We start from the raw sequence: 60,708 nt of genomic DNA on the forward strand, positions 1-60,708 counted from the left end.
GAAGCTGGGCAGTCCTGGAGGCAGCTACTGGCCATGCTTGGGGCTGTGGGGTGGGGGTCAGGCTCGGTCGCCTCCCTGCAGTGATTCAGGCTTTTGACCTCAGAGGCATCCTGATCTCACTCCAGTCTCACTCCGAGGGTAAACATCCTTTGCCCTTTGGAAACTGGTGGGACAAGAAAGGCAAGGAAGGGGCTGCTGTGGAGATGGGGGAAGGAAGAGAGGGAGGCGGAGGGGAGGAGAGGTTCTGAAATCCCCTTTCTCCCCCCTGGAACCCAGCGATGGCCTTCCTGGGGCGCAGCTGTGCAGCATACTCAGTTGCATTGCTTCTCTCCTGCTGGAAAAAGAATCTTATCCATCAAGCCTTGGAAAAGGGATTTTGGAAATGGTGCCAGCCTTGGGGGAGGAGGAGGGAGAAAGGCTGGGAGGTACCAGCCAGATTCTCATTCCCTCAGAAGCACCTGGAGGCCATCCCTGTGAAGGAAAGACAGGGCCTAGGCACATGCAAGACAAGAGTGAAAACCCTTGCTCCTTAGGGAGAGACTTGGTCACTAAACTTTAAGAGCATGATTCCTATGGTTATCATTTTTTTTTTTTTCTGAAGTGAGAAGCAGGGAGGCAAGGAGACAGACTCCCGCATGCGCCCAACCAAGATCCACCAGGGGGCAATGTTTTGCCCTTCTGGGCCGCAGCTCCTTTGCAAATGGAGCGATTCTAGCACCTTGCCTGAGGCAGAGGCCATGGAGCCATCCTCAGTGCCCAGGGCCAACTTTGCTCTAATGGAGCCTTGGCTGTGGGAGGGGAAGAGAGAGATAGAGAGAAAAGAGAGGGGGAAGGGTGGAGAAGCAGATGGGCGCTTCTCCTGTGTGCCCTGGCCAGAAATTGAACCCCAGACTTCCACACGCTGAGCCAATGCTCTACCACTGAGCCAATTGGCCAGGACCTATGGTTATCAATTTTAATGCTGAAGGTGGAGTGGAGAGAGCCTGTTTGTCTCCCAGTTCACAGCCATTCTTGGGCCTAGAGTCAAAGAGAGACGCAGTGAGGTCAAACAGATGAAGCATTGGTACAACCCCTCTGCCCACCAGCTTCAGGCCCCAGCAAGTGTCTTCATCTCCCTGAGCTTAGTCTCCCCGTTGGAAAAGGGGGAGTGACACTAATAGTTACAGAGGTGATGCTGGAGTACAGTCCCATGTCCTAGGTCCCAGAGAAATCCGTGGTTACTTCCTCTGCCCCATCCCAGCCAAGGGAATAGAGTGACTAAGAAGTGAATCAGCCTGACCTGTGGTGGCGCCGTGGATAAAGCGTCGACCTGGAATGCTAGGTCGCCGGTTCAAAACCCTGGGCCTGCCTGGTCAAGGCACATATGGGAGTTGATGCTTCCTGCTCCTCCCCCCTTCTCCCTCTCTCCCTCTCTCACTCTCTCTCTCTCTCTCCTCCTTCTCTCCTCTCTAAAATGAATAAATAAAGTCTTTAAAAAAAAAAAAGAAGTGAATCATAGGAAAAGTCACACACAACTTCACTCTTCTCCGCAGCCCCCTGAGTGGGTGGAAGGAAAGGAGGGAGGGAGGGAGAGAGGGAGGGAGGGAGGGAGGGAGAGGAGAGAGAGCTCAGTTCCCCTTCCTCGGGGTCCAGGCAGTCGCCCTCCCACACTGGTCGCCCACCCACGCTAAAAGTTCCAATGTCTCTAAGAAGAGGTAGTTACTGGTAAATCATAGCTACTGTGGGCAAAGACGCTCATTCTAGCCTGCATTTTCTATACCCACTTACTTTGAAAATGAAAATATTTCAGGTGAGGGGCTTGGCTGAGCGCTCTTCCCCTGTTGAGGACATCGGAAGACCTTCCTCAGAGCTGGTGTTCAGACTAAGACCTGGACATTGCTGGGCCTCAGTTTTTCACTACCACGGGAGTGATGGCCATTCTCACCCTGACTGCCCCTGGAGTACCCCGGCCTCCAATGACAGAGTGGAAGTGGCCACACTGGACCGCCCAGATTTGGTCCCTGCGCGGCCTGACACTGATCTCCACACTGAAAACAAATTCAGAGCACTCAGTCCAAACGCCAACGAGGCTGGTCCCGGGAAGAGCCTCAGAGGGCCCTCTGGCCTTGGAGTCCTGGCCGTGTTTCATCTTGCCTCGGACACGTGTTAGTTCACTCTGCCTCTCGGGCCCAGTTTTCTCATCTGTAAATGGGGGTGGCACACCCCTCTTCGGACGGTTTGGGGAATAAGAAAGCACATAAAGCGCTTTGTCCCAGTGCCTGGCACAGTGTGCGCTGAATAAACCGCAGTGACTCGTGTTCCTAAGTCCGTACAGAAGGAAGCCGATTTCATGCGCTCTGAGGGACCACCTTGACCTCCGCGACCATAGGTTGTCCAAGCTGGGAAGCGCGGAGCGAGGGGGAAACGCCTGATAACTGGCCACCGGCCCCGTCTGAGTTTTTCTACTGGGAGCCCGGGCGCAGCTCTCCAGGCTCTGTCCTACTTCTTCCAGTCCCGAGCTATTTGGCCCCGCGGCCCCGGTGCCGGGTCCAGTTCCGTCTCCAAACCCGGATGAGCTCGGGCTGGACAGCGCGCGCGAAGCGCGGTGTTGGAGGAGCACGCAGGGAGTTTCGGTCGACCCGGGATTTTTCTCGGCTTAAGTGCCCGGAGTCTGGAGTCAGCCCTACTCTTCGGGTCGCCTGGGACAGCAGCACAGGCCCTGGTGGTGAGGAGCGAGGTTTTCTTCTCCGTGCGTCCCATCGCCGATTCTGGGCACACTCGCCGCCCTGATGCGCCTTTCCCTGGTGCACCTTCTCCAACAGAACCTCCAAACCAGTCCTGCACCGGCCGCTCCAGCCCGCCCTCTAAGTGCCCTCTCCAGAGACGGGGAAATGGAGGAAGAGCTCCAATCGCGGCCTCCGCCTCCACCTCCACTTTCCCGGGCCCCTTCTGATGGATGGCATTTCCCTGCAGGGTCCCCAGAAGCAGAGCAAATGAGAATGCTAGGTGAAAGGTACTAGATACAAGGTCCACTACATTCAGTGACAGGTTCTTCTTTTCCTCTCCTGTCCTCTTCCCTCAAACAGGGACGTTGAGAAATAATCAGGAAATCTCAGATAATCGGAAAATCTGCTGAGGAATGGGGACCTAGAGTACAGCCAACCTATCGGCCATGAATAGAGCTACTGTGCATCTCTCCATGAAATACAAATTTCCCAACCAGGTGGCAAGGGATGTGAATTTTTGTGGGTACATTGGACCCTAGAGACACCAAGAGGCAGCGGGTCATAACAGGCTCTATTCAGGCTATGCCCAAATACAACCAAATTATAACAGGAAGAAAAACAGAGATTTCGATTCAGATCTTTCATGTTTAAATAAAGGGTGTGTGTGAATTGTTGAAATATGCAAATATTGATTAATGTCACCCTGTTTAATTTTTCTAAACAGAATTTAAAATTTTTTAATTAAAAAAGAAAATATGCCAAATAATGGAAAATATTTGTAATCATATTCATTTTACTGGACCTCTGTGTTGGTGGATACGGCAGACAGAGAATCAGGGTTGTCAACCAGCTGATCTAAACACAAAAATAATCCCCACCCTCCTTTGAGCCTCTTCTTCTCAGCTATGAAATGAAAAGAACCCAAGACCCATTTAGACTATGGGAGCCCTGCCCACAAAGGGGCTGTAGGAATTAATGTGGGCGAGTTTGGAGAGGTGGAAAGGTGGAGGGAATGGGAAATGCAGCAGACACTGAGCCAGAGGCCCCCTCGCCAACTCTTGGCTCTGTCCTTAATGTCCCTCCACTAGCCTCAGTTTTCTCATCTGTAAGATGGGGATAATACTGATCACACAGAACTGCTGGGAAGAATAAACAAAGTAATACACGTGAAATGCTTTATCATTATCAGACTTTCCTTTTTTTCTTTTTTCTTTTTTGTATTTTTCTGAAGCTGGAAACAGGGAGAGACAGTCAGACAGGCTCCCGCATGCGCCCGACCGGGATCCACCCGGCACACCCACCAGGGGAGACGCTCTGCCCACCAGGGGGCGATGCTCTGCCCCTCTAAGACATCGCTCTGCCGCGACAAGAGCCACTCTAGCGCCTGGGACAGAGGCCAAGGAGCCATCCCCAGTGCCCGGGCCATCTTTGCTCCAGTGGAGCCTTGGCTGCGGGAGGGGAAGAGAGAGACAGAGAGGAAGGAGGGCAGGGTGGAGAAGCAGATGGGCGCTTCTCTATGTGCCCTGGCCGGGAATCGAACCCGGGTCCCCCGCACGCCAGGCCGACGCTCTACCGCTGAGCCAACCGGCCAGGGCCGACTTTCCTTGACCTGTGCCAAATTGAAAGGGGACCACGGCAAAGAGAGCAAGAAGAGCAGCCCAGGAATGGGTATGAACACCCCCATGGCTACCTGATGTCCTGATAGGTGGGTTCAGCTAGCTCATTCCCACCCTCTGCCAGACCCAAGTGGAAATGAGAGTCCATTGCAGCAGGCCTGCCTTGGCCCCTGTTTGCTTTGGCCATGGTGTGATGGCCTTGCTGGTTTTGCCAACAGGATTTTAATGTTTGCTGTCCTGCCTGGCATAGTTGCTGAGGCAGCTGGCATTCTGCTTCCAATGCTCATGCCCACCAATGTTGTTCACAGCAGGAGGGATCAGTCTCAGCACGGCCTGCTCCAGCTTCCTGCTGCTTTGCTTCTTTCTCAGATGGATGGGGTCCTTTTATATTATCCTTCTTAAGACTGGTAGGCATCAGAAAGCAGGGTGGTGGAGGCTGCAGACCACATTAGTCAGTGGAGGTGGGGTGAGGGGACCTGGATTTAGAAAGCTCCTTTAGAGGGTTCTGATGCATAGCCTTGTTTCTCACTTATCTGGCTCACCCTACACTGGACAGCTCCTAGCCCACCTCAGCAGGCAGCATAACTCTTCTGAGTTACCTTTAAAATGGTAATATCTTTCCCTTTAAAATGGCTGCCCTAAACATACATTCTTGAGGGTTAAGAGGAACCAGGAAATAAGCCAGGAGAAGAAATCAGAGAGCCAGGGAAATCAGGTACCAACCCTAGATTTTTAAAGTACTATTTTTGTTTCCTCACACTTCTTTCCTTGTGCTTTCTGCAGAGAGTTGATGTTCCAGAGTCAAGAGGAAGGGGGTCCCTTGCTAAAGGTCACCCCAGATCAGTCAGAGCCCATGGTTTGGGAGTGCCATGGTGGAAGCATGATTAGCAGGTGCGTGATGGGAAAAACACATACTCAGAACAATCACAACACCTCCCGCCCCAAGGCAGCTCCGGGAACCTCCAGCCACCTCCCCGGCACACACTGTGCACTCAGGAGGCATGAAGTTCCCTCCACATGATACACTGCCTGTTTGGCTTTCCCAGGCCGCTGGGAGAGTCATGGCTGGAGAATGCAAAATAATTGAAAGCAATACTTAGTAAATTGCAGTTCCAAGGTCTTCATTGCCTTGCTATCAATTTGCAAAACCCATTTTATTGCTTTTTTAGATTCCTCAAATTGAAACGCCACAGTGTGCTATAATTAAGCTAAGTGACATGCCAGCTGTAAAGACAAGGGTTGTGAATGATTATATTCAGCTCCTGTAATCACCCAGTGTGGGTGGGGTGGGACGCTTGGAACAGCTGCCAATCTGCCCGACTTACACTCCCTGCCAGGGCGGAAGCCAACCGGAATCAAATCACCCTTTTTTCACACTCCCGAGAGTTACCCTGCCCAGTTGAGGTGGGCTAGGGGCTGTCCGGTGTGGGCTGAGCCAGGATCAGTGATTCCCAAACATGGATTTTCATCAGAACCCTCTGAGTGAGCTTTCTAGGTCCGGGTCACCCCCACCCCACCCCCACTGACTAATTTGTTCTGGGGCGAGGTGGGGGCACACACGTCTTTAAGCTGCCCAGATAGTTCTGAGCCGGGAGAACTTGCCCAGGGGGCTATTTTTAAAAACTTCGTCTTTAGGAAAATTATTATTATTATTATTATTATTTTTCATTTTTCTGAAGCTGGAAACAGGGAGAGACAGTCAGACAGACTCCTGCATGCGCCCGACCGGGATCCACCCGGCACGCCCACCAGGGGCAACGCTCTGCCCACCAGGGGGCGATGCTCTGCCCATCCTGGGCGTCGCCATGTTGCGACCAGAGCCACTCTAGCGCCTGAGGCAGAGGCCACAGAGCCATCCCCAGCGCCCGGGCCATCTCTGCTCCAATGGAGCCTTGGCTGCGGGAGGGGAAGAGAGAGACAGAGAGGAAAGCGCGGCGGAGGGGTGGAGAAGCAAATGGGCGCTTCTCCTGTGTGCCCTGGCCGGGAATCGAACCCGGGTCCTCCGCACGCTAGGCCGACGCTCTACCGCTGAGCCAACCGGCCAGGGCAGGAAAATTATTTTTATATTTAGAAACTTTTCATTTAGCGCTGCTCTCTTAAATCCATCCGGGAAGGGGAACTCATTCAACATGCTTTAAGAAACAGATACTCTGATCTCATTTCCCCAAAAGCTTCTTTTCCCAGAGTTCCTATTTTCTTTCAGGGACTCAGTTCTTTGGAAGCCCCCCTTTTGTTCACTCCTCCTTGTCCCCTACATTTGTTTAGCTGCTATGTCTTGGCTCTCCAATATTTTTCTGACCTACCTTCTCTTCTTTCCCGCAGTCAGCCATTCTGATAGGGGCTGAAAGGGCTCAACATCTGGGCCACCATGCGAGCCTCCCAACTGCTCTCCTACCTCGGGCTCTCTCCTTGCCAATCATCGGTCCTACCATCTGCCACCAGATTCATCTTTCTCACCCGAAATAAAATCTCTCTTCCCTTCGAAAACCTCCCAGGATTTTCCACAGCCCACTGAGTTTTAAGGTAAACACTCCCCAGAATAATATTTTAGACCCTCCACAATATTAAATAATTCAGCAAGTGTTTACTAAATTCCTACTATGACCCAGGCACCAGGCCAAAAGCAGGGGATATAAAGATATAAGGTACTGGTACAGTACAGTGGAGAGACAGCCGCGCAAACAAGTTCGCGGTCATGAGGAGTGCAATAATGATGATATAAACAAAGGGCACGTGGGCCTCCAATGTGCTGCTTCCGCCACCTTTCCACCATGGTCTCGCAATTCTCCATTCTAATCCAGCCAAGTGGACTAGACCTTACTTCTTGATCATGTTTTTTTTTCTTCCAGGTCTCTATACCTCAATCCCACACCTCATTTTCACTTTTTAAAATCCTGGTTTTTTTCCTGCCCCCTCTCAAATAAGCCCTCCAGGGAAGCTGACTTGATCCTCCAGGCTGGGTGTGTGGGCATTTCCTTCTGTTGGCATTCTTTTCTTTTCTTTTCTTTTCTTTTTTTTTTTTTTTGACAGAGACAGAAAGTCAGAGAGAGGGATAGGGACAGACAGACAGGGAAGGAGAAAGATGAGAAGCATCAGTTCTTCATTGCAGCAATTTAGTTGTTAATTGATTGCTTTTTTTTTTCCAGCTAGGGGGCTACAGCAGAGCGAGTGACCTCTTGTCTAAGCCAGCAACCTTGGGCTCAAGCCAGCAACCTTGGGCTTTAAGCCAGCGACTTTTGGGCTCAAGCCAACGACCCAGCACTCAAATGAGCCTGCACTCAAGCCAGCGACCTCGGGGTTTTGAACCTGTCCCCTCTGTGTCCCAGTCTAACACTCTATCCACTGCGCCACCACCTGGTCAGGCAGCATTCTTTTCTTTAGTGCAGTGATCCCCAACCCCCAGGGCCACGGACCAGTACCAGTCCGTGGGCCACTTGGTACCAGTTCACAGAGAAAGGATAAATAACTTACATTATTTCCGCTTTATTTCTATTTAAGTCTGAACGATGTTTTATTTTTAAAAAATGACCAGATTCCCTCTGTTACATCCATCTAAGACTCACTCTTGATGCTTGTCTCAGTCACGTGGTACATTTATCTGTCCCACCCTAACGGCTGGTCCGTGAAAATATTTTCTGACATTAAACCGGTCTGTGGCCCAAAAAAGGTTGGGGACCACTGCTTTAGTGGACAGTTATCTGACCTGTGGTGGCTCAGTGGATAAAGCATCAACCTGTAACAGTGGACAGTTACCTGTGGACTTGTCTTACTCCACTGCACACTCCACAAAGCAAGGACAGGTACAGCATGTTGTGTCCCTCACAAGCATTCAGCAGACAGTTGCCCTGCAGAACCCCAGGGGTTAACACAGGAGGTGGGTGGGGCTAGGAAGGCGCTCACCATTTTGCCTTCTCATTGGATAACCAAAGCTATTAAAGTCTCTAGTTAGAACTGGCTACATAATTTGGCGAGCCCAATGCAAAATTCTTCAGCATTTCCAGTGACCATGGAGCATTAAACCTAGTGTGGGGCCCGTCTAAGTGTGGAGCCTGTGTCCCTGCACACAATGCATGCCCATAAGCTGACCCTGTCTTTAGGATGAAAGGTGCTGACACCAAATTGTCCCTTAGAAAAACAAAAACACTTCTGACTTCACCTTATTAAGGGACTTCCTTTTTTCAGCTCAGGAACCTTGGCTGGGTAAGACTGGAGACTCGGGAGAAAAAGGAAGAAGTGTCAAGATTGTAGAAAGCCCCATTTTAGCAAGTCTTACACCTTTGGCTTGGGCCTAGCTATGATCTATGACAACCTGATTCTGACAATGGGAAAACTGGCCTCAGGTCAGTCTGTTTTCAGCTTTCTAAATGGCCCTGGGAAAGCGCTGGTGAAGTGGGGTTTGGGGGGTTCAAGGTAATGGTTGAGCTTTTACTAGTCTGCCCAGTGGTAACCAGGGCATCTTTCTTCTGCCACTGAGGTGGGCTCTAACTTGTTTATTTTTTAAAAACTCCAAAATAAAAAAACAAAACCCTATGCCAGGAGTCATTGAAAACCAGGCCTAGGTGGTGATGAAGGTATTATATACGTGTGTGTGTGTGTGTGTGTGTGTGTGTGTGTGTTTTAGATTTTATTCATTTTTAGAGAGAGAGAAGTGGGGAGGAGCAGGAAGCATCACCTCCCATATGTGCCTTGACCGGGCAAGCCCAGGGTTTCCAACCAGCGACCTCAGTGTTCCAGGTCGGTGCTTTATCCACTGCGCCACCACAGGTCAGGCCTACATGTGTCTGTTTTACAGCTAGACACAAATGGCTTGAGTCTACCTTTTCTGTTTAATATTTTAGATAATTAATGTCTTTTGCTTGAGGGATACTATTGGTTTCAGGTTTTCCAGAATCCCCTGGAATCTTTGAGGCCAGAAATTCATTCCACTGAGAATCCATAAGGTAGAGTGAGTCAACAATTGTGAAGCCTGACTTCAGACCTCGGCTCCCTCCCACCTCCCCACCTCTGCCCTCCAAGCTCTCTCCAGGGATCTAACTCAGGAAGTACAAGTGAGGTAAAAACCTTGAATTACATCCCTGGAGAGGGTAAAAAGTAAACTGGTCGGCAAAGTAAGATGTTAGGCCTGGAGCAGAGCCAGGCCCAATGCTGAGCAGAGTCGTGGCAGCCACAGTGCCCCCCCCCCCCCCACACACACACAAAGGACCACCTCAAACTCTGGGCTCCCAGCTAGGTAGGCAGGGCTCATTGTAGAACATTCGTCCAAAGAAATTCTTCAAAGGTCCCTGACACATATTCAGGGGATATAAGGCTTTTTTCATTTTTATTTTTTATTTGTTGATTTTTAGAGAGAGAAGAAGAGAGAGAAACCTTGACTTGTTGTGCCACTTATTTGTGCATCCTTTAGTTGATTCTTGCGTGTGCCCTGACCAGCGAGCGACTCCACAACCTTGGAGTATTGGGGCAACATTCTAACCAACTTAGCTGCCCAGTCAGGGCAAGTTAGAGCTTTCTTTTTTTCTTTTTCTTTTTTTAAATTTTATTTATTTATTTTTACAGAGACAGAGAGTGAGTCAGAGACAGGGATAGACAGGGACAGACAGACAGGAACGAAGAGAGATGAGAAGCATCAATCATTAGTTTTTCATTGCGCGTTGCAACACCTTAGCTATTCATTGATTGCTTTCTCATACGTGCCTTGACCGCAGGCCTTCAGCAGACTGAGTAACCCCTTGCTGGAGCCAGCGACCTTGGTTCAAGCTGATGGGCTTTTTGCTCAAACCAGGTGAGCCCGCGCTCAAGCTGGCGACCTCGGGGTCTCGAACCTGGGTCCTCTGCATCCCAGTCCGATGCTCTATCCTGGTCAGGCAAGTTAGAGCTTTTTTAATGAGGGAGAATTATCTTTCCCACCTCCCCTTCCCATTCTGACTCTAAATCAGGCTCCTTGTCTTGGCATTGAGCATGGCAATTTATTTGATTAACATATACATGACGAGAATGTGCATAATTTCTGTAGGTCGATGGAAAAAACATCTGTAGGCTGGATACTGTTGCCTCGCCTCTGTCTTCACTGGTGAGACTGAGTTGGGCTGGTAAGAGTGACAGCAGGAAGATGTCTGAGCACCGAGGTGGCTGGGATGGGAGGAGGTATGATCTGTACCTGGTGGTTACAACTGTCCCAATTCCCGTACTCGTACTGGGGGCTCTGAGTTCTCCATCACACCAGCCCTTTTATTCTGAGTCCTTCTCTGAAACACTCCTCTCCTCACATCGCTCTATCTGGGGCAGTGTTCTCAATGATGGTACCATGTGGGGGACCCATAGACATGACATTGGTAGGAGCAACTGGGGAAAGTCCTGGGACAGTACCAATAACCCCCAGAAGTTGCGGTCCTACAGCTGTAGGCTAACTGGGAGGGCACAAAAGGCATGGTGGGTGGCGTCAGTAATGCTAATAATTAGTGGGAGGCAGTTATAAGACCAGGATATCTAGATGAGGAAATAAACCTTTCAGTTGATCCTCTGGTCATTGTAGACACTGTAAGAAGAGACAAATTATTTCCTGGGAGTAGAAAGGGGAAAGAATGGCAGAGATCCAGTCTAATTCTGGAGAAAAAAAAAAGATTTTTCTTAGATTTTCCTTTAAAGTGGTAAAATGGCCTCTAGAATATTCAAATCACTTAATGCATCGTCACTATTCTTATCTAGTGGGTCAGGAGGCGTTCAGGTGATTCACATGAAGGTCACCAGAGATTCATTTTACTTATACAACATTCATCGTCCTATATCTCTATAGCCCCAAACATTTGATATAGATCCTTAAGAGCAGTCAAGATGGCTGGCCAGAGATAACAAGTGGTAGCGATTAAGAGCACAAGCTTAGGGGCTTTCAGTATCTGTGTGTTCTTGGGCAAGTTTCTTAACCTCTCTAAACATTAGTTTCCTCGCTTGAAAAAAAATGAATAACAATGGTGCTCACCACATAGAGTTTCTTTGAGGATTGAGATAGTATAGGCAAAGCTTTTGGTACACCAAAAACAAGTGTGTCTTGGTCTAGTCCATGCTGAGCTTATTACCATCAGCACAATGTCACTGTCCTCACCATCACCATCATTATCATCGTCATCATCATAGTCATGGCAACGACCATTTATTCAATAAGGCATCCCACTTTAGCAAGCTTTACTCATCCTTAAAATCCTACAAAATAGGTTATTTATCCCCTAAAACTCAACTGTTGACCCTGGGCTCATTGACCCATTCTGAAAGTGGATCCAGGGGAAGGATGATGAGTTTATAGTTATTTTAGCAGAAAAATGGAGACATTTGTCAGAGCTCCATTCCTCACATGGGTCAGGCAAGCCCTGTGCTCATGGCAGGGGGGTAAAGAGAAAGAAACATTAGACTATTTGTTCAGAGCCCATCACTTGTATGAGATTGGGAAAGTTATTTAATGTTCCCAAACCTTGATTCTCTTTATCTGCAAGTTGAGAATATGGTAATAATGTCAGCCTTGCCAACCTCACAGCACTGATTACATGAGATATAGTATGTGAACTTGATGTGTGGAAATGATTATTATTACACCTACCAAGAAGGTCCCTGCTCCATAATTTGAACCTCTGCTCTTCTCCTTTATTCCTTCATTCTACCACTATTTATTATGCAGAAGCCCTATTATCACACCACATCTGCTCCATTTGAAAATCAATGCATTGATAGACATTCTGTTATAAATAATTAGATCTTTGCAGGGTTGCCTTGTACGTGACTGTCCTTTGCAGTCTGATTAGTTGTAAATTATAGAAATCATTATTTGATCTAAAAGCAGGGGGCCAGTTCTGAGATCTGCTGGCCCTAATAGTATTCTGTGAGGTCCTGCTTGCTTTTGGTCACCTCTGCTATCTACAGAAATGCCTTCACTGAAGGGCCATTTATTATGCCCCAGTCCTAACAGAAGACTAATATTCAACATGCCATTCAAGAGAAAAATAGTAGGAGTTTAAGAGCTCAGGGCTTGAGAATCAGAAGCATTTGACTCAAATTCTTGTTCTGCCACAAAAAGCTATGGGACCTCCTGAATGTTAAACCTTATGCTCTTTGAGCCTCAGTTTTCAGGTTTTTTTCTTTTGTAAAATGCAAACCTGTGATTGGAATTAAGTTAAATATATATTTAGAAGAGTATAGGCACTCTTCTATATAACAAGCTACAAAAAAAGGGTCACTATTACCCTCATTAATATTTATAAAAACCATGCCAGTGTCTTCAGCCATTGTCCACTATGGGAGTAAAAGTCTATAATAGATAAATGACCACATGACAAAGTACTCTTAACAATTAAAGCCAGCCTGACCTGTGGTGGCGCAGTGGATAAAACATTGGCCTAGAATGCTGAGGTCGCTGGTTTGAAACCTTGGGCTTCCCTGGTCAAGGCACATATAGGAGTTGATGCTTCCTGCTCCTCCCCCCTTCTCTCTCTCTCCCTCCCTCTCTAAAATGAATAAATAAATCTTTAAAAAAATAAAAAAATAAATAAAAATAATTAGAGCCAGAGAAAGAAGTCTGTCTTAGAGAACTATCTATTTACTACATGAGTAAACCTATCTTTAGTCATTTAGGAGAAAACACAAAACCTTCTCTGCCTAGCCTGACCAGGTGGTGGCTCAGTGGATAGAGCATCGGACTGATTTGTGGAAGACCCAGGTTCGAGACCCCGAGGTCACCAGCCTGAGCGCGGGCTCATCTGGTTTGAGCAAAGCTCATCAGCTTGGACCCAAGGTCGCTGGCTCGAGCAAGGGGTTACTTGGTCTGCTGTAGCCCCACGGTCAAGGCACATATGAGAAAGCAATCAATGAACAATGTGTTGCAACAAAAAACTAATGATTGATGCTTCTCATCTCTCTCTGTTCCTGTCTGTCTGTCCCTATCTATCCCTCTCTCTGACTCTCTCTCTGTCTCTGTAAAAACAAACAAAAAAATAAAACAAAAAAAAAACACCTTCTCTGCCTACAAAATTCCAGAGCTTCTTGGGGACTGTCTGGTCACAGTCTGCTTCAGGTGGCAGGGTGACGGGGGTGACTAAAATGTATCATTTCTTCTATAAGCAGCCAAGCAGCACAAACCCCTCTGGGTAAGGCAAAAGTAGTTTTACAGTTGTGAGTATGCGAAACAGAGTTTATTCTTGTATTATTATTTATTAATTGTTGTACAATTTTCTATAAAAACAACTGGAAACCTACTTTGCCCCACCCTGTATGCAATGCTCTGTTGTAGAGTCTAATTCCTAAGTTCTGACATACCTTCCTTCAGAAGCACTAAAGTTCTGACAGAGAGCTCCTTGCTCTCTTTGGTGCCTTCACACAATAGGGTCAAAGCTTAAAGATCTTTGTTTCCAAATCTCAGGATCCACTATCCGGTTGTTCAGTCTTCTCCTTACATTCCATTACAGGGGCCGCTTTGGGGGCAAGTGGCCTGGACCTAGGCCAGGTTGGCACAGCATGAAATGTGTGGAAATCAACCCCTCATGGTTAAAATGGTTCTATTTCTGGTATAGATGTTAATGACAGTCTCAATTTTATCCATAAGTGGAAGACAAGGCAAAGTGCACTTGCAACAGTGAGGACGGCTCAGTCATAGCAGAAACATACATTATGGGGGGCGGGGTCACACTTTGACTACAGTTAGTCTTGATTGGCTACTTGCCTATATGTCTTTATCAATCCATCCATCCACCTGCCGACCCAACATTCCATATATATATATGCATATGCTTGCCAGTGCCCTAGGCCAATTAAGGGGATATGGATGGGCTTACCTAGTTCTTCTCACATCCTCTTTGGCCAGAGACCAAGCAGTGACCGTATGCTTCCTGATCCTGCACACAGGGGTCCCTCATAGCACCTGTGTGGTTTCTGCCAGGCTTCAGGTCCAGTCGAGCCGAAGTGGCAACCACAAGTAGATTCTCCAGAGAAACATCACGGCTGCGAGAACCCTTCAAGAGGACAAGGGAGGACATATCCAGTGGCCTCTTCTCACCAGAGCTTTGGTTGCGGAAGTAGCACTCCTGGGGCAGAGAGGAGTTTTCTGGAAAGGTAAAGTCACTGGCATTATCATTCTGTGCTGCTGGACTCAGCACAGATTCCTGGCAAAGGCCACCTCCCCTTAGGGTCTCTCCCGGCTTAAATCTGACCCTGAATCTGAATCATCCATTGCTCCTATTCTCCAACTAGTTTTTCTTCCCTGATTTTTCATACTTAATACCTCCAACTGGTACAAGCTTAGCTGAATGGGCCTCAACTGAATGAGAGTCAGGGAATGTTGAAGAGGGTACTTTGACATAGCATTCCATTTTTATCTTTCTTGTCTTCCAATAAGACTAGACACTCCCTACGGACATAAACCATGTCTCCACCATCAGATTGGGGTCTTCTTAAGGACAGGGGACACACTCTCCTTTAGGCTGGGTGCTTCCCAAAGATTAGGACTGATTCTCTTGATGATTCCATCCCCTAAACTTCTGGCACGTCCTTGTACAGGTTGGCACTCACGTGACTGGTCACTTGACACCAGCTTTGAGTTGTGGGGAGCTGGAAGCAATAATTTCTCCCTCAGTTGGACCTGGCTGAGTAGCTCTGCCATCATATGCTTCTTCCTCCTGCTATTCTTAAGCAAAGTCCCGCTTGGGTTCAGAGTCCCCAGGAAGCGCTGGGATCTTGTCGGCAGAGAAATATTTGATGTTTTCTCCTGGAGGAGGTACTGAGGTATCTGCTGCTGCTCACAGTTAAAGGAGACCACCTTGTCCATCTCTGGGCTGCTGCATTCAGAGCTGGTTGTCAAGGTCGTGCTCAGCAGGCATTCAGGTGAGTCCGAGGGCTGGGTGGTGGATTCTGAGCTTTCCACTGAAGTTAAGGGCTGGAAAAGAAAACAACCCCAAATGTGATTGTGGAAAGCAAAGGGCTCTTTTCGATGCCAATCTTTGTTTCTACTTCCTTCTTTCCTTCTTTTTTTATTAAGTGAGAGGTAGGGAGTGGAGAGGCAGAGAGACAGACTCCTGCATGCGCCCTGATCGGATCCACCAGGCAAGCCCCCTACAGGGCGATGCTCTGCCCATCTGGGGCCACTGCTCTGTTGCTTGGCAACTGAGCTATTTCTGGGCCTGAGGTGAGCCCATGGAGCCATCCTCAGAGCCTGGGGCCAACTTGTTTGAACCATTCAATCATTGGAGCTATGGCTGCAGAAGGGGAAGAGAAAGAGAGAGAGAGAAAAGGCAAGGTAGAGGGGTGGAGAAGTAGATGGTCACTTCTCCTCTGTGCCCTGACTAGGAATCAAACCTGGCACTTCCACAAGCCAGAATGATTCTCTACCACCGATCCAACTGGCCAGGGCTCTATTTCTTTTAATTTAGCTTTTAATTGATTTTAGAGAAAAAGGAGAGGATGGAGAGAGGGATAGAAACATTGATCCATTTCTGTATGTGACCTGACCAGGGGTTGAATCAGCAACCTTTGCATATCAAGATGACGCTCTAACCAGGCCCTGGCCGGTTGGCTCAGCGGTAGAGCGTCGGCCTAGCGTGCGGAGGACCTGAGTTCGATTCCTGGCCAGGGCACACAGGAGAAGCGCCCATTTGCTTCTCCACCCCTCCGCCGCGCTTTCCTCTCTGTCTCTCTCTTCCCCTCCCGCAGCCAAGGCTCCATTGGAGCAAAGATGGCCCGGGCGCTGGGGATGGCTCTGTGGCCTCTGCCTCAGGCGCTAGAGTGGCTCTGGTCGCAACATGGTGACGCCCAGGATGGGCAGAGCATCGCCCCCTGGTGGGCGTGCCGGGTGGATCCCGGTCGGGCGCATGCGGGAGTCTGTCTGACTGTCTCTCCCTGTTTCCAGCTTCAGAAAGAAAAAAAAAAAAAAAAAAAAAGATGACGCTCTAACCAGCTGAGCTGATTTCATCAGCAAGAAGAAAGATTAAGTCAGAATAGTTTTCTAACCAGGAATTGGTTAAATACTAGGGAAGAAGATGGTAGGAGATGTCCACAAAGCTTCCCCTGGAGACCTTTAAATATGACAGATTTTAAATACTGAAGACTGGTCAGAGAAATAGATATTATTTCACAGTTATTAGGCTGGCAAGGATTAGAAAGCGGGTAATAGGATGCGGGATACAGGGACTCTCACGCGCTGCTGATGAAAATGTAGTCATTCTGGAGAACCACCTAGAAATACTTGGTAAAATAAGATTACAAATACCCCGTGACCAGCAATTCTATTCCTAGGTATACATTCAAAATAAGTTATCAGATAGCTCCTTTAAAAAATACTATGTACAGGCCCTGGCTGCTTGGCTCAGTGGATACAGCGTTAGCCCAGCATGCAGACGTCCCAAGTTCGATCCCTGGTCAGGGCACACATGAGAAGCAACCATCTGCTTCTCTTTTCCTCCCTCTCCCCCTTCTCTCCTCTTTCCCTCTCTCAGCCAGTGGCTTAGTCGTTCCAAGTGTAGGCCCCAGACAAGGGTTGCTGGGTGGATCCCGGTCTGGTCACATACGGGAGTCTGTCTCACTATCTCCCCTCCTCTCACCTTAAAAAAAACAACAACAACAACAAAAAGACCTCCATACATTAGTGGCATTTGAAAAACACTGTTCAGGTGGTGTACTGGGTTTGACAGTGCCCTCTGCCCCAAATTCATGTACACCACAACCTCAGAATGTGACCTCATTTGGGAAAAAAGTATTTGCAGGTATAACTAGACAGTTAAAATAAGGTCATACTTGATTAGGGTGAGCCCTAGATCTAATAACTGGTATCCTCATAAGAAGGTCATGTGAAGAGATACAGAGGAGAAACAACGGGAAAAGTCCATGTGATGAAGCCGAGATTGGAGTTATGCTGCCACTAGCCAAGGGATGCCAAGGGCTGCCGGCAACCTCCAGTGTCTAGCAAGAAGCACGGCAAGGGCTTCTTGGGCGCCTGCAGACGGGGCATGGCCCTGCAGACACCTGTTCTCAGACTTCTAGCCTCCAGAATTTAAGAAATTTGTGCTTTAAGTCACCAGATTTGTGTTAACTTATTACAGCAGCCCTAGGAGGTAACCTAGGCTGCTCTCTGTCCCATTTTTCTTTGCATCTCTGACATTCAAGAGCATGTCAGGTGCGCAGGACACTAATGCCTAAGAAGAGGAGATGCACAGGACGGCCTTCCTAAAGCCCTAAACATATAGGTTTCTACTCCTATAGCAGCTATGTCGTTCCACAGCTTGGGCTTCACAAGTGGGGAAGCCAGGGCCCAGCAAGGTTAAGTGGCTTACTCAAAGGGCCAATAGGAAGCCAGGGGCAGGGAAGGGACCAGAAAGCAAGACTCCCACCACCACCTCCCGAGCTCAACCCTCTGGGAGGTGGACCACGCCACTTACCACGGTGCCAGTGAACGTGTTCCTCGCAGAGGCAGACTTGGTCTCCCGGATTCTGGAGATGAGTTGACCGAGCTCCAACCCAGAGCAGCTGAGAGAGCTTGAATTCCTCAGGTCAGGTACAGAGCGGTAGCATCTTGCAGACGTAGGCTGAGGGGGAGCAGAGCCACCCTCCTTGGAAGCCTTCTGGTGGAGGCTGCTCTCTGTCTCATTTTTCTTTGCATCTATGACATTCAAGAGCATGTCAGGTGCGCAGGGCACTAATGCCAACGGCTGGAAAGGAGGAACCAAACACACAGCTTGTGGGAACCCAGCTCGGTCCACTTCCAGACTCATCTGCCCCCAAGAGCGGGTGCCAAGGAGACGAGGCGGAGGAGGAAAGCAACTGGTATCGAAGTCTCTCTAACTGGGGCTCTTGGCCTGGGGTCCAGGGACTCCTAGAGAGCTCATGGTTTCGTGGGGTCTTTGAACCACTTAAAACTTCAGTTTTAAAACTGTATATGTGTATATTTTATGGTAAGAGATTCCACAGCTTTCATGAGATATTCAAAGGGTCTATGACCCCAACAAAGTTACAAGAATAAAAGCACCCTGCTCTAATCCTGTCCCTTCAGGTGAGTCTTGGGGAAAAAGGAGCTGGCCTGAAAAGTCCACTGAATCTCTCCCCGGAGCCAGAAGAGAGAGCTGGGCAGAGAAGGGGGATTCCGGAGATTCGGATCACGGCACAACTGGGGGCCACACTTGGGGCGGAGAACAGGCTGGCAGGACCCAGCTGTGGTCCATCACCCCATAGGATGTTCTGAGGGTCCCGCCTCCCCGAATCTCTTCCCTGTGGCCTCCTCTCTCAGCTGTGCCCCTGGCCTCTGGAAGGCAGTGTTACAATCCAAGCTGGAATTGAGGACAACGATGTCAGGCCGTCCTGGCGCCTGATCCGTACGTGGGGATTGTGCTCAGGCTCCTAGCTGCTAAATCTACTGGAGGAGGCGAGAAGGGCCCACCAGTGAGCGTCCTCTCTGCCTGGAAGGGGGGATCCTCTGCCTGAACGGCGGGATCCTCTGAAGGACGCTGGCTCCTTGTGACTTCCGGGCTCCCCTCCTGCGGCCCAGCCATCCGTGCAGCCCCATTCCGTCAGTGTGTGTGGGCTCTGGGCAGCGGTCTCCCCGGTACCCGCCCCCGGAGCGGCCCCAGCCGGGGAAGGGTGGTGGGCCCCGGCGCTCCCCTCCCATCTGGGTTTACTTGTCTGGAGGCATGGGGAGCTACGGCCTCCTGTTTCTTCCGTCCTATCTGTTGCCAGCTTTTAGCGCCCTTGCTCCTCGCTTGCTCGCCTGCAGACTCCCCCTGCATCTCCACCTTCTTCTCTTTCAATGGGAAGAAATTCCTCTGCTGCTTTAGTTTCAGCTCCTGGATCATTCGCCTGCCCATTGAGGAACAGTGTCATGCAGGTTAGGGATGGGCTTTGGATGAGGGCATTCTCCTGGAGGGGCGGACAAGACTGGGCAAAGAGCGGGGAGCAGCCCATCTCCTTCCCCAGAACCTCCCCCAGCAGACCAAGCACCCTCCCCCCAACACCCGCCCACCTCGGAGGTGCCTTCCTACCGGGCATACAGCTCCCGGGCCCTGGAGGCCACGGTATTCTGGAAGAGGGAGTTGTTGTCCTGGAAAAACTTCTCATACTTCTCCGAATGCAGACTGGGATAAATCAGACGGAACCCTCCACAGTTTTCCTTCTCATACTTTTCCGTTTTCTCTAAACGCAAGGCCTGGAAACCCTTGACTTCCTCGATCCTGTTGGCAAGCAGGACACAGGGCTGCGTGGGGACATGGCCCAGTGCTTGGAAGGAACGTAGCCAAGCTGGACGTCATCTAGGGCCAGCCAGAGGCCTTGCACACAACAGTGGTCAATTGGTATTTCCCAACTGCTTCCCCGAGAGGGTTCTAGCCCTCCCGGGACAGCCAGTGTCACAACGCACTACAGAGTTGTTAGAACAGTCTTTCCAGCAGTTCACTGAATTCTCTCCCATTACAGGTAAAACTCACTTCCCTCTTGGCTTAGTTCTAACCTGGCAGAAGATCACCACCTTCCCCATCACAGCCCCTACTACCCTGTCATTCTCTGAGAATGACAACTTGTGTTTTGCTAAATTTGAGGGCTTCTTGGATGAGCTGGATGAGCTTGATAAGTTGTGATGATCTCACTCTTCCTCACAGCCCCCTGGGGAGGTGGAGGTCAGAGGGAGAGGAATAAGCCCCCTTTCCAGCAGGAAAACCAAGAGCCATCTGAGCTATCCCAGGCCAAGACATAGCACAGAGAGTGATTCAGGAGAGGGCCCTACCTGCTCCTTAATGCCGCCTCCTCGGCAAGTTTAGAGGAAGCTGGCACAGTGGACAGCAGCCTGGACTCCCAGGCCGCACAGTCCTGGGGCTCTGGGTCCAGACCCGCCACTTACCAGCGAGGTGACCTAAGACAAGTCAGTTAGTTCCCCTTCCAGGGTCTTTGCCTCCTTAGCTCCACAAACAGGACCATACAACATCCCGCCTGCTTACCACCACCCTCCTTACAGGGAAGACAGAACACGTGAACGTGCTCTGAGTAACACGGCGCCTTCCACAGATGCTCCTGCCCTGGTTCCAGAAGTCTAATCTCAAAGGACCTGGCTGACCCCACACAGGAAGAGGGCAGCGGCCATGATGGGGTCTGAAGATCAGCACAGGCGTCTCCTTGCCCGGGCTCAGAGTCTGCTGACATTAGAATCACTCTGTAGATGGAGGCCTCTGTAAGGCAAGTGGTTCCCAGCAGGAAACAGGGCACCTTAGCTCCTGCCAACACAGTCATGTGGGGTGGGGCAGACAAATCTCTCTTTTTGTAAAAATAAACGAATGGTTTTGCTTTTTTTATTGGTAATCCCTGAATCTTCATATGATATTAATACGCTTATATCCATTATATACAGTTATGTGTATAACTTAAATCTCCTAAAATGGGAACAAATGAATATTCATAGTAAAACTATTCAAACTGCCACATTCCACAAATATCAACTAATTTCCCAGTCGGCATAATCATTTGTAAGAGCTGATCCCCTCCCTCCTCAGCAACTCCAGGCAAGATTCTTAATAGTCTCGAAGACAAATTATAGTGCCAGGCATTATGATAAATCTTGTTATACATTATCTCATTTAATCCTCCCAACACTTCATGTAGCATTAGCTTCGTCTCCTTTCCTGAAAGAACACTGAGGCTCAGAGAAGTGACATAAAGGCCACATAACCAGTAAGCTGTTGGATCATAACTTGGACCAGGACAGGCCAGTCTTATTGGGAACAGGGAACTCATTAAAAATGAGGTCCTCAGGGGGCGAGAGGTGCTACTATACCTGGTCTCTCGAGAACGACACTGTTGTAGGTATCGCCCCCGTTGCCTCTCCTCCTCCAAGACTTTCTTTTTGTCACAGCTTCCCAGGTTGACCAGGACCATGGTATCATACAGCAGACTGTCCTTCACCTCTTTATCCAAGCAGGAGTCTGTGGAGAAGCTCGGGGAGTGGTTGACCTGTGAGGGCAAGACAGCAGCTGGAAACTGGGCTGTCCAGAGTGAAAGCAGAGAGTGAGGCCCAGATGCCACCTCCAGGGAGCCACCTAAGCCTGCCTTGGGATCCTGGCTACCAAGAAGAGAGGAAGGGAGAGGGAGAGAAGGTCTGGACTAGAGCCATAGTGAGGAAAGTGGGACCTCCTCTGGTTTCCTTAGCTTTTATTTTAGTCTTTTCTTCTTCTTCTTCTTCTTCTTCTTCTTCTTCTTCTTCTTCTTCTTCTTCTTTTTACAGAGACAGAGAGAGAGTCAGAGAGAGGGATAGCTAGGGACAGACAGACAGGAACAGAGAGCGATGAGAAGCATCAATCATCAGTTTTTCGTTGCAACACCTTAGTTGTTCATTGATTGCTTTCTCATATGTGCCTTGACCATGGGCCTTCAGCAGACCGTGTAACCCCTTGCTCGAGCCAGCGACCTTGGGTCCAACCTGGTGAGCTTGCTCAAACCAGATGAGCCCACACTCAAGCTGGCGACCTCAGGGTCTCGAACTTGGGTCCTCCACATCCCAGTCCGACGCTCTATCCACTGCGCCACCACCGGTCAGGCTAGTCCTTTCTTCTTGAGAAGCATCAAGGAAGGCCCTGTCTTGGCTTCCCCCATCTGGTATGTGGCATCCTGCCACACACACTGTGCCTCCATAGAGCAGGTGGAAGGGCCAGTACAAAGGGTCAGGCAGGCAGGCAGGTAGGGAGTAGTGACGCATTCAGGACCCTGAGCAGGGTTGTGGGGGAGACAGCTGGGAGGAGGGAGAGGACTCTTTCTTGCTCACAGAAAAGCCCGTATTGTTCAGAGGTGCTATGTAATGTTTGAAGATTTCTAGCGGTTCCTGTAGGCTTGCTTCTGGTAGCTCATTCTGCTTTTAAGGGAAGAGCTCCAAACAGTTATATTTTCCTTCCCACCCATACCTGGGAACAAGGACTGGGTGTAGAGGAAAGACAAGGCCCCAGGGATCTGCCCTATCATTCTGGACCCTCTGCTCTGACGGCTGACTCTGTCACTGGCAGCTGGCATGAGGCCTCTGACTTGCACCACCCACCCCTGCACGCCTTCTCCCAGTGTGCAGACTGAATAACGCTTGAGAGGGCTGCTGAGCATGAGTCCAATCTGGAAAAGAGACAGCTACCCAGAAGTAGCTTCCTACTCTTTCCACCACCCGTGTGATCTAGGGAGGCTCCGCACCCACTCCTGTGGCCATAGACACCAGCCCATTCTCTGTCGGTGCTTGGAACTGAGTGGTCCCTGAGGGCCAGGCCTGACAGCTCCCGTCTAATCTCCATCATCATCAGCCGAGCTGTGCTGAAGAACGCCCTCTTTCTGGGAGAACACTGTGACAGAAGGTAGAGCTGTCTTTAGAATCACTCTGTGCTGAGATCAGAGTTCCCAAGTCTGGGTGGACCTCAGAAAGGCACCAAGAATTCTCCAATTCCCGGCCGTCTACCCCCCTCTGGTGGCCACTTCCCAGCTAAGGGAGAAGCCCCAGGCAGCGAGCGCTGTGGGAGACACTGGCAGGATTCAAATGACGAAGTGGCTCCGGCTGAGCTGGGAGGGCGGGGAGATGAGCCTAAAGCTGGCCGACCCAGCTCCACACAGGGGCCAGTTCTCACCCCTCGCCCCAGCCTCCCTACCTCTAGCAGCCAGGGCTTGAGTTTGCGGTCCAACAAAATGTCGAAGCCCAGGATTTCAAAACAGGCGCTGCTGAGCGTGTGGTTGGGGAAGCAGGTGTGGTAGTTGTGCTTGATGATGGGGAAGGCCGAGATGACCGTCTTGATGATGACGTCCTCGATGTCGCTCCATATCTGCGCCACGTTGTAGCCATGGCTCTCCATGTACGTGTTGAAGGTGGACAGCTTCCTGCAGGGGGACCACAGGCCGTGAGGCAGGGCAGCCCACCTCTGGTCATCCAAGGCCATGGCATGCCGGGAGCCAGAAACTTCTGGAGAAAATAGAGTGCCACAGCCAATAGGGATGAACATCCAGGAGCTACGGGGACACCAAAACTGTGTCAGCTCAGGAAGGGCCACACTCCTCAAGCCTGCATAGCCCTGGAGTGGGCACAGATATAACAACACGTAAAGCCACCTGGGCACTTTCACTGCGGCCCAGAACATGCCCGTGGGCTTGGGCAGAGACTGAGTGTCCTGGGTGGAAAGCTTAATGGATGAATAAACAAAACCAGTACCATACATAATGCTTTTGCTTTGGTGGGAATTTCTTTGGCGTTCATTAGAAGTACTCAGGGAGCCTTTTAAGAACACCACTACCTGCATTCCACCTCAGTCATCGGGAAGGACTTTGGTGACACTAAAGACACAGAAATTTTGTGTTAGGATTGCCCATGTGGAAAGAGCGCCCGGGGCATCTCCACAGAGAGAGTTACCAACTGCTCCAAGCAAACCAGGACAGTGCCAACTTTAGAGCTGAAAGTCCCACATCCCAGGAACCCCTCACTCACAGGGCAACTGAGAGGGCTGGCCGCCCTATTACCGAGACCAGAGGCTATCTACCCCGTGCGGGGAGGTTTGTGAGGAAACATCTGAGGGGTTGCGCAGTCAGCTCCACACTGGACAATTCAGAGAAAGGGCGAATCCAACAGGTGCAGGAGGCAGTGATGAAAACTGATACCCATCCCTTCCCACACACACACATGTGCACAGACAGTCGAAGTGGGGAATGGAAAAATGGGACGAGGAGATGCAGGGGAGTGATGATCAAAGAGGAGAATGAGAAAACAAGAGACAGGGCTCAACCAGGCAGTTCAAAGAGCACAACTGGAACCCAGCCAATGGAGTCAGAAAGGAGGCTACGGGGTTGGCCAGCCAGCGCGCGTTTGCTGAGGGCCTGCTCTGCATGCAGGGCTCATGGGGGGGGGGGCAGGAAACTGCCACCTCTGTCATGAGAAGCCTGAGGACCATTTGGGGAGGCAACACACATGAAACAACCAAGGATGCATTTATATAAAGACAGATAAGCAAAAACTACTCGATATAGAGGCCCACACCCTCTACCTGCCATTGTCAGGGAATGAACTGTTACACAGAAACAAATTTTCTGGATAGCTGGAAGCCAATCCTTTTAAGTGCAGAAAATGTATTTAATTTGCCAAACTAGCAAATAAATTTTCCCAAAATAGATGATATACTTCCTTGCCTTCTTGTAACAGACGTTACAAATCATCACATAACCTCTTCTAGATGACTCACATCACAGTGAATATATACCATGTAATTTCATAAGGCCCAGTGGTTAATCCACTTCAACGTAACACACCAGCTGTGTGCCAGGCACCCTGGAAAATGATGAGGACCCAGTCTCTGGCCCAGATGCCTACCGGTTTCCCCCTTTGTCTGACTCCTTCACTGCTCCTACTGAGTGTGCAGCTTATCGAGGGACTGCCTAGGGTAAAGTTGTCCTCAAGCTGGGGAGGGTATAACTGGGGGTATGAAAAGCATATTGTCTCAAAAGATGGGAAAAAGGAAGAAGAATGGTGAAAGGAAAAAGAAGGGAGCCTGACCTGTGGTGGCGCAGTGGATAAAGCGTAGACCTGGAAATGCTGAGGTTGCTGGTTCGAAACCCCGGCCTTGCCCTATCAAGGCACACATGGGAAGCAACTACAAGTTGATGCTTCTTGCTCCTCCCCCACCCTCTCTATAAAATGAATAAATAAAATACTTTTTAAAAAGGGAGGAGGAGAGGAAAAAAAGGACTCTGCCCAGCAGCATGGGAAGCACCCAGAGGCCAGGGCACCATTCTTACTCTCAAAGCTCAAGTACAACTGGGGACACAAGACAAACATGTGTAGAGAGGCCGAGCCAAGCGAGGACAGGGTGGGGACCAGGGCAGCAGGTGACTGCTCCAGCAGAGAAGGTGGACGGAGAAGAGCAGAGAGGTGAGGCCAGACCTGGAGTGACAGAGGTGAGGACAGGAAGAGGCAAGATGGAGGAGGAATGCAGGGTGGCAGAACAACACCCCACACTATCACCGTAGTCCTGGCACTCCATAACGCCCCCCATCACAGCCTAAGGACCCCAAGCTGGCTGTTGGAGTGTCAGTTCTCATAAGAGAGAAATGAGGGCCCTTCGATTATATACCCTTAGACTAAGAAAAAATGCCATTAACCACAAGCACTGTCCGTGTTGCTATCATAGGTCGTTTGAGTTTCAGTGTCCCCATGAGGTGGGCAGGGCATGAAATATCAGGAACGGGTATTTTTGAGACCAAAGAATGGAGGCTCGGAGAAATGAAGGCACTTGCCCAGGGAGATTGAGCTGGCGAGAGTCAGAGCGGGACTGGGAGCCGGGCATCACGGGGCACCGGAGCTCCACGCCCAACAACACAGGAGGCTTGGCTGGTGTCCGCCGTCCAGGTGGGGAGATGAGGCAGGAGGGCTTCGGGCCAGACAGGTGGCTGGCCCTCCTAAAAAAGGGAGGTCACCTCCACCCAGCCGACACGTCCCCTGCAAGCACATTTAACCTAGTGATTTTCCATTTGCTGTTTGGAACTCTGCCACCGAGGGTGTCGTGAAACTTCCCCGTGCACCGTGCCTCCTGCGGGCTCTGCAGCCAACCAGACCGCCTGTTCATCAGTCCTCGGAAGCTGGTGTGGGAGGAGCATGTGCCATGGACTCGGACAGACCTACCTTCTCCTCCCGCAGTGGCATTTAGAGCTGTGTGACCGTGGGCAACTTACTTAATCTCTCAGAGGCTTGGTTTCCTCGTGTGTAAAATGGAGAAGGCACCTAACTCCTAGTTCTCCACCTACAAAGGGAAGATTATAATGCCTCTGCCATAGTGTAAAAACTTCATGAAAAGAAAAATGCACACAAAGCACCAGCTCAGGCCCCAACACAGGAGGCGCCCCTAATACTTTATTGCTCTTTCCCCTTTGTCTGGTCATGCTCACATTCTTCCGTCCCCCCTTTTCTTAAAACTCAAAGGAGGCAGGATCAGGCGACAGCGTGCGTGCAAACACTGCTCGGGAAGACACACGTGCATTCCTCTCATTTTTTCCCCTTCTTCCGGAGAATCTTAAAGCCAGCTAGACACACATCATGTCACACCAGGCATCATGACACATCATTTGAGAATCTCTGTTGGAGCAACACCACAGGGAACCACAAGCTTAGGAACAACTGCCTCGCACGTCCCTATCCCACGGCAGACCAGCGATCAGTAAATATCTGTTGGTTTGGAAATGTCAGAAGGGCCAACTGTAACATGAGTATGTTTCAGTGTGTGTGTGTGTGTGTACACGTGTGTGCGCGCACGCGTGCGTGTACGTGTGTGTACACGTGCGCGCGCACACGTGTGTGTGCATGTGCATACGTGTGTGTGTGCGTGCGTGTGTGTGTGTGTGTGTGCGCCCTGCTGGGAAAATAGTTCATGTTTATCTCTCCTCCCATCCTCCTAAGGTTTACGATGTTGCCTTCTTTTAATAATTAACAGCCAGAGGGCAGAGACTCCAGAGTCTGTTCTGGGTTTAAAGGCAAAGAAATGTTTTCTGAGAGCATGTGATCCAAGGTGGAAACACTGACGGGGACCAATAGGGTGTGGGTAGAAGCCCAGAGAGCAGCTCGGAGACTGGCGGGGAAAGCAAAAGTGAGGCCGCTCGCTTACCTCTTGCTGCCAGAGTGAGCATCTTGAATGAAATTGGAACTGTGCTTATTAATGGAATAATTAGTCAGGTGCATGCAGATATCATCCTGGGGGAAGAGATACAAGTCTGTGGGGGTCAAAGGAAGATCAGGCTTCCCACTTCCTGTCCGTGCCCTCCCATGGCCCTTGGGGCTTAACGAGATGGAGAAGAAAGGAGAAGTCTTAGGGTTTACTTAAACTGGCAAACAGAGGAAGTAAGGGGTGTGCCGTAGCCTGGAGTATAAGAAACCCCACATCCTGAGAGACTGGATGGTGTGCTGCCTGAGGAGCACTTCAGGGCTGTCCAACACGACACTGGCTTCGCAGCCAGGAGGACCTGGCCTTGAGTCCCGGCCTGACCCCTTCCTAGTTCTGGGACCTTGGACAAGTCCTCATACAGTCTGCGTTTTCATTTCCTCTCAGTAAAGGGAGGTGATAATCCCTCTTTCTGAGGGCCCCTGGGAGGGCAAAAGGAAGGAATGCATGCAACCAGCACATGGTAAGTGTTCGGCAAATGGCAACCAAACCCCCAATGTTTACGAATGTGGATTTAAGTAGGCTTTTGTTTTAATCACACTAAGGGAGGAGGGCAAGGTGGCATGTCCCCTGAGCTCACCAGGTTGTCTGTGCAAGGATGGGAGTAGGTGGTCGTGGCAAAGCGGACCAGTCCTTCATTATACGTAAAAATCCTGAGAGGGTCACAGGACGTTATGAGCACATAAATCCGTAGGTCAAACTTGAACCCATCAATGATAAAGGGCTGGGAGAAGAGAAGAGAAGTTACACAAGCATTGAAAGAGAAATTCAGACGTGAAGGTCATTAGCACCTCGTCTAGTTTTCATGGTGTCAGCTCCAACATTGCCACTCATTACAGAGTGCAGACTTGGCCAGGGCTGGTGACAAGGAGAAGGGGATTTAGGCTTTGTGTGACCTTGTGAAAGTCACTAAACCATACTGTGCCTCAGTTTCCTATTATGTCAAACAAGTAACCACCTCTAAGAGAATGCCTTTCAACTAAACAAAATAACATTAAAAAGTTTTGTAATGCCCTGGCCAGTTGGCTCAGTGGTAGAGCATCAGCCCAGTGCGTGGATGTCCCAAGTTCAATTCCCGGTCAGAGCACACAGGAGAAAAGAAGAAGCGCCCATCTGCTTCTCCACCCCCTCTCTCGTTTCTCTCTATTTCTCTCTCTCTATTTCTCTCTCTCTCTATTTCTTTCTCTCTCTCTCTCTCTCTCCTCCCCCACCCCTTTTGCAGCCATGGTTCGTTTGGAGCAAATTGGCCCCGGGCACTGAGGATGGCTCCATGGCCTACCTCTCAGGCACTAAGAAGAGCTCGGTTGCTGAGCAACAATGCTCCAGATGGGCAAAGCATCACCCCCTAGTGGGCTTGCTGGGTGGGTCTGCCTCCCCTCTTCTCACTGAATAAAAAATAAATAAAAAGTCTTGTAATGAAGAACATGTCACCATCCGGGGCTGTGTTATTATTGCAGTTCTGTAAGAGTTCTCCCTGCAGTGCTGACCTGCAATACTGGCTAATGTTTCCCCTCCATGCACTCTGCAGAGGGCTCCCTTCCTGCAGTAGGCTATACCACTGTGACCTTGATCTCCAGTCATGGAGCAAAGCTGGTTACCATTATCTCCACAGGACTATTCTCCTCTCCTCAATGAACTGGGCCTCCACAGACCAAAGGTGCCCTCCTAGCTGTCATCTGTTAGACACACGGGACTAGTGTGGTAGGGCCATACCAATGGACAGGGGTGCAAGGGTGAGGGACACTCAGGCCCAGGCACACGTCACATCCCTGGTCAGAAGGCTTGGTCTGACAAAGCCCAAGGCAGAAGACAGGACTCCGCTTTACCCCCAGCCCCCTCCCTTCCCTCATTTCACATTCAGTCCAGCGGAGCTACAGCCTGAGGTTGCTGCGGGATAAATAAATAATCACAGTGAAGAAGTACCTTTGAAATATAGAGCTGACAGATCATGTCCTCCCCTGGTTTGATTTCTTTCACTGTCCGGGTGATGAATATCCCTCTCCCTTGGCAGCCGGAATCCGGCTTACAGATGTATGTCTTATTTTTTCTTGACCTGCTATAGTTCTGCAAATCTCCCCAGCTACCAAAACAGGGGGGGAATGAGATACTCTTTTTAGCTGGGGGGGCAGTGAAAAGGAAGGCTAGCTCTTTATTTAAAAAACAAACAACAAACACCTATCTAATGTGTCAAAAGCCTGGGAGCTGACAGACAGACGCCCAGGGGACTGTCTGGTAACAGGAGAGAGAGTCAAGCACAGCGGAGAGAAGATCGGCTTTGAAGGGAATTCAGGCCTGGATTTAATCCCAGGCTGCACCACTCACCAGTGTAACCCTCGGCGAGGCCTTGACCTCTGTAAGCCTCCCTTCCATCATCTACACAGCAGGGATAAGGACACCCGTCTTGTACACAACATAATGAAGGCAGGGAGCTGATACGGTCTGCCCACCCCATAAAGGTGGCCATGACCAAGGAGTTCAGTTTCCTGGTTGTGCAGATCGTGGAGATTTGGAGTCCTGACTCCAGCTGAAGCCCAGGGATGTGACCTGGGACCGGCGGTCTCTTGGCCCACTCTGGGCTCAGCTTCCCTCTGGAACACGTTCGCTCCAGCCAGAGGCTGAGAGAGCAAATACTGTCTTTGAACACACTCTGAAGAAAGTCTACTCAGAAGAAAGACACTTAATGGACTATACATCTTAATCTTACTATATTTCTTATTTTGCATTTTAGCTCAAAGGAGCCTTGTGACCACCGGAGAAGTCACTTAACCGCAATGGTCCTCACGGTCTCTGAACTCTGGAGGCGCCTGCTGACCTGCTGGCAGACACAGTTCCTTCTAGATTGCTGCTAAGCCCTGAAAGTTGTTCCAGACAAGCGAGGAAAAGTCTGGGAACCCTGGAGCTCTTGGTTTCGGACACTGCTGAGTAAGGAAAGGAGAGCAGTAGGATTTCTCTTGGGCCCCTGCCCTGTGAGTATAATTCCGATGGCAACACTCTCTGCCTCCTCCACCTCATCTCAAACTCCAGCTTGTATCCAGGTCATGTTCACGTCCCCTCACATTTCTCCTGTTTCTTGGTGGTATGGTTCAGAGTATTTTATGTACCAGGGATGGAGGTACATACCAGGGATGACTGCCATCCATGGCACTAACCTGGGTATTACTGCTACCTTACTGCCTGCAGAAGTGCTCATGGTCCTTAAAAATTCTTAAACTGCACGGTTAAAACATTGGAACAAGTTCAAAATCAACAACTTTCAAGGTCAGAACAAATGCTCACCCCAATTGCAGGCACAGGCTCCAAGGCAACCAGCCCCTAAATGTCATCTAGTTTTATAAGCAGAGTTTGGTGTTTTCTCAACCATGGCCACACCCTATGTCCCTTCTCTTCCTGAATTGGCAAGAGAGAGACGGGAGATCCTACGGGAAATGCAGTTGGGGTGGAGAAAGGTGCACAGGTAGGCACTCACTCAGCCGGAAGGCACCAGGTCCGAGGGAAAAAGTGGAATTCGTTAGGGAATAACTTTAACATGCGGCTCATATTTCTGGCCAACAAATCCTTGCGACAGATTTCACTCATCCCTGGGAAGTGATTGATTTTCTGCAAAGGAAGCCAGAATTCATAAACAATAGGGGGCATGGAAATACCCATGATATCCCCTTGGGGGATTATGGGGTAGATGTCACACTTATGCTGAGGACCAGCTCCGACCCATATACCTGGTAACTTTTCATTTCCATCACCCGTTCCAGCGACACCGAGTAGTCAGTCCAGTAGAGAGTCCAGTCGTCATTTTCCCTTCCCTCTCGAAGGCCATATTGTCGGGCAGCCCTACGCACTGTCATGGGGTTGGAAAAAGACGGCCTATTAAGCCCGGAAGCAAGGGAAGGGCATGAAGTGGGGAGGTTACATTTCTAGCTACTCCCCGATCAAGCACTGAGGTAAGTAAGACACCTCGGTTCCTGGGCACTGAAAGCCATCTTGCCCTGCCTGGACACATCATTGCTGAGAAGGGAACACAAAGAGTTGAAGGCTATTTTAGAAAACAGTTTATGGCCTGACCAGGCGGTGGCGCAGTGGATAGAGTGTCAGACTGGGATGCGGAGGACCCAGGTTCGAGACCCCGAGGTCACCAGCTTCAGCGTGGGCTCATCTGGCTTGAGCAAAGCTCACCAGCTTGAACCCAAGGTCCCTGGCTCCAGCAAGGGGTTACTCAGTCTGCTGTAGCCCCACGGTCAAGGCACATATGAGAAAGCAATCAATGAGCAACTAAGGTGTCACAATGAAAATCTGATGATTGATGCTTCTCATCTCTCTTCGTTCCTGTCTGTCCCTCTCTCTGACTCTTTCTCTCTGTCCTTGTAAAAAAAAAAAAAAAAAAAAAAAAAAAAAAAGAAAACAGTTTATGTCCCGTAATTCCCACAGAAGGCTTTCTGGGATCAATGTTTCATCCACCCTGACTTCTGCTTGCCAGGCAGTAGGCCTCTGGCTTTTCCCCAAACACCAAGTACTGAATGTTCAGGGAATATAAACCTAACTAAATCCTTAACATCAGCCAGAGCAAAGCATAATTAGTAAGGTAAATTGACAGAAAAAATGACACAATGTATTTCAAAACCACATATATGGCCCTGGCCAGTTGGCTCAGTGGTAGAGCATCGGCCTGGTGTGCAGGAGTCTCAGGTTTGATTCCCAGCCAGGGCACACAGAAGTGCCCATCTGCTTCTCCACCCCTCCCCCTCTCCTTCCTCTCTGTCTCTCTCTTCCCCTCCCGTAGCCAAGGCTACATTGCAGCAAAGTTGGCCTAGGTGCTGAGGATGGCTCCATGGCCTCTGCCTCAAGCACTAGAATGGCTCTGGTTGCAACAAAGTGACGCCCCTGATGGGCAGAGCATCGCCCTCTGGTGGGTGTGCCGGGTAGATACCGGTTGGGCGCATGCAGGAGTCTGTCTGACTGCCTCCCTGTTTCCAACTTTGGAAAAATACAAAAAAACAACAACAAAACCACACATATATGGCCTGACCTGCAGTGGCACAGTGGGTAAAAGTGTCAACCTGGAATGCTGAGTTCGCTGGTTCAAAACCCCAGGCTTGCCCTGGCCGGTTGGCTCAGCGGTAGAGCGTCGGCCTAGCGTGCGGAGGACCCGGGTTCGATTCCCGGCCAGGGCACACAGGAGAAGCGCCCATTTGCTTCTCCACCCCTCCGCCGCGCTTTCCTCTCTGTCTCTCTCTTCCCCTCCCGCAGCCGGGGCTCCATTGGAGCAGAGATGGCCCGGGCGCTGGGCATGGCTCTGTGGCCTCTGCCTCAGGCGCTAGAGTGGCTCTGGTTGCAATATGGCGACGCCCAGGATGGGCAGAGCATCGCCCCCTGGGGGGCAGAGCACCGCCCCTGGTGGGCGTGCCGGGTGGATCCCGGTCGGGCGCATGCGGGAGTCTGTCTGACTGTCTCTCCCTGTTTCCAGCTTCAGAAAAATGAAAAAATAAAATAAAAATAAATAAAAAAAATAAAAAAAAACCCAGGCTTGCCTGGTCAAGGCACATATGGGAGTTGATGCTTTCTGCTCCTCCCCCCTTCTTTCTCTCTGTCTCCTCTCTCTAAAAAATGAATACACAAAATCTAAAAAGAAAAAACAACACATATATGCTTTCATATCTTTCTTCACCTGTCCTTGCTATATTTTAAATATATTTTTTTTTCCGAAGTGAGAAGTGGGGGGAGTGGCTAGGGGGGGAAGGGGCGGGGGCGGGAGCAGAGGGGGCAGACAGACAGACTCCTGCATGCACCCATCTGGGATCCACCTGACATGCCCACCAGGGGGTGATGCTCGGCCCCTCTGGGCCATTGCTCCACTGCAATTGGAGCCATTCTAGCGCCTGAGGCAGAGGCCATAGAGCCATCCTCAGTGCCCGAGCCAACTTTGCTCCAATGGAGCCTTGGCTGCCAGAGAGGAAGAGAGAGACAGAGAGAAAAGAGAGGGGGAAGAGTGGAGAAGCAGATGGGCACCTCTCCTGTGTGCCTTGGTCTGGAATCAAACCTGGGACTTCCACACGTCGGGCCGACGCTCCACTGCTGAGCCAACTGGCCAGGTAAAATATTTTAAAATTGATTTTTAGAGGGGGGGGAGAGAAACATCGATTTGTTGATCCACTTATTTATGCATTCATTGGTTGATTCCTTTTCTTTTTTTTTTTAAGAGAGAGAGAGACAAGCAGGAAGGGAGAGAGAAGCATCAACTCATAGTTGCGGGACTTTAGTTGTTCATTGATTGCTTTCTCTTATGTGCTTTGATTGGGGGGCTCCAGCTGAACCAATGACCCTTTGCTCAAGCCGGTAACCTTAGGCTTCAAACCAGCGACCTTTGGGCTCAAGCCAGCCACCATAGGGCCACGGCTATGATCCCACACTTAAGCCAGAAACCCCATGATCAAGCTGGTGAACCCATGCCCCAGCTGGATGAGCCCACACTCAAGCTGGTGTGACCTCCGGGTTTTGAACCTGGGGCCTCAGCATCCTAGGCCAATGCTCTATCCACTGTGCCCCCACTGGCCAGGCTCATTGGTTGATTCTTATAAATGCCCTGACCGGGGATCAAACCTGCAACGTCAGCATGTTGGGACAATGCTCCACCAACTGAACTATCCAGCCAGGGTCTGGCCCTGTTAATATGATAACTGGGAGCTAATTCCAACACAAACTCAAATGCTTTCAAGGGCCTGGAAAGGAAGACGGGCCTGCAGCGACCAGGAGAGTCAGGAGCGGCCTAAAGCAGCCACATTTGAAACTAAAATAACAGCACTTTGCTCTGTAGTACAAAGTAGATCTGTAGGTCATTTTCAGCTCATGGACTGCCAGTTTGGAACTAGTGTTCTAAAAAAGAGCCATTGAGCCTGACCTGTGGTGGCGCAGTGGATAAAACGTCAACTTGGGACACTGAGGTTGCTGGTTCAACCTCAGGTTGCCGGGCTTGCCTGGTCAAAGCACACACGGGAGTTGATGGTTCCTGCTCCTCCCCCCGCCCCTCTCTTTCCCCTTTCTAACATGAATAAATAAAAACCTTTAAAAACAAAGAAGATAATAAAATAATAAAAAAGAGCCATTGATTGTAGCAACAGCTGCCTTCTCTACAACCAGACCCCCTAATAACCACATACAAGAACTATAGATAACTGAAGCACATGTCATTGTGGTCAAACCCACATTTTCTTGGAATGAGCTTCCCAACTTCCTCAAATAATTAAATGAGCTGAGAAAAGTAAAGAACAAGATTTGGAGACACCCCCTTTCTTCCTCAAAAATGCACAAAAGTGACCCTTCTCAATCCTTTGGGGGAGTCCCCATTGAGGATTCCTTGAATACAGATGCTCACCGCTCTCATATCGGCAGCTGGTTAGATTGATCACCAATCATCTGGAAAAGAGAAAGAGAAAAGCAGCAAGACAGAGACAGACACACTTGCCAGCCCAAGAGACTGCACACAGAAACATCCCGCCCCAGGTGGGGCTGCATCAAACCTAACCCGCCACATACAACTTTTTAAAAATAAAAGACAGTCTAGCCCTGGCTGGATAGCCCTATTGGTAAGAGCATCAGCCTGAAGTGCTGAGGTTGCCGGTTCGATCCCCAGTCAGGACACATACAGAAACAGATTGATGTTCCTGTCTCTCTCTCCCTTCCTCTATGGCCAAAATCAATAAATTAAAAAGAACAAAAATTTTTAAAAAAATAAATAAAAAGGCCCTGGCCGGTTGGCTCAGCGGTAGAGCGTCGGCCTGGCGTGCGGGGGACCCGGGTTCGATTCCCGGCCAGGGCACATAGGAGAAGTGCCCATCTGCTTCTTCACCCCTCCCCCCTCCTTCCTCTCTGTCTCTCTCTTCCCCTCCCTCAGCCAAGGCTCCATTGGAGCAAAGATGGCCCAGGCGCTGGGGATGGCTCCTTGGCCTTTGCCCCAGGCGCTAGAGTGGCTCTGGTCACGGCAGAGCGACGCCCCGGAGGGACAGAGCATGGCCCCTGGTGGGCGTGCCGGGTGGATCCTGGTCGGGCACATGCAGGATTCTGTCTGACTGTCTCTCCCCGTTTCCAGCTTCAGAAAAATACAATAAATAAATAAATAAATAAATAAATAAAAGACAGTACAAACACAAATGCAAGGGAGATCAGGGCAAGGTGTGATTTTAAATTACATGCATCAATATTTTGTTCTATAAAACTGAGATGATCAAATTGGGTTCTTTTGACATGAATCAAAAGTGGTGTGATTTGACAGTCTCATCATTCAGTTTCTCTTTTCCCCATGCCTGAGCTGCCGAGACACCCCCTCTTCCTCCCTGGTCCCTCCAGCTCTGACCAAACATGGACCCCCATTCCCCATCTTTCAATCCTAACCTCTTTTTCTTCTTCTTCTTCTTGCCTTGCTGCTGGGCATTCTGAAGGCCCTTTTGTGTCCCAGTGTTCTCTCTCACAAAAGTCAGGGTGACGGTATTTTCCAGATCTGTTACGGAAGTGTCCTCCCTCTCCTCTGACGCTGCCCCTTCCTTGTCTTGCAAAGGCTGAGGCTGGAGCATCTCCTGGGACTGGGCGGAGACCCTGGGGAAATACTGGCCCACCTGGAAAGAGGGCCGAGAAAGCGACAATTACTTGGATCCACCTGCAGGGGGACCCCCTCCCTTGCTCATGGGGGTGGTCCACCAGTGCTCTGAGACCAGGCAACAGGCAGTTTATAAAATGCCACACCTCCACGGTTGGTGCAAGACTCCAGGAGAAAGCTGATTCCACCTTTTGCCACTATGACCTCAGGGACTCACTCAACCAGCCCTGGTCTTGGTTTTTCCCTCCTGGGCTTTTCAGGAGCAGGATGAGATGCTATGCGTGGCACCACCTGGTAAACAATCTTATTATTAAAGTGAGTGTCTGGAGACAACCTCAGAACCAAGCCCTAAGCCTTCCTTGCTGAGGGAGTCAGTCCCAGCGGGTGCAGACGAGGTGCTTTGAGGAGGTCTGTTAACTGTTTCAGCACTTCACCAAACCTCCCGCCCACAACCGCAACCCGCTGGCCTGGGACTAAAAGCGACCGGCGCTCGTGCTCCTGGCGTGCAGTGCGGGCTGACCTGCCGCCGATTGAACCAGAGTCAAGCCCAGCGCCCAGTGCGGACCTTCAGAGAACCCAGCCACAGTTGAACGAGATGGTTATAATAGGGTCTCCCTGGCCATCCCATTCAAAATAAAACAAGACCAATTGTAAAATACCTATAAGAAAGTCCAGCAAAATTCTCCTTCCTCCACCCCCATGATGACTTCTTTGATGTTTGCTTGACTTTCAAATATCAAGTTGTTTTTAAAATGGTTTTTAATATGCCTGCTTTACTAATCCTTAGGAATGTGTTTATCTTGCCTCTGGGTAACCCAGCGCTGCCCAGGCCCAATTAACTGACTGATGTTCCTTTCACATCCAAGCCGTCTGTGACCATCAAACCTATTTCCCTCCTCTCCTCACATCGGAAACCCTGCTACCTCCTCATCATCTCAGTCCCTCTCCTTTAATGCCTGCAGTCCTCTGGCTACTTACTGCCTGCTCTTTCCCCAAAAACTCTTCGGCTTTTTGAAAAGAGAGTAATAATATTTTTATTATATCCATAATTTATTCTAATTAATTATTATTCTTGAAATACTATATTAAAGAAAGTTCAGGGCCCTGGTCAATTAGCCCAGTGTGTGGATGTCCCAGGTTCAATTCCCAGTTAGGGCACACAGGAGAAGTGCCCATCTGCTTCTCCACCCCTCCCCTCTTACTTCTCTCTCTCTCTGTCCCTCTCTTTCCCTCCTGCAGCCATGGCTCGATTGGAGTGAGTTGGCCTTGCGCGCTGAGGATGGCTCCCTGGCCTCTACCTCAGGCACTAAGAAGAGCTCAGGCCCTGGCCGGTTGGCTCAGCGGTAGAGCGTCGGCCTAGCGTGCGGAGGACCCCGGTTCGATTCCCGGCCAGGGCACACAGGAGAAGCGCCCATTTGCTTCTCCACCCCTCCGCTGCGCTTTCCTCTCTGTCTCTCTCTACCCCTCCCGCAGCCAAGGCTCCATTGGAGCAAAGATGGCCCGGGCGCTGGGGATGGCTCTGTGGCCTCTGCCCCAGGCGCTGGAGTGGCTCTGGTCGCAACATGGCGACGCCCAGGATGGGCAGAGCATCGCCCCCTGGTGGGCAGAGCTTCGCCCCTGGTGGGCGTGCCGGGTGGATCCTGGTCGGGCGCATGCGGGAGTCTGTCTGACTGTCTCTCCCTGTCTCCAGCTTCAGAAAAATGAAAAAAAAGAAAAAAAAAAAAAAAAGAAGAGCTCAGTTGCTGAGCAATGGAGCAATGCCCCAGATGGGCAGGGCATCACCCCTGAGTGGGCTTGCCAGGTGGATCCATTTAGGGGTGCATGAGGGAGTCTGTGTCTGACTTCCCACCTCTGACTGAAAAAAGAAAGAAGAAAGAAAGAAAGAAAGAAAGAAAGAAAGAAAGAAAGAAAGAAAGAAAGAAAGAAAGAAGGAGAAAGAGGGAAATGGAAGGGGAAGGGAAAGGAAGGGAAGGGAAAGGAAGGGAAGGGAAGGGAAGGGAAGGGAAGGGAAGGGAAGGGAAGGGAAGGGAAGGGAAGGAAGGAAGGAAGAAAGTTCAGGAAAGGGTAGGGAGAGAAATCTCCTTTAGCTTTTTACCTTACCATGGCAGCATTGACTTTGTTATATATTCTCTTTCATTCTTAATTTCTAAGCATAATTATTCTTATATAGCTGTAACTATAACATATAAAGAATTTAGTGTCTATGCCTGACCTGTGGTGGTGCAGTGGATAAAGCGTCGACCTGGAAACACTGAGGTCGCCGGTTCAAAACCCTGGGCTTGCCTGGTCAAGGCACATATGGGAGTTGATGCTTCCTGCTCCTCCCTCCCCCTTCTCTCTCTCACTCTCTCTCCTCTCTAGAAATTAAAAAAAAAAAAAAAAAAAGTTCTTCCACAAGAATTTAGTGTCTGCTTTCTGCCCATTTACTAGCATATCATAAACATCTTTTCAATTGTGGCCAAGTTTACATATTTCTGGTTTTTAATGGTTGTGTTAATACCCCATTGAAGGAATGTGTCTGAATTTAACCAACTGTTGCCCTATTGTTAACAATGTAAGTTGCTTCCAATTTTATTGTTATATAAATAGCTCTAAAATGTACATTTTCATGTATAGAAGGCCTTTTACTTCTCTAAGATTATTGTCTTCAGATATCTATCCTGTACTAGGATCGCTAGGTTAATGAACATGAATACTTTGCAGCTTGTGTATGTTATGTATTTACTTCTTTATATCACCATGCTGTTTCCCAGAAGGATGCCAACAGTTTGGACAACAACCAGCAACATGCAATTACAGCAGGTACACCAGAGTCATGCAATCTCTTGGGAATCATCTCTCCTCTAAACCCAAACTTACTAATTATAAACATTTTTTTATATTTTATGGCCATTTTATAAACATTACTATACCCTTCCACTTTTCTCTGCTTCTTTCCCAAACCAAGATTGGGAGGAGAGGCTCTAACCTGTGAATAATTTAATAATAAACCCTTATGTGGGCTTTTCAAGGAATTGTCACATATACCACCTCACTGAATGCTCACAGCCACTGACAAGAGGGAGGCAGAATTATCAAGTCACCAAGGATAGCCACTTGTTGCTCTCCTTTGCTGAAGAGGGCTGCCAGGCACAGCCAAGTCCCCTTCTGGTGACACCCGAGCAGGGGAGAAAGAGCTGTGCTCAGTGCAACTAACCAATGAAAGTCGGGCCTTGAGAGTCAGTTTTTCCTGGTGAACAGGCACATTCTTGGCGAAGTTCAAGAGGGCTAAGATACATGAAATCCTGACCTTGGGCTGCTCCCTTCCTTCCAGGTAAACAGCCAGCTCCACTCCCCTAGCCTTCCACAACGGTTCCTGTTTACCAAGCCCTTGAGGAGGAGTGGCCCCGTTTACCTAAAGGTTAATGTTAACTCGAGGAGAGAAAACTGACCCTGAATTTGGCCTCTGGAGTTGAGAGTTGCCTTTGCTCTTTTTCACTCCCTTTCCCAAGTGGTAAGAACAAGTCATGGCTGCTTATAGTTGTCTGCCTCAAAGAAAAGAACAACAAAAAGGTCAAATTCTATTTACTCTTGCAAGAGAGAGAGCCTCAGGCACATATAGCAAGAAACTGACCATGCACTTTAAAAGGAGCGCGGTCACTAGTAGCTCTTGCCTGTCTTCCCCTGAGCCACTCCGATGGCACCTGTGACAGGTTCAAGAAGGCAGACTACAGTCATTGCCACCTGTGACTATGTATGCTTTGTCTTTGATCCCCTGACTTTCTCCTCCCCAAGTCTCTCCTTCCTACTTCATCCCAGAGGCTAAATCCTGCCGGCATCTCTCCAAAGTCTCCCAAAAGAGAGATTCTTGCTCAAAGGTTGCTTACTAGGGCTTGCATCCTAAATCCAGCCTGCAGAGACATTTACTTGGACCATAATAGTGTGTCATTGTTGTTACAGTAGTTAAATAGTAGTTACCAGTAACTAGAAAATGTAGATTTTTTCCCATAAAAATTCACATTTCCATTCCTTTCTAAACAACAGGTCTTCATTGTTTCATGTCAGCAATTAACCAGAGCAGAGGGATGGCTTCCTCTTTAGGTATCTTCTGAGTCTGACCCAAAAAACACCACTTACATTTTGAGCAAAAACGTACTAAAAGCCACAGTGAAGTGGCTAAGAACTCAGACTGTGGGGTCTGTCTGCTTGGCTTTAAATCCCAGCTCTGCCACTTAGTTGTGTGGCGTCAGGCAATTTATTTAACTTCCCTCTGCCTTAGTGGCGTCATCTGTCAAATGGTTGTCCCGGTTATGGGAATTAAATGAGTTGATTCATTTGAGTCAATACAATGTACTTAGAACAGTGCCTGGCATACAGTAGGTGCTCACTACATACTCTCTATCATTATCAGCTGCGAGTCCATGTCTGAATTCTCAGCTCCTACCAGTGTCTGGCACATAGCAGAGGTTCATATGCTTCTTGAATGAATGAACTGAAAGAATACATAAATGCATGGACTAATTTTGCCTTTCTAAGATTCATTTTTCTCATCTATGTAATAGAGGTGCTTCTGTCAGTATTAAATAAATAATGTTTTTTAAATTATGGACCTTGGATCCTTCATATAGCAGGCACTTAAAACAGTTTCATTCATTTGTAACAGTAGCTACTATGTACAACCTACTTACCAAGTAATAGGCATTATAAGAAAGCAGTTTATATGCATACTGTCTCATCCTCATAACATCATATCATAGATATTATTTTCAATCTATTACAGAGAGAAGACTAAAGTATGGAGAGAGTAAGGTAAGAGGCAGAGCTGGGATTAGAAGCCAGGTCTGTCAGACCCCACAACCTGCTTTTCCTCCGCGCTCCACCTACTGCTTTTCCCTCTCTGCTGATCGCCTATAAATGATACAACCATAAAGTCAAACAAATGATCTCCTAGCTCCCAGAAGCAGTCTTGGTGACTTTGGTCTCTTAATCAGTTGGTCTCACATCCTTTTCCTTAAAGCCAACTGCTTCTAAACTCTCACCTCCAACAATGACTTGGATTTCCCAAATTTGCCATAACCTGGCAACAGCTCAATTGTTTCTACTTTGTATTTATTTTCACTCTGTTTATTTCCCTTCTTTGTACCAACATCAACATTATACCAGGGCTCTTATTTGGGATGGAATTAGAGCATTTTCTAAGCTCTTACAGTACCCCTGAATATTACAGCTAGGAGGGACCTTAGCGAGTGTCTAGTTCAATCTGTTTGCTTTTTCGAGGAGGTTTTGACTTGCATAAAGCCAGAGAACCAGGATGAAGCCCGGGCTTCCTACCTCTCTACATATCTTTCCATTATGCCTGGTTAGTGGGTGCCTGGTTAGTGGGCAGGCAATGTGGACCAAATACTTTGGGAAGTTTAAAAAAAAAAAAAGACTACTTTGAGCTACCAATGTAGCAAACATGGTAAATACTATCTTCAGTTTTTCTTTTTTTCTTTTTTTGGCAGAGACAGAGAGATTCAGAGAGAGGGACAGATGGGGACAGACAGACAAGAAGGGAGAAAGACGAGAAAAATCAATTCTTTGTTGCAGCTCCTTATAGTTGTTCATTGATTGATTTCTCATATGTGCCTTGACCAGGGAGGGAGGAGGGGGCGGCTACAGCAGATTGAGTGACCCCTTGCTCGAGCCAGCAACCTTGGGCTCAAGCTGGTGAGCCCTGCTCAAACCAGATAAGCCCGCGCTCAAGCTGGTGACCTCGGGGTCTCGAACCTGGGTCCTCTGCATCCCAGTCCGACGCTCTATCCACTGCGCCACTGCCTGGTCAGGCTTCAGTTTTTCTTAATGACACAAGATACATTCAATACAGCTTTCCAAATAGGACAGTTAAAACAATGAAAAACTCCAGATGTTTTCTTCCATTTTAGAATGGGGTTCGATCTTGGGATCTTCCAAGTCAGAGGCTGCCAACCAAAACCTGGTTAGACTGCATGAAAATGACCTTCATTGGCCACCAGGGGGAGAATGTGAGCACTGGATGGCTCTATGCAAACACTGCTAGCTTTTTTTGGACTGCACTTGTGGACTACTACTCTTCTTGCCCCCAGAAGTGGAGCAAAAGGGTAGAAAATATTTAGTGCTTTCTTTTGCAAGGCTGAATTAATAGAGTGTCCTGTAAATGGGAGGAAGAAATAATTTGATTAAGAACAATAGGGAACATGTTTCAAGTTTTAGCCAAGTCTTCATCCTGACCTTCATAGCTTAGACTTTTCTTTCAGTCTGCAGAAATACATATAGCACTAAAGAGTTCTCCTACTGTGTCTGCCTGTGACCTTCCTTTTCTTCCCCAGAATGTTAAGTTTCTCTTTACTCCCTTCCCTTTTCTTCTTTTAGTCCTCATTCCCCCATTAGAAAAGCCTTCTGCAGGCTTCCGGTGATTAGCTTTTAGAAAAGGTTGAAGTGGCTTGGGATGGGGGAAAGATGTGGAGGTAAGAGGTCTGCTTATAGACTTGTTTTCAGATTTGCCTCTTTGACACAGTATATCCTAAGCCAAGTGCACAGGTCCCACATTATTCATGGTTTTGCTTTCTGCACTCAACCGATATATAAAAATCGACATAATTTGCTCCTGACACCCAACCATCAACACCATCATTGCTCAATGATCTTCTTTCTGAGGTATCGTCAAAAGGCCAATAATAGCCTAATGCTACATCACAACACCTACATCATTCACCTGACTTCATCTCATCACGTGTTTTATCATCTGACCTCATCACAAGGGTGAGTAGAGTAAAATATTTGAGAGAGACCACATTCATATAAGTTTTATTACTTATTTTGTTATAATTATTGTTATACTTATTTTATTTACTATTACTTATTGTTGTTTATCTCTTTCTGTGCCTAATTTATAAATTAAGCTTTATTATAGGTATGCATGTAGAGGAAAAAACAGAGTAAGTAGAGGGTTTGGTACTGTCTGCGGTTTCAAGCATCCACTGGAGGACCTTGGAACTCATATCCCCCGTAGAGAAGAGGAGACTACAATAATTATCTCCTCCTTTATTCCCTATCTTCTCTGTGATTACAGGATCACCAAGATTAAAAACATCATATCTATCAAAGGGCTTTGAGCTTTGGGGCAGGCAGGATCAAAAAAGATGCCTTTTATGGCTTTTTGGCTTTTCATTCTAGCCATCCTTTGAATTTCAGCAGGGCTTAAAGGTGCCAGTAGCAAAACATGGGATACCAAGGGAGGGATGGAGGCACCCAACTGCTCAAAGGCTTTGCCAATAAGAAACGCTGACATAGGGTAAGAAATATAATCAATAATATCATTATAACTTTGTGTGATAGTGAATGGATACTAGACTTAGCATTGTGATCATTTCGTAAGGTATATAAATGTAGAACTACTATGTTGTACACCTGAAACTAATATAATAGCATATGTCAACTATAATTTTAAATTGAATGAATTAGCCTGACCAGGCGGTGGCACAGTGGGTAGAGCATCAGACTGGGATGTGGAGGACCCAGGTTCGAGACCCCAAGGTCACCAGCTTGAGCACAGGCTCATTGGTTTGAGCAAGGCTCACCAGCTTGAGTCCAAGGTCACTGGCATGAGCAAGGGGTCATTCGGTCTGCTGTAGCCACCCAGTCAAGGCACATATGAGAAAGCAATCAATGAACAACTAAGGAGCTGCAGCGGAGGGTTGATGTTTCTCATCTCTCTCCCTTCTTATCTGTCCCTGTCTGTCCCTTTCTCTGACTCTCTCTGTCTCTGCCACAAAAATAAATAAATAAATAAAACGAATGAATTAATTTTAAAGCAGGGGTCGGGAACCTTTTTGGCTGAGAGAGCCATGAATGCCACATATTTTAAAATGTAATTCTGTGAAAGCCATACAATATGTTTAACACTAAATACAAGTAAATATGTGCATTTTATGTAAGACCAACACTTTTAAAGTACAATAAGTCTCTGAATTCTTTTTAATAACGTTGTTATGCTGTTGCTAACCAATGATGAATAAAGTACTTCTTATCATTAATGCGACTTCTGGTGCTGCATGGTTTTGCTGATGGCTTTGTAGTCTGGTTGATAAGTGGTAGGTTAAGCTTCATGCAGGCGTTGAGACTTCCATCCGTTAAATGTGATCATAGGTTGGTCTTAACATTCTTTAGATGTGAGAAAGACTGCTCACATGCATACGTAGAGCCAAACATTATCAGAAAAGCAATATTCACACGCTGCAGTGTGTAGTATGTGACGGAAGCATGTTCCAAGTTTTGACAATCAGCTGGTCTGCGGGTTGAAGTTTTTTCATTTCTCCCCACTTGTGTTTGCTCACCAACTCTGCTTGCTGTCATGCAAGTCTTTCCAAATCTTCATTCAGTGACTTGAACTTATTCACCCACATGTCTGAGGCCTTCAGGTCAGCAACTTGTAGCTCAAAATCTCTGACAGAGACACCGGGGATGTAACTCAGGTCGGCGCTGTCCACTGCACACTCGTGTGGATGGGTGATGAACTTAAAAAGATGAGTGCGCTCACGAAATTCTCCAAAGCACACTTTGAATGACTGCAGGAGATTAGATGTGAAGCCCGCTAGCTGCTGGAGATCAAGATGTTGAGCAGGGTCACTTGCTGTGCATGCATCTTTAAACTCTTCCAGTTTTTCAAAGTGTAGTAAATGACCTGTTTCAATGTCAGCAATGAGGAGTTCCAGCTTGTTTTCAAATGCAAACATTGCTTGTTGAAGGGATAAGACTGTATTTCCAACGCCTTGCATTTTCACATTGAGCTGGTTCAGATGTTCAGTCATGTCCGTGAGATAGTAGAACTTCAGGAGCCACTCCGTGTTAGCTAACTCAGGATGCTCTATATTTTTCATTTCAAGAAAAGTCCGGATTTCATTCAGGCAAGCCGCGAAACGACTGAGCACCTTCCCTCTTGACAACCAACGCACATTGCTGTGCAGAAGCAGACCAGGATAATTATCCCAACTTCATCCAGCAGTGTTTTAAACTGGTGATCATTTAAAGCTCGGGCAACAATAAAGTTGACCACCCGAATGACCAGCGACATCACCTCACCAAGCTGCTCACCACACATCTGAGCACAAAGCACCTCCTGATGTAGGATGCAGTGAAAACTTAGGATGAGTCTCTTTACATGTTCATGAAGAAGCGCTACGAATCCTGTTTTTCCCCACCATGCACGGAGCACCATCAGTACACACCGAAATAAGTTTATCCATCAGTAGATTTTCTTTAGCGAACTCAGTGAAAGACTTGAATAAATCCTCCCATCTTGTTGTCTCTTTCATGGACAAAACAGCAAGACTTTCCTCACATAGTGTGTCACCGACAGCATACCTTACAATCACGCTGAACTGGAATAAATGGCTTACGTCTGTTGACTCATCCAAAGCGAGAGAAAAGTATGGTGCTGCATTTATGTCCTTCACTTGTGTTGCCTCAATTTGACTTGCCATCATGATGGTACAATCGTGAAAGTTCTTGCCAACAGAGGCATGTCTTTTATTCATTTGATTATCTTGTCTTTATCCGAAAAGTCGCCAAAAAGTTCATTGGCAACATCAAGCATGAATGTTTTGGCATACTCCCCATCTGTGAATGGCTTTTCGTTTCTCACAATTGCTAAAGCACCAGCAAAGCTAGCTGAATTCCAGTCACTTTGCTGGGTCCAAACACGGAGTTGCTGCTGACTAGCTTGCACTCTGCACAGTAGCTCTTGACATGCTTTATTCCTGCTGTCCCCTGCTGGATATTTCGATGCAAATGTAGTACGGTGTGTGTTGAAGTGCTGCTTTATATTTGACCGTTTCATCGATGCGATTTTATCATTGCATATTAGACACACTGCAGAACCTGCTCTCTCCACAAAGGCGAATTCCTCTGTCCATTTCTGCTGAAAAGTACGATACTCCTCATCTTTTTTTTCTTTTAGCCATCTTCTTCGTCAAAAGGGTTTCTGCAATTAGCTAGCTGACTACTTGATTAAAAGGAGGGACGTTTACTTCCTGACCTCACAACCACCCATGTACGTTAGGCATTATCCAATAAAAATTTGGTGTTGTCTCTGAGGACAGCTGTGATTGGCTACAGCCACCCGCAACCATGAACATGAACAGTAGGAAATGAATGGTTTGTAATACATGAGAATGTTTTATATTTTTAAATTATTATTTTTTTATTAAAGATTTGTCTGCGAGCCAGAAGCAGCCATCAAAAGACCACATCTGGCTTGCGAGCCATAGTTCCCCACCCCTGTTTTAAAGAATAAGTGGTGGCACAGTGGATAGAACATCAGACTGGGATGCAGAGGACGCAGGTTCGAGACCCCGAGGTCGCCAGCTTGAGCGCAGGCTCATCTGGTTTGAGCAAAGCTCACCAGCTTGGACCCAAGGTCACTGGCTTGAGCAAGGGGTTACTTGGTCTGCTGAAGGCCCCCAGTCAAGGCACATATGAGAAAGCAATCAATGAACAACTAAGGTGTCGCAATGAAAAACTGATGATTGATGCATCTCATCTCTCTCTGTTCCTGTCTGTCTGTCCCTATCTATCCCTCTCTCTGACTCTCTCTCTCTGTCTCTGTAAAAAAAAAAAAAGAGTAAGTGCTGGCTTTGGCAGCCCATGTACTAACATTGGAATGGTACAGAGGTTAGCATGGTCCCTCTGCAAGGATGCCATGCAAATTCATGAAGCATTCTATATTTTTCATGCATGGACCTGGAGATTATTATGCTAAGTAAAATAAGCCAGGCAGAGAAAGACAAATATCATATATCTCATTTATATGTGGAATCTAATGAACTGAGGAATGGAATAGAGGCAGAGGCGAGGTCACAGGAAGCAGAGGGACAGCTGTCAGAGGGAACGGGGATGAGGGGACAGGATCAGAAAAGATGAAGGGATTAGTAAAATTATATATACATAACACATAGATACAGATAACAGGACGGCAAATCCCAGAGAGAAGAGGGGAAGGGAGTTAGGGGGAGGGGGACAAAGGAGGCGTGATGGAGGGCACGTTGTTCAAGGGTGAGGGTGTTATACTGAGTGGGACACTTGAATACACGTTAACACAATAAATTTAAAAATTTAATAATAATAAAAAAGAATAAAAGAAGTGCTGAAAACGACCAGCCACATTCACTGGGAACAGTAAGAATTTTGCTGATTCATTTGCTATCTTTTATTCTGCTGGAAATCCCACAATATTGGAAGATGCACTTTTCAGAGCTAGCTCATGCCCTGACATTTTCTCCACAATACTCAGTGGGTTACTAGCCAAGACAAATGGATCTGGATCCAATTTAGCCCTCTTACTAGAAGGGTGACTGTGGATAAAGAACTGAGACTCTTGTACCTCAGTTTCCCATATGTAAAATAAGAATAATACTCACTGTATGGGATCATTTTAAAGATTAAATAAGTTAAAATTTTCTTAAAGCAGTGCTTGGTTCAAAATAAGGACTATATTGTAAAATGAAAAATACAATGATACGACTAGGATGCATGTTAAATAACTTACTGAAGTGCCTGTCATGTACCAGTGCTTAGTAAATATTAGCTCCCTTCCCACTCATCCCCATGTATGTTACACTTTTCCTAGGATTCAAGTCCCAAGAGAACTTTCCTTAAACCTAAAAGAATTTTCCTTCAGGAAGGTGAGAAATAGCACTGGAAATGAGAGAAAAGAGGGCAAAGGGGTTGGGGACATTTGCAGAGGGCTATGCTAGCCATGAAAAACACAAGTGTCTTTCTGGAAGATGTCTCCAGTGAAAGGAAGAAAGGTGATCAAGAGAAGGATGTAAAGAGGAGACGGGGAGAAAGTGCTGCGATTCCCAAGGATCTCTGGTATCCAAGGGACAGCTCCCTGAGGCACTAGGTTTGGGAAATCGAGCGGGGCAGGAAGTGAGGGTGTCCCCGGCGATCTGTGTGGACAGGAGGGCGTGTGGAGCTGGGGTAGGAAGGGTCGGTGTATGGGCAAGGTCCTGGCATCGGGATCTTGAGGATGAGAAAAGGGGGTTGGGAGTATCTTAGCGGTAGCTCGACTACAGGGAGGGGGAGAGGGCGAGCGTTACTGGGACCGGCTGAGGGGGAGCAGGGGCCGTAAGGGTGTGTGGCTTTGGCAGTAGAACGCTACCAGCTACCAGGGAGGGCAGAGGAATAGCCCTGGGGAACTGAGCTCAGTGGGGGCCATCGGGGGGCGTGTAGAACCAGGTTTTCAGTGGGGAAGCACTAGGAGGCCGCGCCCTGGAGCCAGTACCTGGCTTTGGGGAGCTCTTACCCAGGACTCCTACTCCCCAGTCTCGCCCCGGCTCTTCGGGCCCCAGTTGCTCGTAAGCACACTTGTGGATCCCCTCCTCGAAGGGTTTGGACACGCTCCCATTGGCTGCCGCACAACCCCTAACCCCAGCCCGCGCTCTTGCTACCTCGCAGTTCGCCCGGCCCTCGTATTTGCATATAGGGCTTTCTAGGCTTTCGATTGGTCCCTGAGTTGGGCTGCTGTGACACCCCCCCCCCCCTTGTTCCGGGTTAACCGCCCCTGGGCTCTGAGAAGGAAGCGCTGGAGGTTGTCGCGGGAGACGCCAAGGACGCTGGGCCGCTCTCCGAGAGCGCGGGGCTGGACTACCGCTCGCCCTCCGCGGGTCCTCACGCTCCCCTTCGGTCCACGCCGACCCGCGCCGTCTGGGCGCTGTGCGCAAGCGCGAATCTGAACCATCTGGCTCCTGAGCTCCAACTCCGCGGGGCTGTGCTGATGATGGAGGGGCACCTTGTACTTAGGCCCTATAGGGAACACGGTCGCTATGCAGAGAGCATTGGATTGGGACCCAAGTCAAGATCTCAGGGATATTATATATTTTCTGTTTAGCCTCTGGCAGTTCACATGACTTCTCTAAGGCTTAGCTTCTTTACCTTTAAAACTGGTATTGCTAACCTATAATGAATCGCTCAGCCTTTTCTAATCATGGCAACACCCAAGACTGTGGAAGGTCGTGGCTCCTCCACTGAACTGACCAAAAAGAGGGCTGCCCAAGGCTGGAGTTGGGGGGGGGGGGAGGGGGGCGGGGGGGTACGGGGGGGGGGGGCTTTCTCACAGCTATATGTTGACTCTCTTTGCACAGGTTGGGAATCAAAATAGTGACTGCATTCAAATAATTGTGGTTTCCTTCCCTTTCTACTGTGTCAACTTAAAAAACAAAGGTCCAAACCTGTAGAGAATCTTTACAGTTTACTTGAGCCAAACTGACAATTGCAGGAAAGCAAAATCTCAATGGACTGAGAAAATGCTCTAGGAAATGGCAGTTTTAACACTTATTTTCTACATCAGAATCAAAGGAAAGACCACAAAAGGGTTACATGAAGTCCATTGGTGATAGATTAGGGAGAAAGCAAAGCGGAAAATTGTCTGCGATTGAATAAAAAGTAAAATGAATTAGACACATACTTCTTTGACATAGGTGGGTATAGAATAGTTAAAAGTTAACAACATGATAACAATAACAATGAGGGGTTTTGTGGTCTATGCTCTGGTGCAATTTATGCTCTGAGGGGTCAATTAAAGGACATTACCCTGACATTCCAAAGGTATGTTATAGTAGATGGCAAAAAGGTAATAGACTGGTTCAGTTAAGGTCAAGTTTGACCTTTGTCAGAGAAGATATCTGATTTGGGCATAACTAAACACCACAACTCACTTTCACTTAGAAAAAATTTTTTTAACATTTTTTAAATTTTTTATTTTATTTTATTTTTTTTACAGAGACAGAGAGTGAATCAGAGAGAGGGATAGATAGGGACAGACAGACAGGAACAGAGAGAGATGAGAAGCATCAGTCATCAGTTTTTTTCGTTACAACACCTTAGTTGTTCATTGATTGCTTTCTCATATGTGTCTTGACCGCAGGCCTTCAGCAGACTGAGTAACCCCTTGCTGGAGCCAGTGACCGTGGGTTCAAGCTGGTGGGCTTTTCCTCAAACCAGATGAGCCTGCACTCAACCTCGCAACCTTGGGGTCTCAAACTTGGGTCCTCTGCATCCCAGTCCAACGCTCTATCCACTGTGCCACCGCCTGGTCATTTTAATTTCAAACCATCCCATGTGGTTACTTTTAGTCTCTGAGACTGTAAGGCCACCATACAGGCCTCCCCTGAGCTTCTCAGGTTTAGCATGTGGCCCTTTTTCCGCCCACACCTAGCTAAGTCCAGACTCCTACCTGCAAAGGACTGGCAGCCAGTAGAGCTGTTTCTGCCTAGGTTGATTCAGGATCGTGAAAGATCAAACATGATAGATATGTATATTCCAAACTGCCCTCTTGCTGTTCCGCTTATCTGTCAGACCTCACCCTTACTGGACTATTGCCCCTGAGACAGAGGAAATTCCAAAAAGCTGACAAGCCGCCCCAAGGAGGGGCTCCGGACATACCAGGACTTTTGATTCAACCCCCACATGCTTGAAACAAGGAGGATGTAAGGCCAGGAGCCGCCATCGTGACCATTCACATGCAGGTTCCCATTTGATTCGGGCAGACGATAAAGAAATGGCGGAGTCAGAGGATGGGGAGCCATCCTATTTATTGGTGTCTCACCAAGACAGGCAAACCACAAAAGAAGACAAGGGAAAAGCAGAAAACCAGCTCTTCCCATGAAGGGCAAGGGATCAGGGGAGCCCCTGCAATTGTGATAGCAGGAACTGTGTGTCCGAGCTCCTGGTCTGTCCCACTTTATAGTGTAGAAAACCAAAATCCCTTAATCCAATATACAAACAAGGAAGTCTCCGATACAAAGTCACTTATCCAAGGCATAATTGGATTCCTCATGAGAGTGCACCACCCAGATCATACAATCAGTCAAGGGTGTGGGGAAAAGCTTAGTCCCAAAACCAAACCTCAGGCTACAACAACCTGGCCTGCTTATAGCCTGTCCCCCACACCCATTATAAGTCACAAGCGAGCAAACATATATATCATGTTCACAAACTTATTTGACCAACAGAGGAGCATTCCGGACATACCAGGACTTTTGCCTCAGTATCCCCTCAGGCTCTCCCAAACACTATATAACTTGCCCCTAGTCTGTAACCTGCACTCTTCTCCTGGAGGAGTGCCCCGGCAGGTCTTTCTCCTCTAATAAAGCCTGCACATCTGGTGATGGAGTGCCATCTCATTCTTACAAAACACTTAAGGACTGAGGCAAGGATTCTTGTTGCCTGTATTCATCCCTCTTCGTTTTTGAGAATTTTCTGGATGCTTGGTTTGATGCCACTGAAATGTAGCTGCTCCTGTGAAAAAGGATTATTTAGTCCCAAGGAGTAAGACTTATGTAGACAATGGATCATCACACACACACACACACACACACACAGAGAGAGAGAGAGAGAGAGAGAGAGAAAGAGAGAGAGAGAGAAACAGGAAGAGAGAGATGAGAAGCATTAACTCATAGTGTTGTAAAGTCCCATACCTTACTTCCGTGGGTTTTCGTAGAGACACCAAGTCCAAATGAATTTTTGAGTTTTACTGATTAAGCTGGCTGCATATGACTAACATGGGGTATAGCTGACCCAAATCATGCAGTGTCAAATATAACTCTGAGGCTGGTTAAATACCCTTGACTACATACAGGTGGGGGGGGGCATGACAGCATGACACAATCATTAACAAGCTTATAACATTTGTCTAGAGCAGGGGGTCTCCAAACTTTTTACACAGGGGGCCAGTTCACTGTCCCTCAGACCATTGGAGGGCTGCCAAATACAGTGGTCCTCTCACTGACCACCAATGAAAGAGGTGCCCCTTCCAGAAGTGCAGTGGGGGCTGGATAAATGGTCTCAGGGGGCCGCATTATGTCCCGTGGGCCGTAGTTTGGGGATGCCTGGTCTAGAGGACCTATAAAAAATGTTAAAACTTTCAAGATAACACAATAGTGATGTCGTTTTAATGTCAAAGACATTCACAAATCTTTTAGTGTCTATCTCCCCTCCTTTGCCCAGACATATATGTTACTCTCAAGATTCCAGGAAGGGAGGGAGAGTTAAAATCAGTGTAGGGTATGTAAATTTTGTCTTTATTGAAAAGGAAAGGAAGTTCTTCAGATAACCTTTATCCTTTCAGAGAACTAAAACTAAAAGATCCAGTCATCCTTGTAAGTCAGGAAACTTCTGCATTCTTCTCCCTCCATTTTTTACAGAAAGGATGGGACAAGAAGCCTGACTTTCTCTCCTAAAATACTAATATTAATTTTTGCAATTCTTCGGTACCTTACCATAATAGGTGTGGCACTTCAGTTGTTTATTGATTGCTTCTTGTATGTGCCTTGACTGGGGGACTCCAGCCAAGCCAATGACCCCTCAAGCCAGCAATATTGAGCTCAGGCCAGCAACCATGGGATCATGTCAATGACCCCACACTTAAGCTGGTGACCCTGTGCTCAAGCCAGATGAGCCCACACTCAAGCCGGTGACCTTGGGGTTTCGAACCTAAGACCTCAGCATCCCAGGTCAACCTTCTATCCACTGCACCACCACCTGTCAGGCTCATTACTCTCTTCTGAGGGTAGAAATCTTTTCTGGCAGTTGAGGGTTGATACCTAAGGCCCTTCTCGGAAAACTGATAGATAAAATGGCTACTTAGCCATCATCTTTCTTTTTTTTGTTGTTGTTGTTGTTGTTTTTTTTGTTTTGTTTTGTTTTGTTTTATTTATTTATTTTTTTTTTTAAAAGATTTTATTTATTCATTATGAGGGGGGAGAGAGAGAGAGAGAGAGAGAGAAGGGGGGAGGAGCAGGAAGCATCAACTCCCATATGTGCCTTGACCAGGCAAGCCCAGGGTTTTGAACCGGCAACCTCAGCGTTTCCAGGTTGATGCTTTATCCACTGCGCCACCACAGGTCAGGCCGCCATCATCTTTCTTAAGAACAAGGCAGGCCTGAAGGAGGAAGAAGGATTTGCCTACTCAGTAATCTACTCAAACATCCCTTATAGCTGAATGCTGATAGGGACAATTGGATCAGGATGCAGACAATTTTGAGGAACTGTGGCACTATTCCCCACCACAAACAGAAGTTATCTTGCAGCTGCCTTTGCCCAAGGCCCTTTGATGAATCCATATAACCCCTGCCCCATCTCTCCCTTGGGGTTGACAGCCTTTGCTGGTCTCAGAAGTTTTTAAAATAAACCTTCCCTTTGGAACACACTAGCCTCGTGTTTTTGGTTCCACCCGTGGTTTCTGCCTTTCAAAAACCTCTCGTCAAAAGGACTCATGGCCTGACCAGGTGGTGGCACAGTGGATAGAGCATCAGACTGGAACGTGGAGGACCCAGGTTCAAAACCCCAAGGTCAAGCGCGGGCTCATCCAGCTTGAACGCGAGGTTGCTGGCTTGAACGTGGGATTATAGACATGACCCCATGGTTACTGGCTTGAGTTCAAAGGTTGCTGGCTTGAAGCCCAAGGTTGCTGGCTTGAGCAAAGGGTCACTCACTCTGCTGTAGCCCTTTGGTCAAGGCATAAGAGAAAGCAATCAATGAACTACTAAAGAGCTGCAACAAAGAGCCACAATAAAGAATCGATGCAATGTAAAGCCAGTAGCCACGGCCACCATCACAGCCGCCTGGCCCATGCAGGTTCGCATAGGATTCAGAACGGAGCCAATAACTGGTGGGCTATTACCTTTAATCCTAGCTTGCACCCAGCGGGCAAGTAAAAACATACAGTGGGAAAACACTTCCCTTTCCGTTCAGGGCTCCCAAAGCCACTGACTTATCCAACTTTCCTAGAATCAAAGGTTTCTAGCTCACTCACCTTATTCACCTCTGTTCCTCATCACCTTCTCTCTGCACAAACTCTGCACAAACTGGCTTCTCCTTCAGCATTCCGCCATCTTGGCTGCTTCTCCTGGCCTCCTCCACGTGGCCTTTCTCTGCTCTCCTACAGCATGGGCTCCTCCTAGAACAGAGGTTGGGAATCTATGGCTCACGAGCCAGATGTGGCTCTTTTGATGGCTGCATCTGGCTCACAGACAAATCTTTAATAAAAAATAATAATAACATTAAAAATATAAAACATTCTCATGTATTACAATCCATTCATTTCCTACCACTCAGGTTCATGGTTACAGGTGACTGGAGCCAATCACAGCTGTCCTCCGGGACAACAACACATTTTTATTGGATAATGCATAACATACACGAGTCGTTGTATGGCTCTCATGGAATTACATTTTAAAATATGTGGCATTCATGGCTCTCTCAGCCAAAAAAGTTTCCCAACCCCTGCCCTAGAATGTAATCACTCTTCTCCCGGAACAACGTGATCTCTCTTCCTTTTAAAACCTTTTTTGCACGAAAGCCCTCCCCTAACACATATTAACAGAATCACGCCCATCCCAAGCAATCACCTGGGCGACAGGCTTCCACGTGGGCAACGCCATCTTTAACAAAGTGAGCATAATATATTTTATCTGCCCAACAGATGCCTTTCATCTCTCTCCCTTCCTGTCTGTCTATCCCTATCTGTCCTCTGCGCCTCTCTCTGTCACAAAAAAAAGGAGGGACTCATAGAAGAGGCAAGATCCACATCTTTGATGGAGTTGGTACAGGAAAGTTCCCTAGAATATAAGCTTTTACAACATTCATTGGAAACATTGTGTCCCATGAGTGTACCCAGGATGTTGGGCTGTGCTGTGATAGAATGTTGGAGAAATGGCAGGTAAAAGAACTAAAGAAACCCTCCAGGACAGTTTTCATTTTAAAGTGAAAACATTTGAGCCCTGGCCATGTAGCTTGGTTAGATTATCATCCCAAAGTACAGATTGCCGGTTCGATCCACGGTCAAGGCACATACTGAAACAGATTGAAGTTCCTGTCTCTCTCCTGTCCTCTCTCTAAAATCAATAAAATAAATATTTAAAAAACAACAACAAACATTTGAGCTACAGGAGATGCAGAAAGAAATCTTATCTGAACTTCTCTCCTTTGAATGAAACGGAGCTTTATAGAGTCAACTGCCACAACCCCCAATCTCAGGGGGAAATCTCCTGTCAGGGAGGCTCAACACATGGACATTCCAAAAAAATTGTGTAAATAGGTCTCATTAGAGCCTTATGTCCTTTGAAGCCCAACAATCCCCCCTTATTAAGCTGATAGATAAACCTTTATCCCTAGCTACATGGGGAGTTAGTTACTAAATACTCTCATATGCATGTGAATAAACTTTGTTATAACAGTGGTACCTTGAGATACTAATTTAATTTGTTCTGTAACCAAGCTGGTAAGTCAGTCAACTCGTGTATCAAACTATAGATACTTGACCCGTGCACCAGCACGCCAACTAGCAGCAGGTTCCCGAATCACGACTTGTATCTCGGAATTTCGCTCGGATCTCGAACAAAAATACTGACTGAGTCGCAGCTCGTATCTTTAAAAAATAAAAATTAAAAAAAAATTTTTGTATATTGGTCTGTTCGTATCTCAAGGTACCACTATATTTTGGACCTAAGTTGGTAGAGAAAAAATTTTCCTCCAAACACAGGACTTGGCCCCTTTACTGCTGATTTGCCCAGGCAGGAGGCTAGAGACAAAGGTGTAGCTTAGTCCCAAGCAGACACTGAAAGCCTGCTATGTGGTGTTCAAATTTATCCTGGAGGGCAGGAGGTGGAAACAGTAACCCATCTGCTGCCCTTCCAGAAACTTCTACTATCTTGTCCTCTTCTCTCTCCAGGTGGCCCTGGGATCCCTTGCCCCTCCTCCTCTTCATGGCCCTGAAGGCTCAGGTGTCCATCTTCAACTGGCCACCCAACAGATGCTTCCCTAAGACCAACTGTCCCAGCTCTGTTCCCCTCCCCCATCCCGCCTTTTTCTTTCCCTAGTGTCCTACCAATCTGCTCTGCTAAGCTCTGGCTTTGGCCCAGTCCCTCTGGAGTGATATTGTGATGGAAATGAGGGAGAGGATGCGGGAGGGAGCGGCAAAGATTTACGATTTCCAGAGGGTTTTCATTAAAATCATTGACAACCAGTTATTTATGAAACCACTGGCTGCAGTCTGAGCCTGGCACCACTGTCCTTCCAGGGTGATGACAGGAACAAACACAGGGTGAAGAGTAGAGCTGCCCCCACTGTAAAGCAAAGCAGGCTTGAACCCCATCAGGCTTCCACTCCAGGGCCAGAGAGGGACAGACAGGAAGTCAGAGAGAATTCATGATTTGTGCCAGGCAAACCAGAAAAAGAAAACTCCACGTGGCAATCACAGAGCTTTTGGGAACCCAAATGTGAAATGTTGAAGCAGTGCAGTGGAGGGTTTTTGATCATCAAAAATTGGGACTGTGTCCCCTCCTCTGAGTTCCAACTCAGAGGCAAGAGTGCGTGGGGAAAAAACAAGTCTGAAACTTTGTTTTCACTGTCTGTTTGTTCCTTACCCACCCACCTGACTAAATAAATAAACAGACAGAAAAACAATTTAAAAATCCTCAGAAGGTTGTTGACACACAGATTGTTCCTCAGTTTGGGACTTTAAGTAGTACATGAGAAAGAGAGAGAGAGAGAGCCCCACTTCTGTTCCCCTGAAGCAAGTTCCCTTCTGGAAGCCCTATCTTCCTGTTCGTCCAAAGCCCTGGTATATGTACCAGGGATGGGGTAGGGAGGGAAAGTGAGGCAAAGAACTTAGGAGATTTTTTTTTCCTTTAAGTCTGCAAGGAGGGAATGTCACAGAAGTGTATCTAATTACAGAATCATGAGCCTTCTTAAATCAGAAGACTAGAAGACCCCCTGGTATTTCTCTTATTTTCCGATGAGGCAAGTGAGGCTCAGAAAAATATGGTGGCTTTACCAAAGCGTTGAAGTGGATACAGAGAACCCACTTTCCCACACTCTTATACTGTTACTGGTGAAATACAAACAGAAGCTGCTGCCTTGAGTTCTCCATTTGGATACATATCTGATGGGTCCAAGAGAGTGCCTGGGGATGGGGCAGCTCGGCCACAAACAATGGAGCTTCCAGGCCTCTGTTTTTATCTTGTCCTTTTTCATCTCCCCTCCACTCTGGGGAAAACAGCTTTCCCTGGAAGGAGCTATACACAGCTGTTTGTAGCGCTTTTTTTGAGGGTAGATGGCTCTTAGAAACAAGTTCCGTAGAAAGAGCCCTGATTGTACGTGAAATAACAGGCAGGTTATTTGAGCACTTTCTCTATGCAAAGCAGTTTGCTGAGTGCCATGGGAGACACACAGACATATACACGAATACATTTACTACATGTAGCAAAAGGATTCTCTGCTGTCAAAGTTGTCTTTTTATTTTTCTTTGAAGTCCCTAGAATATTTACTAGGTGGTTTGGTTTGCTGGCACATTTTAGAAGTGTGATTAGCGTGAGGCACACCTGGCTCCTGTTTCTCCTGAAGTACTGTGTAACCATACCTGACCTGAATACAGGGACACGGCCAGTGGTATCTCAAGCTAATTAGTGGTCTCCATCCCATTAATTGTTCAATCCTTCTCTTTCTCCGACCTGGGTGGAGAAACCATCTGGATTTTGTAAGTTATAAAATTGCAGAGTCCACGATGGTTATAAAGACAGCAAGTTTCAAGGATAAAATTTCTCTCACCTGTTTCATTAGAGTTGAGAGTCCAAAGGTCAGAGTCACTGCTGCTGCTGCTGGGCAGCACTGGGCAGCACTGGGCAGCACTGGAGCTCAGGATAAAGGTACAGATAGCTGCTGCTCAGGCACCTGCTTCTCCTTCTCCGCAGAGTTCATACCCCTGTTACCCAGATGCTGTAAGTCTGCACCAGCCAGGACAGCACTCACATATGGCTATTTCAATCACATGATGTCAACATCCAGTTCCCAGTTACAACAGCCACATTTGCACATGTTAGTGGTTACTGGATCAGCTAGCGCAGGTATCAACATGTCCATCCTCGCAGAGAATTCTACCTGACAGCCCTAACAGGGATGAGCACTCCCTCCCTCCAAATTTCTCTCCCATCCTTTTTTCTGCTTGTCAAGCTTGTTATTCATATAAATCAAATGTCACTTCTGACAATAACTCTCTCCTTAGCCGAACTTCAGTCAGGCTCCTCTGAGCCCTTTTCTTGTCCAGGGCTCAACATTGAGCTTCTGTGTCTGTCTTTGCTAAGTCCAATTTTACTAAAAATCCGAAGTTAGGGCCCTGGCCGGTTGGCTCAGTGGTAGAGCGTCGGCCTGGCGTGCAGGAGTCCCGGGTTCGATTCCCAGCCAGGGCACACAGGAGAGGCGCCCATCTGCTTCTCCACCCCTCCCCCTCTCCTTCCTCTCTGTCTCTCTCTTCCCCTCCTGCAGCCAAGGGTCCATTGGAGCAAAAGATGGCCCGGGCGCTGGGGATGGCTCCTTGGCCTCTGCCCCGGGCGCTAGAGTGGCTCTGGTCGCAACAGAGTGACGCCCCGGATGGGCAGAGCATCGCCCCCTGGTGGGCATGCCGGGTGGATCCCGGTTGGGCGCATGCGGGAGTCTGTCTGACTGCCTCCCCGTTTCCAGCTTCAGAAAAATAAAAAAAATAAAATAAAAAAGATATTTAGGCCCTGGCCGGTTGGCTTAGCGGTAGAGCGTCGGCCTAGCGTGCAGAGGACCGGGGTTCGATTCCCGGCCAGGGCACATAGGAGAAGCACCCATTTACTTCTCCACCCCTCCGCCGCGCCTTCCTCTCTGTCTCTCTCTTCCCCTCCCGCAGCCAAGGCTCCATTGGAGCAAGAATGGCCTGGGCGCTGGGGATGGCTCTGTGGCCTCTGCCTCAGGCGCTGGAGTGGCTCTGGTCGCAACATGGCGACGCCCAGGATGGGCAGAGCGTCGCCCCCTGGTGGGCGTGCTGGGTGGATCCCGGTCGGGCAGATCCCGGTCGGGCGCATGCGGGAGTCTGTCTGACTGTCTCTCCCTGTTTCCAGCTTCTGAAAAATGCAAAAAAATTAAAATATATATATTTTTAAAAAAATCCGAAGTTAGAGAGAATCCTCCACCCTTGATATCTGATCAATTCCTCGCCTGCCTTCAACAAGAATCCTATTAACTCAGTTTAGCAAGAATCTCCCTCACCCTCTTCCTAATTTTGTATCCATTGACCCCCTTACTCGGGTTGATGGCTACAAATCCCAACTTGCCCTTATTGTATTTACAGGTGAGCATAGTCTCTCTCCTTTATTGTAATGTTCCTATTGCAATCGTCCCAAATAAAGTTTTTCTTTTCATTTTAACAAGCTTCAGAATAACTTTTTCTTTAACATCTCTTTTGTAAAATCTTTCTTTTTGCCCACAGGAAAAATTAATCCTGTGCTATCTTAACACTGTGTGAATTCCTCTTCTAAAGCCAATATCAAGTGACATTATATTCATTTACACGTTTGCCTCTCCTTATAGGTTACTGAACTCTCATGAAAACTATAGCGAGTGCAGTGATTAAAAGTACATTCACTTGAGTGCGAATACTGGGTTGAAAGCCTTCTGATGGTGCTTACTAGCTGTGTGGGCTGGAACAAGTAACTTTATGTCTCTAAACCTCAATTCTCTCATCTGTCAAATAGGGATAATAAAAGTGCTTTCCTTATAAGTATTAAATGAAATAATCCATTATGTCAGGACCAGAGTAACTATCCCCACCCCCAGTCTTTGTTTGCCTCCATATCTAGCAGTTGAAGATAGGAGTGGGACATTTTCTCTCTAGTTCTGAATATCAAGTCTCATTCCCTCAATATCCAATTATAAAAGGGTTGTACTTGCAGCCTTCCTTTGACATTTCTATTGGAAATAAATCAAACTAATTCATCTCTTTTTTTAATTCTATGCTGTCTTTTTTTTTTTTTTTTTTTTTTTTTTTAATTCAGTGAGAGGATAGGAGGCAGAAAGACTGACTCCAGCATGCACCCGGACTGGGATCCACCCAGCAAGCCCACTAGGGGGTGATGCTCTGCCCATCCCAGGTGTTGCTCCATTGCTCAGCAACCAAACTCTTCCTAGCACCTGAGGGGGAGGCCAAGAAGCCATCCTGACCAGAGCCAACTCACTCCAATAAAGCCATGGCTGAAGGAGGGGAAGAGAGAGAGAGAGAGAGAGAGAGAAGTGAAAGGGTGAGGAGTAGAGAAACAGATGGGCACTTCTCCTATGTGCTCTGACCAGAAGTTGAACCTGGGACATCCACACACTGGGCCAATGCTCTACCACTGAGCAAACTGGCCAGGGCCTATTCTATGCTATCAAATTTAGCTCCTCAAAATATCAACAAAGCAATTTCTTGATAAGACAATATTGAGTTTCTTCTTACCGTAGTAAGGAAAAACTACCTCAGCAGAGATGTAGTAGTGGCTCAGAGGCAGCAGGACAAAATTGTGGTATTGATTGAGACTGAAGTTTAGTTTGGGGAGGACAGGAGTTGATTAGGATTGGATAAGGTCATAATATAATAGTTTAGGATTGGTGGACACAGCAAAGCAAGGATTTTGAGACCAGCAGTTCTAAGAGTCTTGGAGGGTGTAGAACTGTTATGTGATGCTTTCTATTGAAGAGTTGATGGCTCTCTTAAAAAGTTTCTAAAATAGTAAATTTATCTGTATTTTAACTTCCAGGCATGAGTGTCACAAAATAGCTGTTATGTTAATGTAGACAATAAGCTGTGTGAGCGTAGGAGGTGTTAGTTCTCAGTGCTTTTTAAAAAGTTAATAAGTGCCTGACCTGTGGTGGCGTAGTGGATAAAGCGTCGACCTGGAAATGCTGAGGTCGCCGGTTCGAAACCCTGGGCTTGCCTAGTCAAGGCACATATGGGAGTTGATGCTTCCAGATCCTCCCCCCCCCCATCTCTTTCTGTCTCTCCTCTCTTTCTCTCTGTCTCTCCCTCTCCTCTCTAAAATGAATAAATAAAAATTAAAATTAAAAATTAAAAAAAAAAGTTAATAAGTAAAATTAAAGGAAATGTATCCAGGATAATGACAGCACATATTCTTGTAGACAGAATTTAAAATAGAAGAGTACAGTATATTGTCTTAGCCTGGTGGCTCAGTTGGTTGGAGCGTCATCCCAATACGCCAGGGTTGTGGGTTACATCACCAGTCAGGGCACATATAAGTGTCAACCAATGAATTGTATAAATACTTGGAACAACAAGTCAATGTTTCTCTTTCTCCCTTCCTCTC

The 60,708-nt window shown here is 47.9% G+C and overlaps 1 protein-coding gene and 1 pseudogene across 3 annotated transcripts; one reads left to right on the plus strand and one right to left on the minus strand.

The window, feature by feature from the left end:
• Positions 1 to 10,136: 10,136 nt before the first annotated feature.
• TTLL6 (tubulin tyrosine ligase like 6) lies at positions 10,137 to 35,560 on the minus strand. 3 transcript variants are annotated; one of them, XM_066263867.1, is made up of 15 exons: positions 35,356 to 35,560; positions 34,340 to 34,380; positions 30,693 to 30,811; positions 30,443 to 30,573; positions 28,900 to 29,056; positions 27,557 to 27,700; positions 26,923 to 27,008; positions 22,936 to 23,161; positions 21,096 to 21,271; positions 19,318 to 19,506; positions 18,958 to 19,135; positions 17,725 to 17,994; positions 14,867 to 15,230; positions 14,134 to 14,402; positions 10,149 to 10,856 (listed from the first exon to the last, which is right to left on the minus strand). In XM_066263867.1, the coding sequence occupies exons 3-14, from the start codon at positions 30,711 to 30,713 to the stop codon at positions 14,134 to 14,136; spliced, it is 2,211 nt and encodes a 736-aa protein (XP_066119964.1). In that variant the 5' UTR covers positions 30,714 to 30,811; positions 34,340 to 34,380; positions 35,356 to 35,560; the 3' UTR covers positions 10,149 to 10,856. The 3 variants fall into 3 exon arrangements, with proteins under 3 accessions (XP_066119962.1, XP_066119964.1, XP_066119963.1); XM_066263865.1 differs by lacking the exon at positions 35,356 to 35,560 and having other exon boundaries at positions 10,137 to 10,177; XM_066263866.1 differs by lacking the exons at positions 10,149 to 10,856; positions 35,356 to 35,560 and adding an exon at positions 10,872 to 10,924.
• A 10,623-nt stretch (positions 35,561 to 46,183) lies between these two features.
• LOC136327989 (U6 spliceosomal RNA) lies at positions 46,184 to 46,283 on the plus strand (annotated as a pseudogene).
• The last annotated feature ends 14,425 nt before the right edge of the window (positions 46,284 to 60,708 follow it).

Source organism: Saccopteryx bilineata, chromosome 2 (assembly GCF_036850765.1).
Source record: "Saccopteryx bilineata isolate mSacBil1 chromosome 2, mSacBil1_pri_phased_curated, whole genome shotgun sequence".
Classification (NCBI taxonomy): Eukaryota; Metazoa; Chordata; class Mammalia; order Chiroptera; family Emballonuridae; genus Saccopteryx; species Saccopteryx bilineata.

Coding starts and splice junctions, on each gene's coding strand:
- TTLL6 (XM_066263865.1), bottom strand. CDS start 30,713: ATGGAAATGAAAAGTTACCAG. Junction 27,009..27,556: donor ATCCTTGCACAGACAACCTG/GTGAGCTCAGGG, acceptor CTCTTCCCCCAG/GATGATATCTGCATGCACCT. Junction 23,162..26,922: donor GCTCACTCTGGCAGCAAGAG/GTAAGCGAGCGG, acceptor GTCCCCCTGCAG/GAAGCTGTCCACCTTCAACA.